The 64,789-nt window shown below is 40.8% G+C and overlaps 2 long non-coding RNA genes across 3 annotated transcripts; both read right to left on the reverse strand.

Annotated features, from left to right (window-relative positions):
* Positions 1 to 3,614: 3,614 nt before the first annotated feature.
* LOC134342339 (uncharacterized) lies at positions 3,615 to 11,405 on the reverse strand. Of its 2 annotated transcripts, none has more exons than XR_010017001.1 (4): positions 10,829 to 11,405; positions 6,733 to 6,938; positions 5,545 to 5,663; positions 3,615 to 3,970 (listed from the first exon to the last, which is right to left on the reverse strand). It is a non-coding gene; the product is annotated as an uncharacterized LOC134342339 (long non-coding RNA). The 2 variants fall into 2 exon arrangements; XR_010017002.1 differs by having other exon boundaries at positions 10,833 to 10,887.
* Positions 11,406 to 22,407: 11,002 nt separating this feature from the next.
* Positions 22,408 to 59,909, reverse strand: LOC134342340 (uncharacterized). The gene is made up of 3 exons (XR_010017003.1): positions 59,725 to 59,909; positions 44,032 to 44,145; positions 22,408 to 22,455 (listed from the first exon to the last, which is right to left on the reverse strand). It is a non-coding gene; the product is annotated as an uncharacterized LOC134342340 (long non-coding RNA).
* Between the last annotated feature and the right edge of the window lie 4,880 nt (positions 59,910 to 64,789).

Consider the following 64,789-nt stretch of genomic DNA (forward strand, 5'->3'; position numbering starts at 1 on the left):
TTAGGTCAGTGACTTTTCACTAGAACGATCAGTTTGGTATGTTTCTACTCATTCCTCACGGCTAGTTGCAGCTTAATCATTGCAGATGATTAAGATTCAAGATTATTTATAATCATTCTTCAGTATACAAGTGCGAAGGAGAGCTAAATGGTTGTTACTTTGGATCCAACAGAGCATTAAAGAAAATACAATAAACATAAAGAACACAATAAATATAAATATACAGAATTACCTTATGTACATAGACTGATTATATGTACAGCACATAAAGTGACGCTTGTTGCAGGAGTATCTTGTACGTATGGTGACTTTGACAAGTGGCGGTGGGTTAATGGGTATTGATCAGCCTGATGGCTTGGAGGAAATGACTGCTTTGGAGTTCGGTAGTTCTTGCGTTGAAAGTGTAACATTGAATGCTTCACGAGGACCTCTCAGTTGTTTTCTCTTCAGACACATCCTTCATTGGCTTTGATGCCAGCTATTCTGGAAATGGCAACAACCTTGTTGTTAAGAGACAATAGGCAGTTTTAAGTTAAAGTTCAGACCGTTAACAGGACAAACTTGGAGATGATAACAATAAACACAAGATACATCAGTGTGCTCAAATACAGTGCAGCGCATTGCAGTTCTCTGGGAGAACTGCTACTTGTATCATAGAAGGGGAATAGTGGCATCTTTTTGTTCTGCTGGGATTCCACACAAGCTGGTAGTTGACATGCTACCATGGTATGATTATGGTACTTTCCTGGCAAGCAGGATTTCATATTGAGCGTGTGAGCGCAAAAGAAACAAATGCAGCCTTGTATCTGCTGAATGGAAGAGAGGCAGGGGAAATGATGGGAAGGAATGGTAGGATAATTGGTAGGTAGCAAGAATGGCCATGTAGAGAGATGCTGATAGTCAAGGTAGGAATTTTCCTTGTTGCTTGAGAAGGATAATGACATGGCGGCGAGGAAGACCACCCCTCCTCCAAATGACCAGGTGCTGTGTCTTACCGTGGCTGATGTGAGGAGAACCCTGTGCAGGGTCAACCCATGGAAGGCTGCTGGGCCAGACAATATTCCTGGCAGAGTGCTTAGAGGATGTGCAGACCAGCTAGCAGATATTCTCAGTGACATCTTCAACATCTCCCTGAGCAGTGCCGTCGTTCCTACGTGCTTCAAGGCTGCCATCATTGTCCCCATGCCATAGAAGTCTTCAGAGTCCTGCCTCAATGATCACCATCCTGTTGCACTCACATCCATCATCATGAAGTGTTTCGAGAGGCTCGTCATGAGGCACATCAAGACCCTGCTGCCCCCCTCAATGGACCCCCTGCAGTTCACGTACCATCCCAACCATTCAACAGACGAAGCCATTGCCATCACCCTCCACCTGGCCTTAACCCACCTGGACAAAAAAGACACATTCGTTCGAATGCTGTTCATAGACCTCAGTACAGCATTCAACACAATCATTGCTCAGAAACTGATTGGAAAGCTGAGCCTACTGCAACTGGATCCTAGACTTCCTGACTGGGAGACCTCAGTCAGTCTGAATTGGAAGCAGCATCTCCAACACCATCACACTGAGCACGGGGGCCACCCAGGGCTGTGTGCTCAGTCCACTGCTGTTCACTCTGCTGACCCACGACTGTGCTGTAACACACCCTCGAACCACATCATCAAGTTCGCTGATGACACGACTGTGGTGGGTCTCATCAGCAAGAATGAAGAGTCAGCATACAGAGAGGAGGTGCAGCGGCTAATGGACTGGTGCAGAGACAACAGCCTGTCTCTGAATGTAAACAAAACAAAAGTTTGTTGACCAGGAGGACACGGAACGACCACTCTCCGCTGAACATCGACAACTCCTCCATAGAGATCGTTAAGAGCACCAAATTTCTTGGTGTTCACCTGGCGGAGAATCTCACCTGGTCCCTCAACACCAGCTCCACAGCAAAGAAAGCCCAGCAGCGTCTCTACTTTCTGCGAAGGCTGAGAAAAGTCCATCTCCCACCCCCCCCACCCTCACCACATTCTACAGAGGTTGTATTGAGAGCATCCTGAGCAGCTGCATCACGGCCTGGTTCGGAAATTGCACCATCTTGGATCGCAAGACCATGCAGCGGATAGTGAGGTCAGCTGAGAAGATCATCTGTGTCTCTCTTCCCGCCATCACAGACACTTACACCACACGCTGCATCCGTAAAGAAAACAGCATTATGAAGGACCCTATGCACCCCTCATGAAAACTCTTCTCCCTCCTACCATCTGGATAAAGGCACCAGAGCATTTAGGCTCTCACGACCAGACTATGTAACAGTTTCTTCCCTCAAGCCATCAGACTCCTCAATACCCAGAGCCTGGCTTGACACCAACCTACTATACACTCTACTGTGCCTACTGTTTTGTTTATTATTTATTATTATTTATTGTAGTGCCTGCACTGTTTTGTGCACTTTATGCAGTCCTGGATAGGTCTGTAGTCTAGCGTAGTTTTTGTGTTTTTTCTCACGTAGTTCAGTGCAGTTTTTGTATTGTTTCATGTAGCACCATGGTCCTGGAAAACGTTGTCTCATTTTTACTATGTTCTCTACCAGCAGTTATGGTTGAAATGACAATAAAAAGTGACGACATGACTTTCATTCGTGAGAATTCAATTTCAAAAGTTTCAAAAGTACATTTAATATCAAGGTATGTATGTAGTAAACAGCCTGAAATTCACCTTCTTCACATAAGTCCATGAAACAAGGAAACCCCATAGAATGATAGAACTATCGCAGCCCCAAAACCACCCCTCCCCCCTTTGCACAAACAGCAGCAAAAGCATTAACCACCACCCCTCCCCCAACTCCAACCCCACTGCGCCAGCAGAAGCACCAAAGAGTCCATCAAACTATAGTTCACAAACCAGCTCTTCGGTATCTCAGACAGGCTCCCTCTCTCCAGCAAGAGAGGGAGACGTTACTCCTGCAACAGAGAGAGCAGAGACCTGCAACTAGCTGTTCTAGTGTTACAATCTTCTGCATCACTTCTCCAAGCCCATCCCCCACTCCCATCTTGAGCACCAACAAGCATTGAGAGAGACAAAGGGATTGCCTGAGTACAGGGGCCTACCTCTGCCAGCAGCTGACAATTAGCAAACACATCGCCTGCTGTCTTGGTGTTCTAGTCTAGATGTGTTCCAGAATTATTTGGAAGTCTGAAATATTACTGAGACACTGATTCCTACACTACTATTGTCCACCATTGAAAAGTTTAATTTTATTTTCAATGTATGATTAATTGCTCTGAATAATGGCTGCAACTTTGCATTTCATGCCTTGTCAACAGATGATCTTCTCATGAGAAGCATAAATATATCAATTTCATTTACATGAAAGTCAAAGCCCCTTGGGTTTTATGGCCTACATCTAAATTCTCTAAAGAAATGTCTGTAGATTTGGTATATATCTGTATGTACTGGAGAGGTTCCAGTAGATCGAACCCCTAGTCAGGAAAGGACGAGGTGAAATGTAGGAACCTACAGGTTAGCTCACCTGGATATGTAATTAAGAAAATGTGGAATTCATTACAATATCAGTAGTGAGTCATTCAGAAAACCATAATGGCATTAATCAGGGTCAGCATGATTTTATTCAATATTCAAGATCGTTTAATATCATTTCCTGTACACATGTGTAAGGAGAACAAAATAATTGTTACTTCGGATCCAATGCGGCACAAAAAAAACACAAAATATAAAGAACACAATAATAATAAAACTAATTAGGAGTGGGGGTCAAACAGTCCATAATCAGAGTGTGAGGGATCCTTCATGATGTCACTGGCCCTTTTGTGGCACCTTTCTGTACGTATGTCCTTGATGGCGAGTACCAGTGACGCATTGCGTAGCTTTGACCACCCAGCGCAGAGCCGTCCTGTCCACTGCCGTAAAGTTTCCATACCAAACACTGATGCAGCTTGTTAAGATGTTCTCTACTGCACATCTGTAGAATGGCATGAGCATGATTATACAATGTCCAGCTCTTATCAGCCTCCTTAGGAAATAGAGTCTTTGGTGAGATTTCTTGACTGCGTGGGACGTGTTCTGAGACTATGAGGGGTTTAGGAAAGTGAAACTACGTTTGACTAATTTATTAGGGTTCGTGGAGGATATAACAGGCAGAACAGAATAATGAAAATCAATGGATGTACTGTAGTATCTTTGAATGTCCAAACAAGATGTAAAATAAAAAGCTTAATCCACAGAACAAGAACTAATGATATTTATAGTTATGTATTAGCACTGCTGGAGAAGTAACTACACAAATGAAAACAAAGAGGCGGGGATGATAGCTCATATATTTGTGTTGGATTTCAAGTAGCACAAACTCTACTTTTTGGGTGGTATCCCTCACCAATTCCTATTCAGACATTTTAGTTCAGAGAAAAATCAGGTCAAATACTTTAATTTACTTTCACACATTGCCAAGTAAGAATACACCCCCAAGGTTTTAAAGTGCTCATTGACTATAAGTAATAGCATTATAAAAATACAAAGAGCAGGTAATATGATTTAGATTACTGGGTAATGAATCCATCAATCTTGATAGTCGAGTATTGAATCATAGAGTTAAACAGCACAGAAACAGACCTTTCAGCCTAACTCATTCATGCTGGCCAAGGTGCATACCTGAGAGAGTCCCAATTGGTTGAATTTGGCTTATTTACCTCTAAACCTTTCCTATCTATAAAACTAAAAGTCTTTTCAAAATTGTAATTGTAGCAGCCTCCACCACTTCTTCTAGCAGCTTGCCCCATATACCCATCACCTCCTGTGTGAAAATCTTGCCACTCAATTTCCTTTTAAGTATTTCCCCTTTCTTTAAACATATGTCCTCTAATTTTAGGCTTCCTTACCCTGGCAAAAAATCTGTGATCATCGACCTTACCTAAGCCCCTCCTGATTTTATAAACTCAAGGCTTAGACTTCTTCATTTTAGGTAAAACAGCGTGTGGCATTGAGCATTATCCAGTGTCTCCTCACAACTCAGACCCTCCAGTCCCAGTAACATCTTTATGGATAACTTCTGTATCCTTTCTGGCTCCATTCACAGATAACCAAATGACCATTAAGGGGACTTATTCATTCCCTAATTACCCTTTTTGCTCTTAATATACTTATAGAATTTCTAAGGATTTTCCTTTACAATATCTGCAACAAGTATTTGTTTTATTATTAATGATTTTAATTCCCACCATACACTAAATTTCCAATTGACAGATTGAAATGAGTGAAGTCTGCAGGACCAACTTTTCATCGGAAGGTAAAAGCTACAATTTTGTAAAGTGGTTAATTCTGTGTAATAACCTAGCCTCATTATAGGCTGCTTTTAAAATCAAAGCTAAACTCAAAATCTTCTAAACAGCTGAATCTGTGCAAACAATGTATGATTTTCGTTGCACATATAGAAAATGCATCTCTACAAATTCCTCAATGGTTTGAAGTTCTACCAAGTTCTTCAAATTTCCTGCTGTGACTTTGCTGTTCATTAAAATCTTCTAAATAAATAACACGAACATTTACTCTCAGCCGTTTGTCTGTGCTTCTCTTTCCATAGAGCGATCCAAGATGCTGAATATTTTTGGCATTTTGTGTTTCGGTCTTTTTTATTTTCTCTCCATCAGCACTTTTCGTAGCTTTAAACAAAAACAGTCAGAGTGAAATATTATGAATCACTTCATTCAAGAAATTATAATTTGGATCTTGCTTTTTGGAAAACTAAACACAGCATTCATTCGGCACTAATTCGTGAACTGTCACAAGATGAATCTCCAATTAACCTGAATTCTGGTGATTCTGATTGTGGGAGGAATTATTCAAAACCTGTTTACATCAAACTCCAGGTCCCTCTAGTGATTTTTCCACCATCAGTGGATCAGCTATTTAAATTCCTAACGTGAAGCTTTGAAAAATAAATGTTCTACTTCTGTGCTGCTGGCACACATCAGAGCACAGACCAGAAAACTGTAGGCTTTCAGGCTGATTTTCCATCCTTTAAAATTAATGGACAACGCAACAGGGCAGAGCTATGCAAGCTGCCCCACATGCATTCCTAAATATGCGGATGAGGAACACTGAAGGGAATTTTACATGCTGTTGCTCTATTAGGGAATTTGCTGGTATGGGAATATGTGGTCTTCAGTAAACATTTCTTTCCATAAACAAACAAAAAGGAGTCTATACAGTAGAACATTTATAAATCAGTGTTTCCAGGTTCTGATATGCAATTTCTTCAAGTCTAAACTTGTATCTGAAGAAAAAAATATTAGGAAATTCAACATTAAAATGTTCCTCAATGCAAAAATATAAATAATACATCAATACCGCAGTAGAGCATCTAAAAATGCTTTAGGAACTGTAACAAAATAATAATTATTCTTCGCCTTATCCCTGTGATTTGAGAGGGAAACCATGTAGCCACAGGGAGAATGTGCAACCATTATGCGAAATGCACCAGAGGTCAGAATCTAACCTGGGCTGGCGGAGGTCAGAGATAGCTGCACTACTTGTAATGTATCCGTGTCATCTCCTAAACTGGACAGCAATCATATCATACATCTAACGAGGATAAAACTAAAATGCATCACTTAGCTATTACTTGTAGACAAAGTCAGGGGAATCAAAACAATGAAAGATGAAAACAGTTGCCGAAGTTGGAAGAGTTGACCTCAAACAATTCAAGATCACCATAATATAGAGCATTACCATTAGCTGTCTCCACCTTCTCCAGCACCTTTCTTCGGGCAAGCATATGACAAGGAAGGGAAGGCAAACAAATCATCAGAGTGACAATAGGAGTGCTAAATATTGACTCTGAGTTCATAGTATTTCTTGGCCTCGAATGAAACATGGATGATAGGTCTTCCTGATCATCATTGACCAGCACTTCCTTTAAGCCCGTGAAAATTTCCCTGTAAAATATAATTTTAGGAGAGTGGATTGCGGATGGCAAGAGTGGAAATTCAATATCCATCACAAGATGAGCTTAGTCATTATACGGTGAATTGAATTGGCCAAATTCTGAAGACAGGGCCCACAGCAGGTAGTGTGGACCACAAAGAAGAAATAATCTACTTGCAAGTGATGCACTGGTCAGAATAACCACCATGTAATCTTTGTGGAGATAAAGTTATACTCCTTTTCGAGTGCCACTGACAATGTGCAAAGCCTGATAGAACCAGAAGAAACATAGCAGTTCAAACTATGCATCCAAGAGCTACTATGGGTCACAAGTAGATACAGAACTTCATCACAAGACTATCTATAATCCTATGTACTGTCGTTGTCTTTTCCTTCAATTAAAGTGCAAAAAACTAACAATGGTTCAATGAGAAATATAGATGTATGTGTGTGTGTGTCATGAGCAGTACCAGGAATATCCGAGAATGGGAACCAAACTCATACAATGAAGGAGTGTGCTTCACTTTAGCATACTTTTAATAAAGCCAAATGATCCCATAAGTTCAGCATCCACATCAATGGTATGTCCAGTCAGAAATGGCAGGAGAAAGCAGCTCAGTAAACTTCCCCATTCCCAGCAAGGTGGCTCCCAGCAAAACAAGTCCAAAGGCTAAACCTAGTGAGATTAGAACCATGTTCAATTAGAAGTGTGGATTATATGATTCAGTCTCCTCTTAAGGCCTTCCCCCACCAGCACAGAAACAAGTCATTTGGTGACTGAACTTAATGTAGCATGAATAGATATGGGATGACTAAACAGATATGGTGTCTTACTATCAGCTATCTGCAGTATTGCAGACCCATGATCCAGAAGTAGCAATAGCTCTTGCCCAGGTACCCAGAACAGTACTGATAATCAGATACGAGGAAATCTGTAGATGTTGGAAATTCAAGCAACACACATAAAAAATGCTGGTGAACACAGCAGGCCAGGCAGCATCTATAGGAAGAGGTACAGTCGATGTTTCGGGCCGAGACCCTTCGTCAGGACTCATTTTTTTAAAAAAGAGGTCATCAGTGGGGGTGGGAGAGTCCTTGCCGAAGAAGTAGGCTCGAAGACGGAGCTGGTGGAAGAAGAGATCAGTGTCACGGTGAACACGGAACTTGCTGAGGTGTGGGCAAAGGGGGACAAAGGTAAGGCCCTTACTGAGGACAGAGCGCTCTGCCTCAGAGAATTGAAGGTCGGTGGGGATGGTAAAGACCTGGCACAGATGAGAGCAGGGATCAGAGGGGGAAGGGGGAGGGAGGCTGGTGGTGTCGGTGGAGAGGAGAGGGTGGGGGTGAGAGGAAGAAGGAGCCTCTGAGGGCCCAGGAGTAGTTGATGGGATGTGAGGGAGACGGGGTTGCAGAGTAGTGGTGGGGGACGTGGAGACAGGAGTCACAATAGCAGCACGTGAAGACCCAGCCTGGAGTTCAAGGCTGGAGTCGCAGTTGGTGGTTGCGCAATCGCTTTGAAGGTGTCCATTGTCGTTGGAGCCCGCATTGATGGTGCTGGAGTCCAGGTTTTGAATGTGCCCTGGGTCCTGATGAAGGGTCTCAGCCCGAAACTTCGACTGTACCTCTTCCTATAGATGCTGCCTGGCCTGCTGCGTTCACCAGCATTTTGTGTGTGTTGCCTGATAATCGGACACTCACTTTATACATGGAAGTATCCTGTCCCCGAAAGAAAAAGGATAGAGAGGTTTCTGAAGTCTCCAGAACAAAGAATAAGGAAAATACTCATCATAATCATCACCCTACAGAGGATAGTTAAAACTGGCGAGAGGCTCACTGGGGTCTCCATCCCCCTATTTGTGACATTTACCGGGAGCATTGCAGTCAGAGGATCTGCATTATTGAGTCCCTACCATCCATCCCATAACCTCTTTGGCCCATTACTGTCAGGAGGGATGTACAGAAGCATCGGGACTACGATGGCCAGACTGGGTAACAGATCCTTCCTTCAGGGTGTTATAGACTAATAAGTACCCTGGCCACCACCGAGATTTCATGACTAGGACAGCAAGCTGTTTACCCTAATATTTACTGTTTACCTGTGCTGTGCATTGCATGCATTTTGAATGATATTTTATTAACTAATTTATCATAATATTTTGGTTTATGTGCTGTGGGTGGTATATGTTTTGTGTGTGCACCATGGTCAGGAAGGATGTTGTTTTGTTTGGTTGTATATATGTACAGTCAGATGGTGACAAATCAGAGCTTGAACTTGAATTTCTAAAGGACTCAATTGACTCAGGTTTGTGTCCTTTCAAAATCACTTATGAGATTTAGAGTACTAGTTGACCCTTCTGTTACTGAAATCAAAACTGACAAGTAGGAAGGTGGACCCAAATAAATTAAGTCTTCAACCAGTTTTGAAGAGAATTAGATATGTGTGGAGGTTGCTTGACAGAAACTGTCATGGAATTCTAAGCCAGCAGAGTTTTTCTACATACTCAGCATCTCTCTCACGTTCAGCATGAGCAGCGTATCAGAACACACATCACCTAATACTTGAGGTGGTTAATTTAACATTTTGCTCGCTTTTGGGTTGCAAAGAATATCACCTAAGTGGGAATAATAAACAAGTCTCTTCGGAAATTACCAATGTCCCCAAGGTTCCTCTGACTCAGATCACTAGCTCTGTTCAGCAACTGCATAATTTATCTCACTTATAACTTTTAAATTATTCCATATGGAAATATATTGTATGCCTAGAGACCCACTTCACTAAATAATTAGAAACCTCACAAGAAGATTTTGGTAAATTAATTTTTATTGTCACCTAGTGAGGTAGAGTGAAAAACTTGTCTTGCATACCACTCATACAGATCGATTCATTACAATGGTGCACTGAAGTGGTACAAGGTAAAATAATAACAGAGCGCAGAAAAAAATGTGTTACTTTTACACAGAAGGTTCAGTGCAGGATTCGTAATTCTTAGAGATACAAAATTAGATTTAAATGATAGGGCAATTATAATCAAAATAATGAGGGATCTGCAGGCAGCCGCTAACAATGAGTTACCATACTCCGGCACTATCATGCTAAATGATTCCATTTACTACTCCTTTTATTAAAATGGATGATCTGTGATTTAATGGATCTTGATGTGGAGCTCACTTATCAGAAAGGTAGGTTGCAGATGCAAAGTTGGAGTTCTAACCCTGATTTGCATAAAACAGAAGGGATTGGAGTGACAGTGGAAAATTAAATTAAACTAATTGACAATAAATTTGAAAAAGGATATTTTCAACCAAGCAATAAAATGTACAAAATAAAAGGGAACTAAATAACAATATTTCTTGATGAAAACCATAAAACCATACTACCAGCTCAAAACTTAGTTTGTTACAATTCCATGTATTTGGGCTAAATAATATATTTATAATAGCTTTATAAGTAGTCCATAAGACCATAAGACATAGGAGCAGAATTAGGCCATTCAGCCCATTGAGTCTGCTCCGCCATTCCATCATGGTTGATCCCAGATCCCACTCAAACCCATACACCTGCCTTCTCACCATAACCTTTGAATCCCTGATTGATCAGGAAACTATCAACTTTTGCTTTAAATACAACAATACTAGTCATAGTCATAACAGTTCGAGCCTTCGATCTACAAGGAATATATTGTAGAAGGATAAAGCTATTTCTAGTGACAGTCTGTAAGGTACAGCTTTGCAGAATAGAAGGATATAACAATAGATATACACCACCCATGATGGGCTGCACAGAAAAGTCAGCAGCTGAAAGCGGAGACGAGACTTTAGTCCATGTCTACTATAGCTGTTCAAAAGTATCCCTCACAACTGTTTCACATTACAAAAACAGTTTCAAGATGCATGTTCTACTTACTTACAGGGCTTGTCATGCTCGCTGATGCTTTTTTTGATATGCAAAACCTAAGCTTAATCTGTACCAGCCAATCTTCTGGTGACCTCCAGAGTTATCTTCAAGAAACTAAATAAGCCAAGCAATCAATCTTAGCCTGTACAAAGGGTAACTGGAACACACTTGCAATTTGATAAGACTACATAGTACAATAACAAAACAGATCAGATGAGTGCCAAGGACAGAAAAAGTAATTTGCATGGCTCATTTCTAAAGCCTCTGGGTTATGGAACATAGTATAGCACAGGAACTGGGCCTTCAGTCCATGCTGTTGTTCTGAACTAAGAAACCAAAAGAAAACATTGCATGAGTAGACTTTACAATCTATGCACAAATATAATGGTCTAAAGCAAATAAAAAACTATTAGAGGAATTCAGCTCGTTAAACAGCATCTTTTGGGGGAAAGAATTGTTGATATTTTGAACTAAATTCCCGGATCAGGACTGAGAGTGGAGAAGGAAGACAGCCAACAGAAAGAGGAGAGAGGGAGGGGTAATGCAGGTGCCAGTGAGTGATGGGCCAACTGAGCAGGGTTGAGGGATAGAGCCATGATGGAGCCATGTAGAGAAGAGGAAGCGATGGGGTTGATAGAGGCAGGTAGGTAACAGATGGAAGCAGTCAAGTGAAAAAAAAGGTAGAAGGACCAGGTTGGGGAGAGGGGGAGGGATGGAAGAGGAAACAGCTGCTGGAGGGTGATAAGTGGAGACATCAAGATCTGGACTTATCAGTATGAGCAGCATGCAAGACAACCTTTTCACTGCACCTCAGTACATGTGACAATAATAAACTAACTTACCAAAATCTGTTTTGGGAGAATTCCAATTGTATAGAGAAGTGGATCTATAGTGTTGGAATGTAACAGGTGAGGAAGGGGATAATGGGAAACATTAAGGGAGAAATGACAGGCAACTGGACTAGATGAGGGAGGGAATCCAATGGGTGAAATGTGTAGGTAGTAGGTGGATGGAACCAGGAGGGTTTGGGGAACAAAAATGGGCAACAGGGTGGCTGGAGAGGATTATAAGAACATTACAACATAGTACGTGCCCTTCAGTCCATAACATTATGCCCATCTGTTAACATTCTCTAAGATCAATCTAGGGAAGGGAAAGAAAAAAGGAGGACAGGGTGCATATCAGAAGGAGGGGAAAAGGGCATCACAGGAAGTAAGGATTATCTGAACATACAATCTTTAGAGCATTGGTTTGTAAACTAGCCAGGTGAGATATGAGGTGTAGTTTATGTTGCACCTCACTCTAGCAGTAGAAGCCGGAGTGCAGATAGGTCAGTGTGGGAATGGGACGGGCAGGTAAAATGGCACCATGGGTTGGCAATCGCAGTCAAGACTGGTTGCTCTGCCAATTGGTTGCCTAGTTTGCACTTGGTCTCACTGAAGTAAAGATTCAAAGTACATTTATTATCAAAGAATATGGAGCAGAATCGATGGGCCAAATGGTCTAATTTTCCTCCTATATCTTATGGTCTTAATGTATAAATTACACACCTTGAGATTAGTTTGCTTACAGACAGCCACAAAGCAAAAAATCCAAAGAACCCAATTAAAAAAAAGTAAGTCCATAACCACTACACTGAGAAAGAGGAAAACAAAACACACACACACACACACACACCATGCAAACAACAGCATCAAACACTAGCATTCTGAACCAGACTGGGCCTTTAGATCCACTCACTGGAGCTGCCATAGTAGGCCTAAGCCTCAATCTCAGTTCATCATATTAGCAGGGCAAAAACTGCAAAACTCCTAGAGATGACTGTCCCTGAAGCCCACAGTGGAAGCACTAAATGCAGTGGAAGAGGCTGGAGAAGCTGCACGTAAATCTTTTCCTCACTTAGAAGTGCAGTTTAGATTCTGGGATGGTGGTAAAGTGGGGGGAGGGGTGTTTGTAGGAACAAATTTTGCACCTCCTGTATTTGCAGAGGAAAGGGCCAGGGATCAGGGAGATACATGGGGAAGGATGTGTAGACCAGGGAAAGCGGAAGTTCTAGGAGGAAAAGACGTACCTGGTGGGGAGATCTCATTGTCAAAGATGATATGCTGGATGTGACCTCTTATAGGGTGACTGCTGAGGACTAGAGGAACTCTATCAGTGTTCTGTCTGGAGGGAGGTGGGCTGAGAGCAGAAACACGGGAAATGGGGAAAGCATGAGACAGGGCTCAATCAACCAGAGAGTGGCACGGTAACGTAGCGGTTAGTGTAATGCTCTTACAGCACCAGCGGCCCAGGTTCAATATCTGTTAGAGGTTTCTACATTCTCTGCGTGACCATGTGGGCTTCCTCACGGTGCCGCCCGTTTCCTCCAGCATTCCAAAGACGTACGGGTTAGAAGATTAATTGTTCACATGACTATAATTGGGCAGTGTGGTTTCATTGGCCCAGAATGACCTGTTACCATGTTGTATCTCTAAATAAAAATTTTAAAAAACACAAAAGAAGGGAAGCCTTGTTTTCTAAAAAAGGAGAATAGTTCAAATATACTGGAAGAAAACAAATCTCATCTTGAGAGAAGGTGCATTGGAAATAGAAACACCAGGAAAAAGGAAAGGCATCCTTTCAATAGGCATAGTTGAGGGCGTGGTGGAATAATCTAGGTTGCTCTGGGTCTCAATGGGTTTATAGTAATTGCTTATAGACTTGTTTCTTGAGATACAGATAGGCAGCTCCAGAAAGGAATTGCTAAAGCTTTAAAAGGGACACAAGAAGCATTTTTTTTCACATAAAAGGTGGTGATTGTATGGAATAAACTGTCAGAGAAAGTTCCAGAGTTTGGTACAATACAATGTTTAAAAGAGATTTGGAAGATAAATGGATAGTAAATGTTTAGAGAGGGGTTCCTGACCCTCGGACCCCTTGTTTAATGGTATTGGTCTATGCCATAAAAAATGTTGGGAACCCCTGATTTAGAGGGAAATAGACCAAATACAAGCAAACAGGACTAGGTCAGATTAACATCCTGGGCAGCATGGACAAGTTCAGCTGAAGGGCCAGTCTCCATAGAGACACAGACTCCGTGAGTCCATGATTCTACAAGAGGTGTGTCAGAATGGTCTAAGTGAATTTGAGAGTGGCAGAAATTAGTAGAGTAGGTAATAAAATTGCCTATGGTACTTATATTTCAAGTAAATGAATTACAATTAGCTAGTCAACAGTCATATGATGGAAGAAGTTGTAGCATTTGAACCATAGCTGTACTGGTGACACTTGGTATGACATAATACCTGCTGCAGATACAAGATAAGGGATTGGTCATTTAAAATGGAAGGCAGTAAAGAATTCTTCTCGCAGAAGGTGAAGTATTATTGTTATTCTCAGCATTAGGAGGAGCTGAGATTTGATTATTAAAAACATTTAAGGTAAATGAATTTATGAAATTTGAAGAACTGAGATCTATGCGGAGCTGGCTCTTAGAGGAGTTGAGACCAGCACAGATTAGTCATGATCACGTTGAAAGCAAGGCTATCTTGAGAAACTGAGTAGCCTAATCCTATTGATATTTTCTCCTGAAAAGAGGGCCATTTGATCCCAGAGGTTTATTCCATTGTTTGTGGTCCACACAGATCTTTTCCCACAACACTTTATTGCACCTTCTCCATCATGATTGTAATTATTATAACTCACTGGATTTAAATAACGTTTATTACTGATCAAAATGAAAGCTGTCAGTACTCCCAGTTCAGGAAAGAAAATACAATCAGATTCAGAGTAACACTCACTGCTCTACCATAACAATGGCTTTAGCTAAGGCTCAGACTAACGCCTGCCCTATGTTCTGACCTGCACAAAGAAGAAACTTGGTTAAGACTATCCAACTGTGTCGATCAAGAACCAGATAGAATGCCATTATTTCAGCCCTTGGCCAAGTTCAAAGCTATTACCCAGACTTGAACAACTGTTTGAATCTTTTTTTTGTGTGAATTAAAAGGGTAAGAATAATTGAATAATTAAGAACCTGTGAGATAAGACCATTAGACATTGGAGCAGAAATAGGCGATTCAGCCCATTGAGTCTGCTCCACCATTCCATCATGGCTGATCCCAGATCCCACTCAACCCCATAAACCTGCTTTTTTCATCATATCCTTTGATGCCCTGACCAATCAGGAAATTATCAATTTCCAGCTTAAATACACCCACGGACTCGCCCTTCACTGCTGTCTGTGGCAGAGCATTCTACAGATTCACTTCTCTCTGGCTAACACAACTCCTCCTTACTTCTGTTTTAAAAGATTCCTGGAATCACCCTCGTGAACTTCCTCTGGACTCTATCCAATGGCAACACCTCCTTTCTGGGATAAGGGGCCCAAAACTATTGACAATACTCCAAGTGCAGCCTGATTAGTGTCTTACAAAGCCTCAGCATTATCTCCTTGCTTTTATATTCTATTCCCCTTGAAATAAATGCCGATGTTGCATTTGCCCTCTTTACCACAGTCTCAACCTGTAAATTAACCTTCTGGGAGTCTTGCACGAGGACCCCTAAGTCCCTCTGCACCTCTGATGTTTGAACCCTCTCCCCATTTAGATTATATTCCGCAGTGTTGTTCCTTTTAATAAAATACATTATCGTACATTTCCAAACGCTGCTTTCTTTCTGCCACTTTTTTGCCAATTCTTTCAAAAATTTGTCTAAGTCCTGCTGCAATCACATTGCTTCTTCAGCACTACCTACTTCTCCACCTTACTTCATATTATCCACAAACTTTGCCACAAAGCCATCAATTCTATCATCCAAATCATTGACAGCCAATGTGAAAATTAATGGTCCCAATACTGACCCCTGAGGAATACCACTAGTCACTGGCAGTCAACCATGAACTTGCATTCGTGTTAGACCCATCATCTACTTGTAAACCTGCTGGCTCATCCGCAGCTCTATCATACTGTTTGCTATCCCCATTAGAAGTGTGTACTGCTCTGGTCTCTTTGTGTGTTGATCCATCATTTTCCACGCAGTATCCTGCCTGTTTTCTGAAAACAGGCTATGGGTAGGAATCCTTGGCTGCAGAGTGAACAGTGGGAAATTATGGAAATGATTCATTTCAGGATTTATTGAGAAAATTGGCCCACTTAAGTAAATGTCAACAGACCAACTGAAGTCTGAGGCTAGGTTATATAAATATGATACAGAGCTTAGCATTGCCTGGGGGCAGAAGAGAACAGCAGTACTTCTTTTTTTGGGGGGGGGTGTGGTGTAGGAAGAATTGTAACCTTTAACATGGAAGGAAATGTTCACAAAGAAATGCATGTTATTTTTATGACTGATTGAGTCACCACATAACAATCATGTGAATGAACAGGGCTCAAATATCAGTTTCTTTGTTGTGGGTGTTAAACAGTTTACACAGTTAGCCATACGTGTGAACAAAACTGTCAGTACAAGTGAAGTGGCAGCCTTAAGCAGGTGTACAACATCCGCTTAATGTTAGCAGCCATCATTAGGATCAACAGGCAGTAAAAGAAGGAAGGGAAATAACATTTGTTGCTCACTTGACCTTTGCCCATACTATTACACATGGAAATCATGTGGTCATGTAAGACGTTGTGACAAAAACAACGAAGTTAACACATGCTTGAGGCCTGTAAAGAGCATCTGCTGAGATTAAAGAAAATCTCTGAACCTTTGAAGTTTAGCAGTACCGATTTCAAATCTAACAATGATCATTCCTCGTCACCTTGCTCAACCCATTTTTGAGTTCAAGCTTTTGCATTCTGAGAGTAAAAAATGTTGATTGATTTAACCATTTCATTGATTGACAGTACTTGTTTTTGGCAAATAGCAAATGCAAGGCATTTAATTATTATATTTCTATTCAATCAAGCAAAAGTAATTGGAGGAAAACTTGTCTGGCTTTCAGGAGGCAATATTACAATTAGCTCCAGTAGAGACTTTCTTTAAATGTTGGCCCATCTGCACCCATAAGGAACATAAATGTTATTAGCCAATGTGTTGCAAGGTTAAAACTAGAGAAATACAGATGTAACAAACTTTGATATCTGATATCTGACTGGATAGTCTCAACAGATCTCCCTGTACATTTCTGCTGCTTTATTCAAATATGCCCAAATTTCTGCAAGCCTTAGCTGCTGCAGTAACTTTACTCTTCTGCAGTGGTAAGCCACGTTTTGATCTGCCGTAAGCTTTTTGTTGGAACTATTCCCAAAGTACTATTGAACTGGGGTTTCCAAGCTTGCTGCAAAGGTCCATCAATGACAAAGAGTTATTTCCACGTCAGATTCAAAGGGGAACATGCAGGTGATTGTACTCTTTTTCTTGAAGGCAGAAGACACAGATTTGGAAGATGCAGTCTGAGGGGCTTGCATGAGCAAATGCAGTGAATTTTGAAGGTGGTATACACTGCAGTCACTGTGAGCCAGGAATGGAGGCTGGCTGATGGAGTATAAATGAAGTTCAAAGTACATTTATTTTTGAAGTATGTATAATAGATACAACCTTACATCTTCTTACAAGTAGCACTTATCCAGGTAAGTGAAATGTATTCCATTTTGCCCCTGACTTACACCTTGTAGGGAGTGGAAAGAGCTTGCTTTCTATATAGGACGCTTCAGGGTATAACAGGGTTCTACCCCTGGGAACTGTAGCTAACCAGAACTGTCTACAATTTTGAAATAAAAAGAAAACATTTTTTGGGTGTCCTTTGGCCAGGCTACCAAAGGATTTAGGCCAGACTCTGCAACTTGTACTCAGTTTGTTTCAGAGATGAGAATCAGAATTTTCATTAGCTATCCAGATTTTAAAATCTGCATTTTTGCTTTTCAAATTCTTCGTTCTGGCTTTAAATCTCTTCATGCCCTCACCTTTCTTCAAGCCTGTAACTTCAATCGATGATACAACTTCTTCACTGCCCCACCATCTACTTAGCGACCTTCACTTCTCAGAGTCGAGGGTTTAGAACATCTGCCTCATCCATTTCCAGTTTTCACAATCTCTCCTTCTTTAAGATACTCCTTCATACTTAACTTCAGCAAGCTTTAGTTCATCTAGTAAAATTCACCATTAGATATGTGTATTTTCTTTTGATAATGGTGCAAAGGGGCATCTTGGGTTGCAGAGCTGCAGTTAAAAGGTGTTTTATTAATGGAGATTGTTGTTGCTTTTTCCGCACCATCATTAAGTTCAGCAATATACTCAAGTGAACTTTCTCACCCTCCAGCTTAAATATGTGGCTAACTTTTTACTGATAAATAAGGCAGACTTTGTCCTCACTTCTGTGGAATTTATTGTCACAGAAATTGGCTTCCAGCAGCTCACGTAAACTTTAAAGAGCTAGGCTGGTTGGGTATATTTATTTTGCACAATTATTTTGAGGTAGTAAGCACATCCATCACGCAGGTTTATTATCATTCAAACTATTTATTACTTTGATGAGGACCTTTCCATGCAATCAAAACTATGGAAAAGGACACATTTTTATACCACCTTTCAGGAATCAACAAGATTCCAAAGTATGTTTGCTGTGGAATCGTCATGAAATACAATTAGTGGATGCAATTGTGTTCAGTCATCCATACACAGCAATGTGATAACTGCAATATTGACAATATGACTGAAGGGAAAATATTTTCCAAGATGTTGATGGTGATTATATTTAGTTAATTGCTGTAATGGAATTTTTGATATCCATCTATGGGACAGATGAGGCCTCAAATGGTTTCATTCTCTACTGGTATTATTCAAAAATTCCTTGATTTTAATCTGCACCTCTCTACTGAAATTCCATCTAAGTTTCTTCTGGGCAAATTTCTTAAGGTTGGATTTAAAGACTCAGCCTTCCTTCTCAGAGGCGAGAGAGACCAACAGAGCCACCAGTAACACCTGCATAAATCAAAAGGGAAAGATTTTGTTTGAAATTTTGGTACTTTTTTTTGAAAATAGTTCATTTCCCTCATTTTTTTCAATAAGTATTGTTTTTTTTGCTCTACTTTATGGATCAGATCATGGAAGAAATGTTAACATAATGAGAAAAACAGCTGAATCTGTATTACAAATCTTGCAAAATTCTTTCTGCACAGCAACTCTTTCCGAGATTTTCACAGAACAGGAAAGGGGCCCCAAAATTCCTTGGACCTCAATTCCACCAATTATGCCAGGATTTCCTATACTGTTGACCTCCATCTCTGACGTGAATTGCCAAAACCTGGGATTGCTCGCCACCTCAGTCTCAAAGATTTCTTCTGGCCTTTCCAATAGATGTCAATCTCACATACAAACTAGAAAACACAGCTTAAAAAAACATTTTTGTCTATGAATGTCACATATATTAAAACTTCACCCTTTCAGTAGTTCAAGCCTCGGCTCTATCAAGAACCTTGAGGTGAATTCTTTGCCCAAGGTTACTAGAATACTTCTTGTATCCTTGCTGGATTAGCAAATAAGGGAAGCAGCAATCTCCACTCCAACCGTTGTCACTCCAAGCGTTGTTTAGAGTGACTGATACTCCATGCTAATCCAGGTTATTGAAATAGTCTGGTCTTCAGAACCTGCAGAGAATGGTAAACATTGCTCGGTTGATCATAGGTTTATCACATCCTTCCATCTCTATCTACCCCCATCAGCAAGGTTTGCCACCCTGGCCTTTTTTTCTCCAGCTTCATGATATGGGGGCTTGAAAGCCTGGACCACTAGACTCGAGAACATTTTCATCCCCACTACTATCAGTGTTTCTGAACGAATTAATTCCTTTAAATCCCCTTCCCAATAGTGCTACCATATTCTCAATTACTTTAACTCTTCACTTCCATTGTTGTCACTTTAGGATTTCTATTTGCATTATCTCCATTTGCACTATGTGGCCATTTTTCTTGCTGTATATATGACAACCATATACACTGGTCACACAAGTAAGGAATCTCATTGCACCCTGGTTGTGTGATATTACAACTAATCTGAATCAGATAGTGCTACAGAGATGACCAATCACTTCTTAGCTCAAACAATGTACATGATACAGTTTCATTGTTGAAGTCAGTAGAACTGAATATCAGCTGGGAAACCATGCTATTAATTATATTAATTATGGTAAATTACCCCGGGTGCAGATGGATGGCAAAATTGGGGGTTGCTCACAGACAAGTGAGCAAATGGGCTGAAGGGAAATAAGTGGGACAATGGGATTAATTAGATTGCTCTGAAATTCAATGGGTTGAATGGCTCCTTTTATGTTATAAGAAAAAATATAACATATTTTGCATGATCATATCCAATTTCATACCATTTTTCTTACTCTATCATCATGTGCCTTGCTAATAGAGCAATTTTGTAGCCTTCCTGAGACCTCTATTTGTTGCACCTGCAATAGGAATATTGCCAGTTACTAGCTCTGTTAAGGCCCTGAACAGTGGCTAGAAAGGCTCATGTTTATCACAAAGCTTAATGTCTTTTTTTGCTGATAGAAACATTTTGGTGGCTCTGTTCCTTTAAGGTCCCAAGAACTAATCACAGGATTAAAAAGTAATTAATTCAAGAATTTCTGATGGAGCCAGACACAGTAGACTAGGTGAGGATGACGAATTTTCCTAAGTGCATAGCGTTAGAGAACTAGATGAGTCATGGTCATACTTACTGAGACAAGACTTTATTTTAGAAACATCCACAAATTATTTAGTTATCAGCTGCTAGGCTGGGGTTCAAACTCATCTTTACATTAGTTGTCTCTGTGTGCTCACCCAGTAACGTAGCCATTGAGCTTCCACAGCCATACGCTGGTAACCTCAATGCTGCTTGCACAAATTGTTTGATCTGCAAACTATCTCTGAGCCTCCTCATTGAATTGTGCGAAGCTATAGTACATGAGTGTTTGAATACTCCTTGGTTACCAAACAAATATTTGAGGCTTCCCTCTGCCGACCTTAGAACACTGGATGCCAGGCTCTAACAAGCACTCTTTGTGTCCAGTGTTCACACATCATAAGAAGTGCAAGAAGACATCATTTCTCCAAATTCAACTGTGAAATTGGGAAGTGGGAAAGGTTTCAAAATAATCAACACTACTAATTCAGCAGAAATGGAGAGAACAGAAGGAAAGGTTTAGGTCATTATTTTCTTATACTTTCAATAACTTCATATGAAAACAAATATTCAAGTAATTTTAGACCACAGAAGGAAACTGATATAATTTTAACTTTACTTAGTTAGGTTATGATTTATTACTCCCACTTTCAGAATAAATCAGTAAATGTAAAATATAATACAGTTTGGCTATTATTATCCCCATCTCATGGGTAAGCACAAACATAGAACTGGTAAGAAACTCTCTTTGAAATGTTACACAAGACTCCCTCAGAGGGGAATCTGTTGGACGGGCATTCCGCAATCTTAAAAGCCTGAAACAGAATAAGAAATTGGTTTACTGCCATTGCTTGTCACTGCTGTTAAGGTGAAAGAATTCAGTAGCATTCTGTTGACTGATGGTAACAGCTTGTTTTTTCATGTGTTTGGCTGCTTGGTTATGTGCAAACTGCAATAGGTGTGGGCAGTTTATCACAGGAATACCAGTGTCAGAAGTACTTTGCAGTAGGATAAGTCAGTCAAGTAAGATTCCATTATAGTTATTGAGCCTTGTGATCAGATAATATGGAACAAAGCCAAAAGGGCAATGTCAGATTAAAAGCATAAATCTTTCTTGATTGGATTAGCTATTCACTGGGATCTACACTCTGTTATTTGGTTGTTGTGAATTCTGAAAAGAAAACACTAACCAAAAATAAGCAGCCAAACCTTAGTTCAAATTTGCTTTTCATAAATTATGTTGTTAACATTTTTTTCCGGAAAGTTACCAAATTCCTGAGATATTTCTTTGATTAATCAATGAAAATTGGCAATGATATTAGCTTCCATAGTTACAAGGGTGCGGTAGTAAAGTGGTTAAATTACTGGTTTGTAAACCATAGGCTTATGGCTAATTGTCTCAAGAGTCTGAATCCCCACATGGCATCTGGCAAATATAAATAAAACTGAGGAACCAGCATCAGTGACAGAGACCAGAAATGTTACTAACACCCATTGGGGGATGAAGTCTGCTTTTTAGCTGGTTTACTTGTACTTAACCATATACTCCATTGATGACAATGTGTTAACAAACCCTTCAAGTGAGTGACCAAAATATGGCAGCCTTACTAACAACATGTATGTCCAGAGATCAAGTAGGAAGTGTTATTTAAGAAGGGATCTAGTCACCACAGAAACATTTTTTTAAATAACAAAATGTAACATTTTCATGTTACTGGGACAATTAATGGCAGTCTCTTCAATTTCTGCAAAATAGTTTCATCAATAAGGCTTTGGCAATAGCTGGGCAATTGAGTAGCATTTAAAAGGCATAAATAACAAATTAAAATTTGAATTAACAAGTTGGCTTGATATTAGCACCTTTTGGAGAGAAGGAGGTTTCCCACATAGAAACTACTGAACTTCACCACAGAGTGCTGAAAATCTACACAGAATAAATGTTACAGCTGCCTGTGATGGCATACTCTGCACAAGAAACTTGTTTCGAAAACTTGCCTATTAATTGCAAATAGAGCCCATACCATCAGCGTGAAGCATTGAACCTGAAGAACAAGCATAAAAGAAATGATTAAATAAGCTTGCAAAAGAAAGAATGCAGAACAACATCAAATGTTCAGCACCAGGTGGTTGCAAATCAGATAAGTCACAATGTATTTGATGGAACTTTCCATGAACTTCCATATAAATATAGAGCCACAAAATATGCAAAATGAGTTTTGATTTGAAGCTGTGTTTGATGCCAATATGTTGAAGTGTTTTGATGTTGAAAATCCTCAGTAAGGGTAGTGTCCAGGCCCTGCAAAAGAAGTAATTCAAGTGGGATGGGCAGCTTCATGAGAAACTAGTCATAGTCTACCAAGGGTTTGATAATCATCATGGTGGTGGCTCATACTGGGCCTCTGAATCATGGAGGAACATTCCTCATTTATGTGACCTTGAGAAAAAATAAAGTACTTCTTCATCACATAAACACCCAGCACTATGCAGGATTAGAAATCAGATTAGGAAATATTGACCCATGCTACAGTTGTAGCTAGAAGGCCATTGTCACCAACTCTGCCGATGTACTTCTAATGTCATGAATCAAAGGCCTCAAAGTTCTCTTTGCACTTCTAAACCTGCAAGTTACAATTTGTTTTCTTGTTTGCAGAGCAGACTGGAAGAACCAAAATGGAGCAAGCAAGATTCTATGGCCCTAGGAACAAAAAAAAATCTTAATTAAATTGAAGGTTTCCATCGTCAAAGGTGTTGTCTGCAGAAGTGGTAACGTCTCCTGCCCCAAGCTCAAAAGTCAAAGTCTACTTTTATGTGATATGCACAAGTACAATATACACAGCATCATAGGCACATAATATCATTTCAGTCACATTTACAAGAAAGACATTAATTATATATAATGTTTACAAGCAATAACAGAATTAGAACAAAAATAATTAAAATTCTGGACTAGGTTGAGATAGGCTTAAGCAAAGCATCATGCTGGATGCTCGTTAACGGTGCTATAGTTGTTGGTGGCTCTGATGCACACTCCTGATGGAGCCTGATCACAGCATACCCTCACTCCAGCTCCCAGATAACCCTGACCCACTGCAATTCATCTCCCACCGAAACAGGTCAACAGCAGATGCCATTTCCCTGTCTCAACGTTCAACCTTGCATCATCTGTACATAAAGAAACCTACCTTAGACCAATGTTTATTGACTGCAGCTCTGGCTTCAGTACTATAATTCTTATAAAATTCATCACCAAACTCTGAAGGGTAAGAATCAATACCTCCCTCTGCAACTGGATTCTTGACTACCTGACCGACAGACCACAATCAGTATTGACAGGCTGCAACACCTCTGCCATGAATATTCTCATCACTAATAATTCACAAGGTGTTTGCCTCAGCTCCCCACACTTCTCCCTGTACACTCGTGACAATGCAGTCAGATTCTGCTCTAACTCCATCTACAAGTTTGCAGATGATACATCGTAGTGGGCCACATCTCAAATAACAATAAGTTGGAGTACAGTAAGGAGATAGAGAGTTTAGTAACATGGTGTCATATTTTCTACCTTTTCCTCAATGCCAGCAAAATGAAAGAGCTGGTCAGTGCCTGTGGGAAGGAGGGTCGTGCATGTATAAATGTCTACATCAATGGTGCTGATTCTACAACTTACATTCTCCGTCCTTTAAATTTTTTTTTATTTGTACAGCTTGTCTTCTTTTGCACATTGGTTGGTTTTCAGACTTTGTGTGTAGTTTTTCATTGATTCTATTGTATGTCTTTGTTCTACTGTGAATGCCACAACAAAAGAGAATCTCAAGGTAGTATATGGTGCTTGAGGCTTTTACTGCTAGTGACCTCTAGTCTTCAGGTAAAAGTACATAACCCAGAAGAAAGTACTCTTAACCGTTTTTGTTCGCTAGTTCCTTGGAACATTTTACAAGTGCCATATCCATAAATTCCTTTTCTTGGTACTGCAGAATCAATGTATAAGAGGTGGATATGAATCAATACTTGGAATTAAAAGTTCACTCAAGTTTCTTACAAAAGAATGAACAAACTGTCATGAATCTCAAGAATCTTGATTTAATGCTTGTTTTGCCATGGCCAATTATAGGAATACGTAATTATTGGGTCTACAGTGCAATGACTGGTGTATATGCAAGTGCCCGGTTTTATAGTTACACAAGCCAGTTTTGTGTGGTAACTATTTACATTGGCTACACTTTTAACAGTTAGTAAATAATTGCTTCTGTTGATATACATTCAATAAGGTAGACTTTCAAACAGATGAATGGAAGGAATCTTGGCACTACCCCCGATATTTAAAAGCCACTCCCATTGAGAGAAGTTCCAATGGTTCCTGGTTCGGCTGCCAGATTCTAGGACTGTCCTGCTAGAACAGGAACTGAAAGAAATACTGGCACGACACCTTTCCTTTTCAGCCAGCACGACTACCTTTGAATAAACTAGGAAAATCTGACTTGGAGAAAATGACAGCGTGCTCCATTCTTTTTCCTCTTGGATGCTGAAAGGATCAGCCCAGCAGAGAGAGCGTTACAGAATGAACCACAGCAGGAAAATGTATTTAAAAGGAAAAGAATGAAGTGCGCTGAAAAATGTTAATAAGACAATCGACATAAGTTTATTCTCTGTTATCCATTCATAGATTATGTACCAGTATTGACAATTATAAATAACACAAGCGTAGTTGATCTTAACTCTAATAATAGCCTGCTATCGAGAGAGGAGGTAGCCTCTCTTGTAGCATGGTGTGCCCATAACATCTTGGAGCTTAATGCTATCAAGACTGTGAAAATGGTGATTGACATCAGCTGACAACCCTTTCTTGCCCCCTCCCCTTGGAAATTGATGATCCATCTGTGTCTGTGGTTGGGTCATTCAAATTCCTAGCGACTGCCATTACCAGTACACCAAAGTGGGACAAGCACTTGACATTCATTGCTGGGAGAGCCCAGCAGAGATTGTTCTTCCTACACCAGCTTAGGAAACTTAACATCTCAGGGCATATCCTGATAAATTTTCACTCAGCCATCATTGAGAGTGTTGTGACCATCTCTATCACCGTTTGGTTTTCTGCCACCTCTTCCTTCTCCAAGACTAGGTTGTAGTGGGTGGTCCGCTCAGCGGAAAAGATCATTGGCAGCCAGCTATCGTAACTAAAAGACCTGTTCATCACAAGAGTGAAGAAAAGCATCGGAAAAATAACTGCTGACTCCGCCAACCCTAGCAATCACCTATTCATTAAATTGCCATTAGAAAGATGCTACAATCCATTGCCACCAGGAATACATGTCATTTCTAAAGCTTCTTTCCTGTAGCTATGAGTTTCTCAACTAAACTCCCTCAGGTGTCATACCTCAACTGCCCCGGCGCACCATCCGTTAAATGCTCTTTTCTGCTTTCCTTGTTCTTTTGACAACTATTAAGTCTTTTCATATTTATTTAAGTTTGATTATTGACTTTTGCACATTGGACTGTTCTGCATATTGTTGGTTGCTCATGGATGTTTGCATTATTGTCTTGTAAATTGTTGGTTGCTATTGTGTGTTGTCTGTTATGGTACTGTCCTGTGTTTTTTACATCACTGAACCACAAACAAGTCTGGTATTTTTAGCATACTGGCAATAAAGTCTTACTCTAAATTCTGATTCAGATAAAGCTTTGAAGCAAACGCTCAACACATCAGGTAGCATCCGTGATAAGAGAAACAGAAGTAATCTTTCAGGTCAAAAACTCTTTTACTGTTCCTGTCCATGGAGAAGTTCTGAGGAAGGGTCATTAAGAAGCAAGCAACCAGAGAAGGGCACAAATTGTCAGTGTTCCCTATCCAGCCGGATGGTAACTGCCCTGTTGAAAATATTGCAACTACTTGTATGTCAATTAAAAATGCTATCGGAGTTGTAATAATATAATTTGAACCGATTATGGAACCTCAAAAAAGAAACAGACTGTTGCAGAAATTTAAGAAACCTTCCTTCTATTTTATCTCCTCAGTGTCCATCTTGCTAATTGACTGCTTCCTTGGTCCAAAGTCAAAATGGTTGTCAGTGGTCAGTGTACTGTCCCCAGTCACAGGGTGGAGTACTAATCCAGTACTAGAAGGTGGAAGTAATTCCAGTGACATCGTTTTTTATAATCAGTGTAAAGAATCCATTGGTGGGAAGACGCTGCTGGTGGGAAGTTTGTGGCAGGAGGTTGAGGAGCAGTAAAATCGAGGGAAACATTCCTGCTCAGCAGGCAGCACTACACAAAGCTTTTACCTTATACTCAAATCCCCTGATCAGCAGCCTGATTCATAAGGCTGGGAAGTTGGAAATCAAACTCAATTCAGCAACTCCCAGTCTTATGAAAATAAAATAATTAACTCTTAACCTTGTAAAATCCAGGGAAGTGATTAGTTGGAATAGTGGTACAGAATCTTAACTTCACAGCGTATCCTGGGAAAGAAAGGTCAGTTTTTGATTATAAAGCTTCCCCAGTGATTCAGGGCTTATTGTTTTCCTCAATGTAATATTATCTGCTTTGACCTACCACAAGCATTGTCATGGAGAATCCACAGTAATACAAGCCTTCTGTCTATTTCTGGATGCTTCATTACATGCATTACACTTCTCATCTGTCTGAATCCACCCAGTATTTACTTCACAGAAATTAGAGTCAGGAGCCGTAGTGATATGTGGTTACATTTTAGCCTGAGAATAACAACATAGTTTCAAAATATTATTTTTCCATATCATGCTATTGTTTACATCATTTTTGAATCATTTTTCTTGCAGATGCTTATTTGCCAAAGTAGGACAGATAAAAGAAATAAATTGTCATAGCTAATGGTGGCTCAAGAAATTGGGATTGATTCTCTTAAAAAAAACTATATTGTTTTTGAAGTCATAGCATCATAGAGTCATAGGACACATCAGCACAGACACAGGCCCTTTGGCCTATCTAATCCACATCAAACCATTAATCTACCTAATCCCATTGATGTGCACGTAGACCACAGTTCTCCAAACCCTTTCCATCTATATACCTATCTGAATTTCTCTTAAATATTGAAGTCGACCCCATACCCACCACTTGCGCTGGCAGCTCGATCCACACTCTCACCACCCTCTGAGTGAAGAAGTTTCCCCTTATGTTTGCCGTAAACATTTCACCATACACCCTTAACCCACTGGCCGGCTGGTGGCGTAATGGCATCAGCGCTGGACCTCGGAGCGAAGGCTCCCAAGTTCAAACCCAGCTGGCTCCCCAGGCACGCTTTCCATCCATGCTGGGTTGAGTGTCGAGCTAGCAGCTGGACCCCATAAAAAAGAAATTGCCTGCTGCAGGAACATCAACAGCAAAAAGTTGATGGCTTATGCTCTCTCTTGAGTTTAAAAGGCAATTTCCTTTTTTTTCCCTTAACTCATGATCTGTAGTTGTAATCTTACCCAGCCTCAGTGAAAAAAGCCTACTTCCATTTACTTTATCTATACCCCCCAAAATCTCCCTCAATCTTTTACATTCTAGGGAATGAGGTCCTAATCTATTTAATCTTTCCCTATAACTCTGGTCTTCAAGACCCAGCCACATCTTTGTAAATTTTCGGTGCACTCTTTTAGTCTTCTTTACATCCTTCGGTAGGTAACTAAAACTGGACACAAGGTTCCAAATTAGGCCTCAACAACATCTTATACAATTTCAACATAACATCCCAACTCCTGTACTCAATACATTGATTTATGAAAGCCACCGTGCCAAAAGCTTTCGTTATGACCCTATCTACCTGTGACGTCACTTTCAAAGAATGATGGATTTGTGTTCCTAGATAACGTTCAGATCACTCCTCAGTGCCTGACCACTCACTGTGTAAGACTTACCTTGACTGCTCCTCCTAAAGTGCAACACCATACACTTGTCTGCATTAACCATCTGCCATTTTTCAGACCATTTTTCCGGCTGGTCCAGATCCCGCTGCAAGCTTTAATAGTCTTCCTCACTGTCCACTAAATCGCCAATCTTGGTGTCATCAGCAAATTTGCAGATCTGGTTAATCACGTTATTATCCGGATCATTGATATAGATTAAAAGCAACAACAGACCCAGCATCAGTCCCTGCGGCACACCACTACTCACATCCAGTCAGAGAAGCAATCGTCTACAACCATTCTCTGGCTTTTTCCATGAAGCCAAAGCTTAATCCAATTTACTTCCTCATCTTGATTGCCAAGTGATTGAATCTTCTTGAGCTCCCATTGGGCAACCTTGACAAAGACATTGCTAAATCCATGTAGACAACATCTACCTTCAATAAATTTCCATAAAATCATATGACTATAAGGCATAGGAACAGAATTAGGCCATTTGGCCCATCACATCTGCTCAGCCATTCAATCATGGCCGATCCTTTCTCCCCCCCACCCTCCCAAGTCCCACACCCAGCCCTCTCCCAGTAATGTTTGATGCTGTGTCCAATCAGAACCTATGAATCTCTGCCTTAAATACATCCAGTGACCTGGCCTCCACAGCTACCTGTGGTAACAAATTCCAGAAATTCACCACCCCCGACTTAAGAAATTTCTCCACACCTCTGCTTTAAATGGACACACTTCTATCCTGAGGCTGTGCCTTCTTATCCTAAACTCCCCCACCATAGGAAACATCCTTTCCACATCTACTGTGTCGAGTCCTTTCACGATTCAAAAAGTTTCAATGAGATACCCCCCACCATCCTTGTAAATTTCAGTGAGTACAGGCCCAGAGCCATTATCAATTCCTCATATGATTACCCTTTCATTCCCAGAATCATCCTTGTGAACCTCCTCTAAACCCTCTCGAATGCCAGCACATTTCTTCTTAGATAGAGGCTAAAACTGTTCACAACACTCAAGGTGAGGCCTCACCAGTGCCTTATAAAGCCTCAGCATCACATCCCTGATCTTATAGTGCAGACCTCTTGAAATAAATGCTAACATTGCATTTGCCTTCTTCACCACCAACTCAACTTACAAATTAATTTTTAGGGTGTTCTGTACAAGGACTCCCAAGTCTCTTTGAAACACAAATTTTTGGATTTTCTCCCCATTTAGAAAATAGTCTATATATCTATTTCTTCTACCAAAGTGCATGACCAACATTGTATTTCATCTGCCACTTTCTTGATCATTCTTCTAATCTGTATAAATCCCTCTGCAGCCTTCCTGTTTCCTCAACACTATCTGCCCCTCCACTAATCTTCATATCATCTGCAAACTTAGCAGCAAAGTCACCTATTTCTTCATCTAAATAATTGAGATTCGGCATAAAAAGTAGCAGTCCCAACACCGACTCTTATGGAACACCACTAGTCACTGGCAGCCAACCTGGTAACTTATTTGGAAAACTCTGTAAGATTGGTTATGCATGAACTGCCACACACAAAGCAATGTTGACTATCCCTAATCAGTTCCTGTCAATCCAAACACTTATATATCCAGTCCCTTAGAACACCTTCCAATAACTTCCCACTATTGACTTCAGAATCACTGGCCCATAATTTCCTGGCTTAAACTTAGAGCCTTTCTTCAACAACAAATCATCATTGGCTATCCTCCAATTTTCTGGCATCTTACCTGGGGCTAAAGGTGTTTTAAATATCTCTGCTAGGGTCCCTGCAATTTCTGAACTAGACTCCCACAGGGTCCAAAGGAACACATTATCAGACTTTTGGGGATTTATCTAACCTAATAGTGCACATGCGCCAGTCGTGCATGCAGCCTGGTACAGCCGTTCCGATCTATTCTTTTACTTTCTTCTTCTTACTTTTTAATTTACATTATTTTTTGTATTTTTCTTTCTCATGGTAACACGTCGAAGCTGCACCCTCTCTAATATGCTGGCAGAGAGAGTTTTATTTGGGTTTTCTTTAGCGCTGGAAATGGTTACATCCCGACACGCGGGACAGAAGCAAGGTCGCATTGCGTATTCCACGGACCAGCAAATTCCGGCCGGCTTAGCGAACAGAGCGATGGACACCCCTGCTGAAATCCGGAGGAAAACACACAGAGGGGGATCACAAAGCCGAGGAAAGAAGACCGGGTTGAGACAACAGAGTCTTTTGGAGAAGAGGAGTTTGGTGGGTAATACCGTTCCGGCTGACCAGAAGTGCACTGAGAGCGGTAAGCGTGAAGGAATTGGGTGCTTACTGTTCTGGCTAACAACGGATGGTGCAATCTGGGGTATATTACGATCGAGGAACGTGTTCGCAGACTGGATACTGAAATTTTTACTGTTGGACTTCCACCACATTCCACCGTGATACAACACTTGGCGTCACAGGAGGTCGTTCCTGCCTGTGGCCATCGAACGTGCAGCTCCTCCCGTGGAGGGTCAGACACCCTGAGCCAATAGACTGGTCCTGGACTTATCTGGCATAGTTTTGCATTTTGTTGTTTGATTGTTGGGGTTTTTTGTATTGCTATATTTACGCTCTATTCTTGGTTGGTGCGGCTGTAACGAAACCAAATTTCCCTCAGGATTAATAAAGTATATCTATCTATCTACCTATCTATCTATCTAATTAGCCCCAATAGTACAAATACCTCCTCCTCTGTAATCTGTATACACTCCAGAGGACCAATTTTGTCCCTTGATATTATTTTGCTCTCAATATATCTGTCAAAGCAGTTAGGATGGTCCTCAATGTTGTTTGACAGAACAAACTCATGCCTTGTTTTAGCCCTCCTGATTTTCTTCATAAATGTTCTTTTGCATTTTTGATACTCCATGTAACTCATTTATCCTGAGCTGCAATGCTCCTCCTTCTTTTTGTTAACTAGGCCCTTAATATCCTTTGAAAACCGAGGTTCCCTGAACCTGTTATTCTTGCTTTTTATTCTGATAGGAACATGCAAACTCTGTGCTCTCAAAAATTCACTTATGAAGGCCTCCCACTTACCAAGTCCATCCTTGCCAGAAAACAATCTGTTCCAATCTACAATGACCAGATCATTTCTGATACCATCAAAACTGTTCTTTCTCCAATTTAGAATCTCAATTTGAGGACCAGACCAATCTTTTTCCATAATTGCATTGAAACTAATGGCAATATGATCATTAGATGCAAAGTGTTCTCCTGCAAACACTATGTAACCTGGCCTGTCTCATTCCCTAACAGGAGATCTAATATCACACCCTCTCTAGCTGAGACTTCTATGTACTAATTAAAGAAACTGCCTAAACACATTTGACAGACTCTTTCCCAACCAGCCCTTTTTCAGTAAGGGAGTCCTAGCAAAATAAATGGAAAGAAAATCACCTACTACAACTGCCTTATGTTTCTTGTCTGCAATCTCTCTACAAATTTGCTCCTCTAAATCTCACAGACTGTTGGATGGTTTATAATATAATCCACTAACATTATCATCCCTTTCTTATTCCTCAGTTCTACCCATAAAGCCTCACTATATGTGCTCTCCAGTCTGTCCTGACCGAGCATTACTGTGGCATTTTCCCTGACTAGTAATACCACCCCTCCCCATTTAATCCCTCCCACTCTGTCACATCTAAGACAACAGAACCCTAGAACTTTGAGCTGCCTTTCCTGTCCCTCCTGCAAACAAGCCTCACTAATGGCTAGATGTTGAGTCAGGAGAGCCCAGAAACTACATACAGTGACATCTTCACCTCTTCCTAAAGGAAAGATAAGCTAGGGACCAGCTTCACGCACATAACCCCCCATTCATTGGGTCTCAGATGAGAGGTGGAACAGACTTTGAGTGTCAACTCACTGCAAGGTCTAGATGATGAAATTCTGAAACTGTAGCAAATCTGTGTAAGTGATTTTATGAAATAAATTGTAAGAAGCCCCATTAAAATGAGGTTGGCAATCTATCCAAAGTGACAACCATTTATCCATCTCATCCTTTCATATCTGCCTACCCCACTTCACCACACTTTTTAAATAAGAGTGACCCCCGCTTAAGGTTAACTCTATCAGCCAGTTCCACCCTTCACTGTACTCTAGCATTTCCCTACTACACTTCTCAAACATATACACCACTCTTCTGTCCACTTCTTACACACCATAGCCAAAATGATAATGACAAACAGTGAACAACCTAAACCTATGTTCCTTTCTCTTTGCAAGGCAGTTTGATGTGTGCCAGAAAGTGGCTCTCCTGCCAAATGATCAGAAACAGGCACTTCACAGCCGAACAAAGATGACAGCTCTTGACTCATGATGTTGTGTGCTGGAAGTTAAGGTTGGCATTCTTACCATCACATTGCCAGTCATAAGCTCCTAATATACTTCAATGGGAGCTTTTTGTTCTTACAGAAAACCCAGTCTACCAACCTCTTCTAAAATCAAAGCTTCTTCATTGGCGGAACATGTAGACCCTTTCTAATCTTTTGACTTGCTTTTTAGATGTCCCGCAAGATCAGAAATGACTTGCCTTCACCGCAGTTCAGGAGGATCGGAAGGTGTCTGTGAGTGAACTAATGTAATATGGAATGACATGACAGACTGAAGACTTGACCCGTAATGAGAAGGTCTAAGATGACTAGAGATCAGGCTTTGCAAGACAAGCCTATGCTCACACTGAGCTAAGGAGTACTTGCAAAAATATGAGGGACAGTGAGACTGGAAAAAAGGTTCAAAAGTTCATTTTTTTGTCCAAGTATGCAGGTACAACACAAATCTTGATATTTGTCTTCTCCAGATAGCCATGAAATACAGAAAAATACACGACATGAAAATAAAGAAACAAAACTTGCAAATCCCAAAACCCCCACCCTCCCACCCAAAAAACTAACAGATCATCCACAGCCCCAAAAACCGTAAAGTCCCCAATATTGGAAGACATGTAGTATCACCAATCAGTGTCAGATTGCCTAGAGTTTCTGATACAATGTAATTCAAAGAACACTTAATTTGTTCTATCTCCATTCTCAGAGACATTTGAAATATTTTCTGACTGCGTGACATCCAGCTGTTCCAAATTGCTGATGGAGATCTGTTTATCCTTAGCCATTAAGACCATATGTACTCTTGCATGGAACATGGAATTTTATTAACATTAGAAAGAAAATATGCAGTTTGTAGATAAATTCTGTTCCAACTCACCCAAATAGCACTACAGCAGATGCATTGCCTGTATGTTCTGATTGAAAGTAAAGTCAGTGATATTTTTGTTGTATCCTGGTTGAATTATCACTCCTACAATGTTTGTTAATAACTCACACCTGAAATAAATTCACAAATGGACTGGTTCTGTTTACTCAACTGATGAAGGCTAATAAAGTCGCACGTATTGTAAAAGTTGCATTGTCACTCGCTCAGCTAGACAAGGCCCTCAGTCAATTATTATCACTCAAAGTTCACAATTGGACATCAATTGTAGCATGGAGGTTCAATGACGTACATAGTGGATCACTGTTAAAAAAAAAATCCATCTGGTGTGGTAATGTGTTTCAGAGATGGACATCCACCGGCTTTATCTGATCTGGACTATTGCGATTGACCAAATCTGAGTTACACAGAAGCTGTAACTTGGAAATACAGAAGTATTTATACATACAGTGAACCTCCAGGAGAGCCCAGCAGAACCTCACTCTCGTGGTACAACACTTCATACTTCTTCACCATGAACATAACGATAACTGTTTAACCAAAGTTATGACAAAACAGACCTGTGATTAAGTGGCAGAGAGGCACGTTTAACAATATGCTAATAGCAGGAACATTCATCATGGTGTTTCCCTCCATAGTTTCAATGGACCAGCAAATGTGCCACACCCAGTGATGGGTTTCACTAGCCACAAAGTATCAGTTGTACAGCTTTTATTTCAGGATGGCTGGTTTTCATTTTAGTTTATCCATAATTATGCTATCCATCATTGTTCACCCTCCAAATAACAATCCCTACCATGGAACACATGCATGACTCCAGACCCACCAGTATGCTTAGTGCCTTACATCTTAACTAAAATGGGCAACCAATACCAGAACTGCAGCATTCTCTAACTTCCCCCTCCTACTTCCCTCTTCTTCCATCTCCTCACTCTGGCTCCCCTCTTCTCCTCTCATCACCTCACTATCACCCCCCCTCCGATGCCCCTCCTCTTTCCCTTTCTCCCATAGTCCACTCTCTTCCCCTTTCAGATTCCCTCTCCTTTACCTTTTGCAGCTATCACTCCCCAGCTTCCTACTTCATCCACCCTCCCCCACCCACCTTCTAGTTTGTACTCTTTCCCCTCCCCTTACTTTCCAATCCTGATGAAGGTCTCAGCCCGAAACGTTGCCTGTTTATTCCTTTCCATAGACACCGCAGCATTTTGTGTGTGTGATTGCCAGTGACATCCACAAAAATGGGAAGAAAGAAATGAAAAGAATTCCACCAGTAATCTTCAACAAAAATCCTTCCTGCAAGGTGAATCGGTGCAGAACACTTCTGATTACTATCGTTCTTACCGCTCCTTTTGGCATTCGCTCCAGATCACACTCTGACCTGCCCGGGCTCTTGGATGCGCTTCTTCCATACAATTCTGGTCCTTCACCAGATGGCTGGTCTTTATGTGGACTAGAACGGCTCTGCTTCTTCAGTCCTATGACATTTTGATGTTACTAGTCATGGGATTAGGAGGTAGCCCTTGCCCCTCAGAATACATCTGTGGATCTATTCTTTGTGTAAACTTGATGATGGAATTCCGAAGGATAAAATAATGTCATTGTAGCATCCCACCTGCTGCGTCTTGGCAGCTGTAAGAAGACTTCAAATAATGAAAACTGTCTGACCTTTTGTGAGCATGACAACAGGGACATTGTCTTAGAGTGGAATTTGCTTATTAGCTACAGATGCGATGGTAGTGACAATACTTTATCCAAAAGCACTCATTCTCTGTACTAATATAATGCAGATACCACTACTTAGTAATAAAAATATAAAGGATTTTGATGATTAAAAACTTAGCAGTTCATGGAAGGAAGGCCTGAATTCAAATAATGTCTCATGCAACTTCAAGGTATCACAGAACTCTTTATTTCAGGATGAATAAAAAAAATCTGGCACAGCAATTTATTGCAAACAAATCCGTTTTGCAAGTTGGTTGAAAGTTAAATATTGGCCAAGAGACTGGAAAGTAGTTTCCCTTTCTGAAAATCATAATAGAGGATCATTAAGATTCACCTGAAAGTGCAGGTGGAGTTCTGGCTTAGAGTTCATCTTTAAAGGTTGCAGCTCAAATGGTGTAACACTCCCTCAATCTAGAATGTCAGTCTGGATCGCATGCTCAGAACCTAGGAAGTATAGAATGAATTGAGAGTGCCACCCTGCCAAGCCACCGTAAAGGCAAAGAGGCCAACCAATACATGCACACAGAGCACTAAGCAATGAGATTCCTAAGCCCAGTGTCTTTTTATTTTATGTTTAAATCTGAAATGCAATTGACCACATGTAAATCCTCCAATGGCCATATCACCAGTAGCTCACGTTTTGAAATAACACATGCACTAACACATTTATATTTAAAAACTTTGCTTACTGGCAGGAAAATATCCATCAGTTGTACACGCAAAACAATCAGACATACTTACAAGATGACACACCAATTAAACACAAGAAAATAACAACTGGCTGAAATATATTCTATTGCCTCAGCAATTTTTTAAGAGTACAATATGCCTAGACCAGTCACTGGCCAACAACAGAGATCAGAAACATAGAAATATACAAACATAGAAAAACTACAGCAGAATACAGACCCTTTGGCCCACAATGCTGTGCCAAACATGTACTTACTTTAGAAATTACCTAGGGTTACCGATAGACCTCTATTTTTCCAAGCTCCATGTACCTATTCAGCAGTTTCTTAAAGGAGCCTATCGTATCCGCCTCCACCACCATTGCGGGCAGCCCATTCCCCGCACTCACCACTCTCTGCGTAAAAAACTTACCCCTGACATCTCCTCTGTACCTGCTTCCAAGCACCTTAAAACTAAGCCCTCTCATGACAGCCATGTCAGCCCTGGGAAAAAGCCTCTGACTATCTATATGTTCAATGCTTCTCAATAAGATTGCTTTTTACAAACTAGGAAATATCCCATTAAAAAAAATTGGAGACGTGGCCTAGGTTTCATTTGTGGGTGGTTCATGTTGTTGTGAGAACACCAAAGGATTTGAGCAGAAACTCCTCCAAATGGTAGTGGATTCGGCCCAGTGCATCACGGGTAAAGCCCTCCCAACCACTGAGCACATCTACAGTGCCTATAAGAGGTATTTGCCCCCTTGGAAGTTTTCATGTTTTATTTTTTTACAACATTGAATCACAGTGGATTTAATTTGGCTTTTTTGATACTGATCAACAGAAGAAAAAACTACCATGTCAAAGAGAAAACCGATCTCTACAAAGTGATCTAAATTAATTACAAATATAAACACAAAATAAATGATTGCATAATTATTCACCACCTTCAAGTCCGTATTTAGTAATTGCACCTTTGACATTATTTACAACCTTGAGTCTGTGTGGATAGGTCAATATCAGCTTTGCACACATAGACACTGCAATTTTTCCCCATTCTTCTCTACAAAACTGCTCAAACTCTGTCAGATTGCATGGGGTCTGTGAGTGAACGCCTTTTTCAAGTCCAGTCACAAATTCTCAAATAGACTGAGGTCTGGACTTGGCCACTCCAAGACCTTAACTTTGTTGTTTTTAAGCCATTCCAGTGTAGCTTTGGCTTTATACTTGGGGTCATTGTCTTGCTGGAAAACAAATCTCCTGGGTTGCACTTCTCTTGCAGACTGCATTAAGTTTTCCTCCACGGTTTTTCTGTATTTTCAAGTCAAATCAAGTCAAGTCACTTTTTATTGTCATTTCGACCATAACTGCTGGTACAGTACATAGTAAAAACAAGACAACATTTCTCAGGACCATGGTGCTACATGAACAATACAAAAACTACACTGAACTACGTAAAAAACAACACAAAACTACACTAGACTACAGACCTACCCAGGACTGCATAAAGTGCACAAAACAGTGCAGGCATTACAATAAATAATAAACAAGACAATATGCACAGTAGAGGGCAGTAGGTTGGTGTCAGTCCATGCTCTGGGTATTGAGGAGTCTGATGACTTGGGGGAAGAAACTGTTACATAGTCTGGTCGTGAGAGCCCAAATACTTTGATGCCTTTTGCCAGATGGCAGGAAGGAGAAGAGTTTTTATGAGGGGTGCGTAGGGTCCTTCATAATGCTGTTTGATTTACTGCATTTTGTTGCATTAATTTTACCCTCTATCTTCACAAGCCTTTCGGGGCCTGCTGCAGTGAAGTATTCCCACATCATGCTTCACAATAGGAACCATAGAGCCATAGATCCATAGAACACTACAGTACAGAAAACAGGCCATTCGGCCCTTCTAGTCTGTGCCGAAACTTTATTCCGCTAGTCCCATTGACCTGCATCCAGTCCATAACCCTCCAGACCTCTCCCATCCATGTAGCTACCCAATTTATTCTTAAAACTTAAGAGTGAGCCCGCATTTACAAAGTCAGCTCGCTCCACACTCCCACCACTCTCTCAGTGACGAATGGTGTGTTTTTGATGATGTGCGGTGCTTGGCTTATGCCAAACATAGCATTTTGTCTGATGGCCAAAAAGCTCAATTTTGGTTTCATCAGACCATAGAACTTTCTTCCAGCTGACTTCAGAGTCTCCCTCATGTCTTCTGGCAAACTCTAGCTGAGAGATCATGTGAGTTTTTTTTTCAACAGGGGCTTTCTCTTTGCCACTCCCCCATAAAGCTGCAACTGGTGAAGCACCTGGCCAAGAGTTATATGCACAGTCTCTCCCATCTCAGGCACTGAAGCTTGTAACTCCTCCAGTGTTGTCATAGGTCTCTTGGTGGCCTCCCTCAGTAGTCCCCTTCTCACACAGTCACTCAGTTTTTGAGGACAGCCTGCTCTAGGCAGCTTTACAGCTGTACCATATTCTTTCCATTTCTTGATAATTGACTTAACTGTACTCCTAGGGATATTCAGTAACATGGAAATGTTCATGTATCCATTTCCTGACTTGTGCTTTTTGCAGAGTTGTTTGGAGTGTTCTTTTGTCTTCATGGTGTAGATTTTGCCAGGACACTGCCTCATCAGCAATTGGACCTTTCAAATACAGGTGTATTTTTACTACAATCAATTGAAGCACCTCGACTGCACACGGGTCTCCAAAAATAGATCTCTATTTTACTAATTATGTGACTTCTAAAACCAATTGCTGCACCAATGATTACTTGGTGTGTCATATTAAAGGGGGGGGGGATGAATATTTACACAATCAATTGTTTCGTGTTTTATATTCGTAATTAATATAGATTACTTTGTACAGATCTGTTTTTCACTTTGACATGAAAGGTTTTTTTTTCTGTTGATCAGTGTCAAAAATCCCAAATTAAATCCATTGTGATTCAATGTTGTAAAGGAATAAAACATGAAAACTTCCGGGGGGGGGGTGAATACATTTTATAGCCACTGTAAATGAAACGTTGCTGTAGAAAAGCAACACCCATTATCAAATACCCACACCACCCAGGCCATGGTCTTTTGTCACTGCTGCCATCAGGTAGAAGGTACAAGTGGCTCAGGACTGGCACTGCCAGGCTTAGGAACGGTTACTACCCATCAACCATCAGGCTCTTGAACAAACTGGGATAACTACACTCATAAACAACAGGAATTCTGCAGATGCTGGAAATTCAAGCAACATACATCAAAGTTGTTGGTGAACGCAGCAGGCCAAGCAGCATCTGTAGGAAGAGGTGCAGTTGACGTTTCAGGCCGAGACCCTTCGTCAGGACTAACTGAAGGAAGAGTGAGTAAGGGATTTGAAAGCTGGAGGGGGAGGGGGAGATGCAAAATGATAGGAGAAGACAGGAGGGGGAGGGATAGAGCCGAGAGCTGGACAGGTGATAGGCAAAAGGGGATACGAGAGGATCATGGGACAGGAGGTCCGGGAAGAAAGACAAGGGGGGGGGTGACCCAGAGGATGGGCAAGAGGTATATTCAGAGGGACAGAGGGAGAAAAAGGAGAGTGAGAGAAAGAATGTGTGCATAAAAATGAGTAACAGATGGGGTACGAGGGGGAGGTGGGGCCTTAGCGGAAGTTAGAGAAGTCGATGTTCATGCCATCACTTCACCTGTGAGTCGACTGAGGTGATATACTGCGTCCGGTGCTCCCGATGTGGCCTTTTATATATTGGTGAGACCCGACGCAGACTGGGAGACCGCTTTGCTGAACATCTACGCTCTGTCCGCCAGAGAAAGCAGGATCTCCCAGTGGGCACACATTTTAATTCCACATCCCATTCCCATTCTGACATGTCTATCCACGGCCTCCTCTACTGTAAAGATGAAGCCACACTCAGGTTGGAGGAACAACACCTTATATTCCGTCTGGGTAGCCTCCAACCTGATGGCATGAACATCGACTTCTCTAACTTCCGCTAAGGCCCCACCTCCCCCTCGTACCCCATCTGTTACTCCTTTTTATGCACACATTCTTTCTCTCACTCTCCTTTTTCTCCCTCTGTCCCTCTGAATATACCTCTTGCCCATCCTCTGGGTCACCCCCCCCCTTGTCTTTCTTCCCGGACCTCCTGTCCCATGATCCTCTCATATCCCCTTTTGCCTATCACCTGTCCAGCTCTCGGCTCTATCCCTCCCCCTCCTGTCTTCTCCTATCATTTTGCATCTCCCCCTCCCCCTCCAGCTTTCAAATCCCTTACTCACTCTTCCTTCAGTTAGTCCTGACGAAGGGTCTCGGCCTGAAACGTCGACTGCACCTCTTCCTATAGATGCTGCTTGGCCTGCTGCATTCACCAGCAACTTTGATGTATGTTGCTGTAACTACACTCATTCTATTTCTGGTGTTCCCATAACCAATGGTCTCATATTAAGGACTCTTTAACTTGTTGTTTCATGTTCTCTTTATTTATTACTATTTATTTACATTTGCATTTGCAGTTTGTTGTTCATTGACCCTGTTTACTGTCACTGTTTGAAAAGTTTGCTAAGTACGACCTCAGGAAAAAGAATCTCAGGGTTATATGTGTCACATGCATGTACTCTGATAATAAACTTTACTTTGAACTTTTACTTTATTGTAGCAGAGAAAGCCCTCTTAACACACAGGTGATCACCACAAGGCAGCTGTTGGTCTCCAGAACAACAGATTCCTGTCCAAGCAAGTACTAATTTATTTTTGCAAATCTTACATAAAGCTGCCAGACTGTGATTTGTTGGCAGTGTGAGATTGATGCAAACTAGTCTGAAGGCTTTTCCCTGTCCTATGAAGCCTACCAGGCACTGCCCGGCTTTAAAAGCACTGCTGACAATCCAGCCAGGTGCTGCTACTTTTACACACCGATTTAGATCTCAGTGATCTACGTTGTATTGAGGTAGCTGTTTATTTGCAGAAAAATCCCAAAGAAACTAGCAGCATTGCACTACAAAGTATAACTTCCACATTTCTGAACACGCCTGATTAGATCCAGAATTCCCAAGGTTGTGGTCAGGCTTTTTACGGAGTCTGTCGAGCGATCCCAAAGATGATGAATGAGGACGGGACAATAGACATAGACCCCAGAAATGGCCTGCTAATCCAGAATATTAATGCATAAGGAATCCATGCAGTCTTAAAAGACCGGACTCGAAATTGACTTGGCCATAGAAAACAGACGGGGTGATATTCCGACTGGAGGTCTTTGACCACCTAGTGACGGAGAAATGTTGGAACCTCTGCTGCTTACATAAATGATTTGGATGAAAATGTAGTGGGCTGATTAAGTTTGAAAACAACAGAAAATTTGGTGTTGAATGCTTTTGAGCCTCAAGGACATTTCCTATTAAGCTGGGGATGAGGCTTAACCAAGCTGCTTCAGCAGTTGTGGGAACAGCTTGTACTGATTCTGCTGCCTCAGCACTGATATGGCTCTGTGGCTGAGGACTCATGCACAGGGACTCTGTGCTTCGTGTTCTGTGTACTTTTTAATTTTACATTTTGTTTTACTTTTTTTTTGCTTTTTGCACTATTTGTTTTCTTTTCACATATTGGATTTTTGTTGATCTTTGTTGTGTGGGGTTGATTCTAGAGCATTTCTTTGTTTTGTGACTGCCTGCAAGACGTTCAATCTAGGAATATGGCATGCATACTTTGATAATAAATTTACTTTGAACATTGAGCTTCGCTTACAACACTCGATTAATTTCCGAAATGCTCAGCCACTGATCTGACACAACCCATGGGAGGACCACCCGTATGAACTGTCTTTATAAGTTGATGTGAAAGACGGGCAACACACCACTGAGTAGAAATTATGAACCTGTAAGATTTCCATGACAACTGAGGCCTTCAGCACAGGACTAGCACCAAATCTTAGAGGGTCTAGACTATCCTGAACAAACCCATGTGTCCCATACCTCTGCAATATTCAGCTTCTTTCATAATCTATTTCACGTGAACTTTTCCCTTATGTATAGAACATAGAAAATTCCAGTACAGGAGTAGGCCCTTCAGCCCATAATGTCTGTGCTGATCATGATGTCATTCCAAATTAATCCTATCTGTCTGCACACTATCTATATTTCCCTATTCCCTGCCTATTCATGTGCCTGTCTTAATACCTCTTAAATGCAATTACTCTATCTGCTTCTACCACATGTTTTGGCAGCATGTTCCAGGTACTTCCTCTGTGTGGAAAGAAAAAACTTGCCTCATAACTCTCCTCTAAATTTTCCCCCTCTCAGCTTAAAACTATGCCTTCTAGTAGTTGACATTTTCACCCAGAGGGAAAATGATTCTACTTACTCTATCTATGTCTCTCATATACTTCTATTAGGGTGCCCCTCAGTCTCCAGCCCTCCAGAGAAAACTATCCACCACACAGGTAACCTGAGCTAGCTGGAAAGAATTCCTATCACAATTATATTTAAAAAGGGGTGTTGTTAAAGGAGCTATATCTTTCCTAACATTGGAGCCTTTATCAGTTGGAGGCTGACAAACGAGTCCTCTGTAACCTTGCAAAATGGTTTTGCTGACCAATACAGAACAGCCAAATAAATAAAATTTATAGCAATAACAAACAATGAATTTGCAGGTTCTCCCTGATATACAATATAACAAATGCATCCCTATTTCACTTTTTCCAGTCACATTTTAACCTATTCTGAACCCTTTTTCTATATTTTGAAAAACCATATTGTTGACATAATGCCGACATTCTAATGTATCTCTTGATCAACACTGCAATTTCTGTGAAAAAAACTGCAACACTGGAGATGTCTTTTCCACTAAGTATTTGTACTGGAGTCAAAGGTTATCATGTACTTCGTATCCGACAATTTATTGCTGTTGATCATGCAAGGCAACCCGTGGCAAGCTAGGTGACATTATCTCTTGAAAAACCACTTCGAAACCATTTACTCTGTAACCAAGTCTAATTTATCACAAACTGGGGTTAAAGTGTAGGAATTAGCATCAAGGTCCAAAGTTACATTAAAATTATGTATCAGCTGAAAGAGAAAGAGACAACCTTGAATATAACTTGAGCGATTAGTTACTAATCCTAAAAGCATGAATAATTTCTGGCTGTCAAAACATCTAGAAGGGTATTGTTGCTTCAAAACATTTGTGCAGTAAAATAAGATGAACTTATAAGATGAATGACATCATCTTATTTATCAGTAAATAAGATGAACTAGACCATTAGGTTATGCAGATGTCCTTGTAACAGCCTTCTGATAGCTTTTGAAGCAAATACAATTCATATCTAAAGGTTAATTCTACCTACTCGAGTAATATTGTTACAGGTACTTAACACTGTTCCATTGGTACATTGTTTCATATAGAATTCACCACACAACTCTTATAGACCTTATTCTCCTTTGAGTCTCATGGATGAATCAGAATCGGATTTAATATCACCGGCATATGTCGTGAAATTCATCAACTTCAGAGCAGCAGTACAATGCCAAACGTGATGAATTTTGTAAGAAAAACAAGTGAATTGCAGAGGGGAAGAAGCTGTTCCTGAATCACTGACTGTGTGCCTTCAGGCTTCTGTACCTCCTTCCTGACGGTAACAATGAGAAGAGGGCATGTTCTGGGTGGTGGGGGTCCTTAATGATGGACGCTACCTTCTTGAACGACCAATTCTTGAAGATGTCTTGGATACTATGGACGTTAGTACCCATGATGGATGAAATACATCTCTGAATCTTTGCACAAAGTGCACCTCAGGGCATGGAAACAGGCCATTTGACCTACTTTCACCATGCTGACCAGTGCACACTCATCCATATTAATCCCTTTCTCCACCGCTGGGCGTGTTGCCTCAGTGATTTGAATGTTTGTCTTGTCATTCAAATGCTATCAGAGACTCTGTTTCCACCAGTCTCTCAAGCAGGCACTCACCACTTTCTAGGAGAAAGAGATCCTCCTCTGAATCTCTCTGAGTCCTTTACCCCTTACACTAAGTCTTTTCATTTAATCTATATCAGATATGAGGAAACAATTCCTGCAATCTACCAAGTGTACAGTATACCCCTCGTTATTTTGTATACCTCAGTCATGGTTCCTCTTACCCTCCTCTGTTGCAAGGAAAGCAGACCCACCCTTTCCAGTTTCACTTTGTGATTGAAACACTCCATACCAGGCAATGTTCTGGTGAACCTTCTCTGTAGAGCAATCACATCCATCTGTAAGGAAGAGAAATCAAAGGCTGGGAGGAATAGGAGAAATTACATTTCTTTTGCTCCCTCCTCCCAAAAGTCAAAGTTCAGACACGAGGAAAAACATTGAGAATGGCGCATTGAGTTAGAGCCCAGGAAAAGTCAGGTGTCATGTGACATGACAGGTTCAGCCCTCACCAATCCTGAAAGAGCAGGTACAAGAGGAAACCATGGACTGCATGTTAGAACAGGAATGGGAAGCAGAATGTAAAATGTTTGGTCGCCGGGAAGTCCCACTTGTGGTGGATGGAGCAGAAGTGCTCAACCAAGTGGTCTGCCAATTTACAATGAGTTTCATTAAAATAGAGGAGGCCACATCAGGAGCACTGGACAATATAGATGACTGAAGCAGATTCACAGGTGAAGTGCTGCCTCACCTGAAAGGACTGCCTGGGGCCCTGAATGGAAGTGTTTGGGCAAGTAGAGCACTTAGGCCACTTGCAGGGATAAGTGTCAGGAGGAAAATTTGTGGAGAGGGATGGATGGACAAGGAAATTCCAGAGGGAGTGATACTTGTGGAAAGCAGAGGTGTGGGTGGGAGGTAAAGATATGTTTCGTGGCAGGATCCCTTTGAATACCGCAGAATTTGTGGAGGATAATCTATTAGATGTGGAGGTTCATTTGGTGGTAGGTAAAGACAAAAGGAACTCTATCACTGTTAAGGCAGCGGGAAGGTGGGGTGAGGGCAGCATCAATAGTGGAAGGAAACTCTGTTCTTTAAAGGAGGAGGACATCTCTGATGTCCTGGGAACTGATACAGTGGAGCTGAACGAACTGAGAAAAGGGAATAGTATTTTTGTAGAAGACAGGGTGGGAAGGGGTAGAGCTAAGGTAACTGTGGGAATTGTTAAGTTTATAAAAGACATCAGTTGACAGTTTATCTCTAGAGATGGAGTTAGAGAGAATGAGAAAGGGGAGAGGTGTTAGAGATGGACCAAGAGAAATTAAGGGCAGGGTGGAATTTAGAAGCAAAGTTGATAAAATTGACAAGCTCAGCATGGGTGCATGAAGCAGCGCCATGTAGTTGTCAGCGTAGAGTTGGGGAATATTACCAGGGGAGATTTCCGACATTGACTGTTCTATGTAGCCAACAAAGAGGCAGACATAGCTGGGGCTCATGTTTAGAGAAAGTGGGAGGATCTGAAGGAAGAATTGTTCAGGGTGAGGACCAGTTCTGCCGGATGAAGGGAAGATGGTTGTGGAGGGGAACTGGTTAGTTCTTCTGTCAAGATAGAAGTTAAGACTTTCTTGATGGGGGATAGAAGTGCATAGGGACTGAACATCCATGGTGAAAATAAGGGGATCAGGGCCAGGGCATGGAAAGCATCACGGATGTGGGTGGGAAGGGTCTCAACCAAGGGAGACAGAATGGAAATGAGGTATGAGGATGCGGGTTCAGTGGGGCAGGAGCAAACAGAGACAGTAGGCCTACCAAAAGTGTCTGGCTTTTGGATCTTGGGTAGGAGGTTGAAGAATTGGGATGATCATATCCATTAGAGTTTAGAAAAATTAGAGAATATTTCTTGTTATTGTAATTTATTTTTTATTGAAGTTCATCAGCAAACATTTCCGTGATGTATTTCAGATATTGTACATATATATCATAAAATCATATTTGCCACAAATCTCCACATAATATTTATCTGAGGTATACACCTATAGAAAAGAGAGGAAAGAAAGAACAAGCAAAAGGAGAAAACTATGTACAAGTAGGGAGTGATCTTTTTTTTACAACATATTCATTGACTTGTGAGAATAAAATCAGGCCTATGAGGTGTTAGGTAGTTAAACCATTTTACCCAGTATGAATCAAATTGTTCCAACTTATGATTAACAGATGCTGTTATCTTCTCCATTTTGTAAATGTCCATTGTAATTTCCATCCATGCATTTAAAGTTGGGCTCTCCTGTGATAACCATTTCCTGGTAAGAGTCTTTTTACCAGCCACCAGCAGTATATTCATTAAATATTTATCTCTTTTCAACCATTCTTGAGGTACATACCCAAAAAAAATTGTCTTACTTTCCAAGGGTATTTCAAATTTTAAAAATGTCTTGTAGGGCATTGTGTATCCCACTCCAATAGTCTTTGATAACGGGGCAATCCCAGAAAATATGATAATGGTTTGTGTTTTGATTTTCACAATTTCTCCAGCAAACAGGGAGGTTACTATCATAATGGAATTTTTGAGAGGGTGTAATAAAATATCTTATCAGGTTTTTCCATCGAAACTCTCTCCATTTCTGTGAACTGGTACACTTCCATTGATACCTCCATATTATTGTCCATTCTTCCTCAGATATAATTATCCTTCCTTCCTTCTCCCATTTTGTTTTACTGTATGAAGTTGAATGTGTTTTAAGATTTGACAAATGCTTATACATGCTTGAAATGATTCTACTACTGTTATCTGAATTATATGCTTTTCTAAATAGCTCTATCAAACATGTACTTGCCTTGGTTACATTTTTAACCCTCCTATTAACATACTGTTGCATCCGTAGATATCAATAAAAGTCCTGTTTTTCTAATAAGTGTTGCTCTTTAAGCATTTCAAAACTGAACAGTGTTCCTTCTTTCATTATATTGCAAATACCTGTTATTCCTTTAGCTGTCCAGTCCTTAAATCTAGCATCCAGTTTATTCGGCATAAAATCTGAGTCATATGCACACCATTTAAGAATTGCAATATCTCACTCTAGTTTATATTCTTTTATAATAGTTTTCCATATTTAAAGAGTCCATTTCACCCATGGATTATCAATAGTATTCATGTACCTTTGTAGGTTGTTATCAGCCAAAATTGCCTGTATGGGGATGGGAAATATCCCTTCCTCAATGTTTTTCCATTGAGTGTCATATGATGGGTTGCACCAGCATATCACGGCTCTCAACTGTGCTGCAAAATAATAATTTCTAAGAGAAAGTAGGCCCCATCCCCCGCCACCCCCCCCCCCCACTTCCTTGGCTAATTGCGAAGTTTTGAGATGATCTGTAGGCCTTTTATCTTGCCATATATATCTTGATAACATTTTGTTCTATTCATTGAATTGATTCTGATTAATCTCTATTGGTAGGATCTGAAAGAGATATAATAATCCAGGCAATATATTCATTTTAATAGATTCAATCCTTGAACTGAGACTAAAAAAAGGAATTAGGATCCATCTTGTTAAATCTTCCTTAATTTTTTATATATAGGCAGATAATTGCATTCTGATCATTTTCACAAATCTTTTGGCATAATGATGCCCAAATATTTGAAAGACTCTGTTTGCCATGCCCAGGGATATCTACTTTCAATTTCTCTTGGTGAGCTAAAGTTATATGAAAGTAGTTGGGTTTTATCTATGTTGATCTTGTATCCTGATAATTGACCATATTGTTCAAAGGATTGCATCAATTTAGGTAAAGAGTATGTTGGTTGCCCTAGATAGATCAAAATGTCATACGCATAACAGGCCAATTTATGCTCTTTCCCTTTAATAGTAATTCCCCTGATATCTTCATTTTGTCTGATGTATTGAGCTAATGGTTCCAGATATAATGTGAAGAGTAGCGGTGACCATGCACAACCCTGTCTCGTGCCCCTTTCTAGGGTAAAACTATTTGATAAATATCCATTGATTTTAATCCTAGCAGTAGGCTTGTCATATAGTGCCTGTATAGTTTTAATAATTGTGTCATGGAAACCAAATCTATGTAAAACTCTGTAAAGAAAATTCCAATTAACAGAATCAAATGCCTTTTCAGCGTTCACTATTGCTTCGATTTTATTTTTTTGTATGTGATGCATAACGTGGTGTCCTTCGTATACTGTCTTGTGTTTGGCGTTGTTGTATAAAACCTGTCTGATCCTTATGTATTGGTATGGGTAGAAACTCTTCTAATCCTTTGGCCATGATGGAGGTAAATAATCTATAATCTATATTACAATGAATATTAGTCTAAATGACCCACATTCCATTTTATCCTTGCCTTCTTTCGGTATAGTTGGGATTATTGCCTCCTTCCAGCTGGGTGGCATTTGTGCCTTTTTTAGAGCCCAGTTCAGTGTGGGGAGTAAGACAGGAATGAAATCATTTTTAAATTCTTTGTACCACCCTGCTGTATACCCATCTGAACCTGGTGACTTGCTTAATTTAAGCCTACTAAATACAGCTTTTAGTTCAACTTCAGTTATGTCAGCAGTCATTGTTCTATTTTGTTCTTCGCTTAAAGTGGGTAACTCTAGAGAATTCAGGAAAGTGTCAATTTGGGTTATGCTTCCCCCAGGAACTTTGGAATATAGAGTTTTGTAAAACACTTCAAAAGCTTCTTGAATTTCACTTTATTTATAAGATCCACACAAGACTGGAGAGGTTAATTGCAGAAAGGATGTTCCCAATGGTGAAAAAGTCCAGGGCCTGGATCAGAGTACAAGTATATGGGGTAAGCCATTTCCAACAGAGATGAGAAAAAAATTCTTCACTCAAACAGTGGTGAACCTGTGGAATTCTCTGCCATAGAAGACAGTTAAGGCCAAATTGTTAAATGTATTTAAGAAGTGATGAGATATGCTGTAGTTCTTGTAGCTAAAGAAATCAAGGATTTGGAAGCGGAGACAGATTCTGATTGCATTGAAGACACGGAAGGCTGCAGATGTTAGAATCTGGAGTAACAAACAATCTGCTCAAAGAGCTCAACAGATTGAGCAGCATCTGCAGAGAGAAAGGAATTCTGGAATTTCGGTGCAAAGCTCTGCGTCAAGGACTTTCCTTATCCCACACGATGCTGCTCGACTGTCTAAGTTCCTCCAGAGGATGATTGTATTGGATGTCGGAGAAGCTTGAAGGGACAGATAGACTGCTGCTGCTCCTTCCACGCTAGTGGGCACTTGGACTTGGCAGAGCAAGGTCCTGATCCAAAGGTGAGAAATTCCAGGAAATGTTGTTGCACGCACTTAGTACACACAGCATTTACAGCACCCATATACTCAGGCTGGCACAAACATATGCACTCAAAAATAAACGACCAGCAGCAGCCTTGGGGAGGAGCCAGCATGGTGGAACCACACCTGTCCCGGGCTTAGTAGCCAGGAAGATCACAGCTCTGCGCTGCAGGTGTACCAATTCAACGCTTGCCAAAGATTCTCACTCAAGTAAGTATGACCTATATCTGAAAATATAATTAGTTAGCTTCAACCAAGGCAAGCAATATCTTACAGCATGAGTTAACAAAATCACCCACCACACTTCATATCCAGTGAACGAACAAGGAGTGCAGAATCTACTGTCACAATATCTGAGTAGTAAAGACCCAAGTTCAATTCACAGTCTATACTGAATGGGACAATTGTGTATCACAATGACTTAAGTGACAGGGGAGAATATCATTTTATTCCTATTCATTGATCACATTTCACTATGGATGCATCAGACAGGATTTAGTTTAATGATTCATTGTGAAATAGCCCATCCCCATTCACACCCTACATAACTGCAAATACTACAGAGAAATGCTTTGTTAGTTGTTTTGGCAATGATGGAATAACTTCAAAAGCAAAGGCATGCATACCATGAGCGGTCGAGGGGAGAGTGTTGGAATGACTAGCAAGAGGAAGAAATTAGGTTAAAAAAAAGTGTTTATACCTTTAGGATATCCCAGAAATGCATGTCAACCAAAGAAGAGTAATTTAGAATATAGAAACATAGAAAACCTACAGCACAATACAGGCCCTTCGGCCCACAAAGCTGTGCCAAACATGTCCTTACCTTAGAACTAGTGAGGCTTACTAATAGCCCTCTATTTTTCTATGCTCCATGTATTCATCCAGGAGTCTCTTAAAAGACCCATTCGTTTCCGCCTCGACCACCTCCGCCAGCAGACCATTCCACACACTCACCGCTCTCTGTGTAAAAAACTTACCCCATGACATCTCCTCTGTACCTACTTCCAAGCACCTTAAAACTATGCCTTCTTGTGCTAGCCATTTCAGCCCTGGGAAAAGCCTCTGACTATCAATGCCTCTCATCATCTTATACACCTCTATCAGGTCACCTCTCATCCTCTATCGCTTCAAGGAGAAAAGGCTGAGTTCACTCAACCTATTCTCATAAGGCATGCTCTCCAATCCAGGCAACATCCTTGTAAATCTCCTCTGCACCCTTTCTATGGTTTCCACATCCTTCCTGCAGTGAGGCAACTAGAAATGAGCACAGTACTCCAAGTGGAGTCTGACCAGGGTCCTATATAGCTGCAACATTACCTCTTGGCTCTCAAACTCAATCCCATGATTGATGAAGGTCAATGCACCATTTGTCTTCTTAACCAGAGCCAACCTGCGCAGCAGCTTTAGGTGTCTGTGGACTCCAACCCCAAGATCCCTCTGATCCTCCACACTGCTAAGAGTCTTACTATTAATACTATATTCTGTCATCATATTTGACCTACCAAAATGAACCAACTCACACTTACCTGGGTTGAACTCCATCTGCCACTTCTCAGCCCAGTTTTGCATCCTATCAATGTCCTGCTGTAACCTCTGACAGCCCTCCACACTATCCACAACACCTCCAACATTTATGTCATCAGCAAACTTACTAACCCATCCTTCCACTTCCTCATCCAAGTCATTTATAAAAATCACAAAGAGTAGGGGTCCCAGAACAGATCCCTGAGGCACACCGTTGGTCACCGACCTCCATGCAGAATATGACCAGTCTACAACCACTTTTTGTCTTCTGTGAGCAAGCCAGTTCTGGATCCACAAAGCAATGTCCCCTTGGATCCCATGTCTCCTTATATTCTCAATAAGCCTTGCATGGGGTACCTTATCAATTGCCTTGCTGAAATCCATATACTCTACATCGACTGCTCTCCCTTCATCAATGTGTTTAGTCACATCCTCAAAAAATTCCGTCAGGCCCATAAAGCTCAACAAAGCCATGCTGACTAGTTCTAATCATATTTGTCGCATTTAGGCCACATCTGGAATTTCCAGTTGGTGGATAATTTCCCTCCACGCCGCTCTGACATTTTGGGAAATCATGTTTGTGGCAGGTTACAGCAGTGGTTTGCCTTTGCCTTCTGCTAGGTGAGTTTAAAGAGATCACCACCTCTTGCAGTGGATGACCAGGACGTCTAAGTGCCATGTTGTGCTCTCAGCACTCCACCACACCTGCTGACCTGCCTTCTTGACCTTCGGACCATTAATTGGTCTCTTCCGCTCAATCCACCATGGCCAGACTTCATACGCTGGGAAAGGCAGATCCCCTACCTCACAGAGAGTCAAAGACCCGTCGGCTACCCTCACTTGGTTTGGCCCGTCTGCTGAGACGGTTTACTGGGGTGTGGCTGCTGCCTGTTTGACAGCTACTTGGAGACACAAGTGAGAGCTGAGCACCAGGTGGGGACCAAAGTGGATGAGCTGCCCTGAAAAAGGGCATGGCAGGCCTCCCCACCAGAGGTGTTACCCCTCCCTAGACATCCCATATACCCTCTCTCCATATGCCTCTCCAAATGTTCATAAATCCTGCCTCTCAGGATCTTCACCATCAACTTACCAACCATTGAAGATCAAAATCAGAATCAGAATCAGGTTTAATATCACCAGCCTATGTCATGATATTTGTTGTTGCGCAGTACAATTTGTTATTTTGTCATTTTAGTTGAGTCTGACTCTTCATGACCTCATGGACCATCGGGTCCACAGGGCTTTCATGGCAAGATAAAGAAAAAGTTGTGGGGTAGTGTTCATGAGTTCAATGTCCATACAGAAATCAGATAGAAACATAGAAAATAGGTGCAGGAGTAGGCCATTCGGCCCTTCGAGCCTGCACCGCCATTCAGTATGATCATGGCTGATCATCCAAATCAGAACCCTGTACCAGCCTTCCCTCCATACCCCCTGATCCCTTTAGCCACAAGGGCCATATCTACCTTCCTCTTAAATATAGCCAATGAACTGGCCTCAACTGTTTCCTGTGGCAGAGAATTCCACAGATAGTAGAAAGGTGGAAGCTGTTTCTGAATCAGTGATCCTTCTTCAGGCTCCTGTACCTCCTTCCTGGTGGTAAAAATGAGAAGGAGGCATGCCCTGGGTAATGGGGGTCCTTAATGATGGATGTCACCTTTTTGAGGCATCACACCTTGAAGATGTCCTGGATGCTGGGGAGGTTAGTGCCCGTGCTGGAGCTGACTGAGTTCACAACTTTCCGCAGCTTCTTTCAATCCTGTACAGTGCCCCCCCCCCGCCAATACCAGACAGAGATGCAGCCGATTAGAACTCTCCCCACAGTACATCAGTAGAGATTTGTGAGTGTCTTTGGTGACATATCAAATCTCCTCAGACTCTTAAGGAAATATAGCTGCTATTGGGTCTTCTTTGTAACTGCATCAATATGCTGGTGTTATAAGAGTCCTTGATGAGGATGGTTTGGATGCAAATACTTGAGTATTTGAGGTTAGGATTGAGACATGATATCAGACTGGATCAAGAACTGAGCACAAACCAAACACTAGACACGAGTTGGATTTACAATTGAGCATTGAGGCTCGTTCAGGTGATCTCTAAATACTCAATTCTTGGTGCCCAAAACACGATTATCACTAGGTGGGTTGGTTCTGAATCTTTAAAGGGGCTGTGCCAGCTATCCATATTCCAGACAGTCAGGGCATCTAAACCCCGAAGCTAGCACGGTTGGGTGAGTGTCATAATAGTTGGGCCCAGGATAGATCCTCAGAGATGTTGAGATACAGGAACTTCAAATTGCTCTCTCTTCCCACTTCTAATCCATCTATGAGGACTGATATGTGTTCCCTTATCTTACCCCTTTTGAAGTCTACAGTCAGTTCCTTGGTCTTACTAACATTGAGTGTAAGGTTGTTGCTGTGACACCACTCAACTAGCTGATATATCTCGCTCCTATACACCCTCTCATCACCATCTGAAATCCTGCCAACAATAGTCAGCAAGTGTGCCTAGCCATGCAGTCAGGGGTGTAGAGGTCTTGCAGCTTTTTGATCAGAACTGTAAGAACGATTGTGTTAAACGCTGAGCTGTAGTCAATAAACAGCATCCTGGCACAGGTATTAGTATTGTCCAGGTGATCCAAGGCTGTGCAAAGAACCAGTGAGATCACATCCGTTGTAGACCTATTGTGGCTATAAGCAAATAGCAGTGAATTCAAGTCCTTGCTGAGACAGGAGTTGAGTCTAGCCATAACCAACCTCTCAAAGTACTTCATCACCATAGATATGCGTGCTACTGGACGATAGTTATTAAGACCATAAGATATAAGAGCAGAATTATTTTGTTCATTGGGTGTGCTCTGCCATTTCATTATGGCTGAACCAAATTTCTTCTCAGCCCCAATCTCCTGTCTTCACCCCATATCCCTTCATGCCCTGACCAATCAAGCGTCTATCAACCTCTGCCTTAAATATACACAAAGATTTGGCCTCCACAGTTGCCTGTGGCAAAGAATTCCGCAGATTCACCACTCTGGCTAAAGAAATTCCTCCTCATCTCCATTCTATTCTCAGGCTGTGTCCTCTGGTCTTAAACTCTCCCACCATTGGAAACATCCTCTCCACATCCATGCTATCAAAGCCTTTCACCATTCAATAGGTTCCAATGAGGTCACCCCTCATTCCTCTAAATTCTAGTGAATACAAGACCAGAGCCATCAAATGCTCTTCATATGACAAACCATCCAATCCTGGAATCAAGTTTAGGCAGCTCACTCTGATTGTTGCCCTTTTGAAGCAGGTGGGAACTTCTGACTGCAGCAGATACTGTCACTGCAGTAATTCAGGAATTCAAGCTACCAATTTGCACCCAGCAAGAATATAAGAATGGGAGCACATGTAGGGTATAGACAGTTGCCAAAACAGTCCTCCTTCAGGCTGAATTTTGCCTTCAATCCTCTGGATAATTAAAGAAAACAGGGTATTTCCTCGTGATTTGGGCCACTGCCAATTTCCGTTTCAATTCCACTCTTTGATGGTTATCAAGTATCCACACAAAGAAAAAAAAATACTTACGTTTCTTGCTTAGATGTGTGAGCCAAATTGGGCAAAGTTACAAAGAATAATGGTTTGACATTGCACGGCAGATCCATATCAAGGCTAAAAGTCATGTGTTGCCACAGTAACAGTGATAAACCCTACATTCTTTTTTCCTTAGGGATCAAATTAATATCATTTCCTTTACTAGATTAGGTCTGACCCCTAATAATTGGGTTAATTAGTGTTTTGCTCATTAATTAATGCTAGTATCATGTTGAGAAATGATACGGAGCATTTAAACACACTACAGTTGGTTGCAAGTGTACAATACAATTACTTATCTGGAAATGACAGTTAGATTTTATCAGCTGAACAGTTCACTTAATAAATAAGATACTCAACACTATTCTGACAGATAAAAAGGGATGGCTTTCTGACCTCACAGATATTGATTAACAAGCTATTACCGTCAAGCATTCTTTCAATCCCTCATCTCCACCTCTGGAAATCCAAGTGCCTACTTCCATCACCAGAGCTCTCATGCGGGGTGTAGGACAAGGCCCAAGGAATAGTTCACCTCAGAAATCAACTACAAACACAAAAAATAATTGTTCCATATTAATGTGATTTAACTGATCCAGAATCTGGCTGCAGTTTGGGATCAGCGGAAAAAGTTTGAATCAGCCACCCAACATCAATCTACTGTCTTTGATGCTATTATTAAAGGTGAATGGCATTGTGTCGGGACAACTTTGAGAAGTGAACAAAAGCTTTATTCTCCAATACCGTTGATGCCCCCTTAAATTAGCAGTAAATCATTACTAAAACTGCTTAAATAATGTTAGACAATAATCTTAACCAACAATTAATTAAATACACTTAATGAGAATATTTGGCTCTGAAGCTTAGTCAAGAGTTGGATAGAAAATAGATCCCTCCATTTGTAGTCCCAGATGTTTTGCTGCTGGGAGCTACCAGTTATCAACTAATTCCCCATTTGCCAATAAAATATTTAAAAGATTAAACCATATGTTTTCTTCATACAATACTGCTGTTGTGTTCTGAAACATCCATCGAAAACTTTCTATTTGGATAACAAAGTTATCCTGTATTGGAAACTTGTAACATTCTTCTAACCTACTTGTGATGTTTTTCCCACATATTAACTTGCACTTGACTCCTTTTTGACAAAAGCCCCATTTACAGGTGTAATGTGCAAGTTGCTACTCAAACTATGAGCAACATTGCTTTGCAGCAGAAATTATGTACAAAATATCCTGCAGCTATTATTAATCTGTAATACCTCAAAACACTTGAAATGCACCAAAAATATTTGTTTACTAGCTGGTTGGTACTTTTTCTACAGCTGTTTGTTGAACTGCATTCCCTCTTCCACCTGATTTCTTCTGAACCTTTAAGACATCTGGTTGTTGACCCATTAAGTTCATCTACCTCACCAGCATCATTTTCCAGTGATCCAATATTAACTCTCACCTCCCTTTTACACTTTATATAAATGAAAAAACTATTGGTATCCTGCTTTATATTATTGCCTAGTCTGCCCTCATATGTCATCTTTTCCCTTCTTATAGCTTTTTTAGTTGCTTTTTGTTGGATTATAAAAGCTTCCCAATCATCCAACTTCCCACTCACCTTTGCTACCTTATATGTCCTTTCCTTGGCTTTTATGCAGTCCTTAACTTCCTTTGTCAGCCACGGTTGCCTACCCTTGCCAACTGAGAACTTATTCCTCTGTGGGACATATCTATCCTGTGCCTTGTGAACTATTCCCAGAAATTTCAGACATCCCTGCTCTGAAGTCATCCCTGCCAGTATCCTCCTCCAATCCATCGGGGCAAGCTCCTCTCTCATGCCTCTGTCATTCCCTTTATTCCACTATGATACAGTTACATGTGACTTATGCTTCTTCCTCTCAAATTGCTGTATGAATTCAATCGTATTATGATCATTGCTTCTTAAGGGTTCCTTTATGTTAGCTCCCTAATAAGATCTGTTTATTACACAATGCCAATCTAAGATAGCCTTTCCCTGAGTAGGCTCGAGCACAAGCCGCTCTAAAAAGTCATCTCCTCGGTGTTTAACAAATTCCCTCTTTTATGATCCAACACCAACCTGATTTCCCCAATCCCCTTGCATATTGAAGTCCCCCATTACAATTGTGTCATTAGACTTACCAGCTCCCTTAGCAATCTCAACCCCACATCTTGGCTACTATTTGGAGGCCTATATATGATTCCCATAATATTTTTTTCACCCTTGCAATCTTTTAACTCCACCCACAAAGATTCAACATGCTCTGATCCTGTGTCACCTCTTTCCAAAGATGTAATTCCATCTCTTACCAACAGAGCCAACCACGCCTGTGCCTTTCTGCCTGCCCTTTTGATATAAAGTATATCCTTTGATGTTAAGCTCCCAAATATGGCCTTCTTTCAGCCACGACTCAATCATGCACACAATGTCATACTGATCAATCTCTAGTTGCGCCATGCGTTCGTCCGCCTTATTCCAAATGCTACATGCATTTAAATACAGCACCTTGTCCTGCATTCTTCACCCTTTTAAATTTTGCCTCTGTGATACAATTTAACTCTTTGCTCTGTCTGCATTTGTGTCCAATCATTGGCTTGTCCTTCCTTACATTCCTGTTACACCCATCATCTACTTGTAAACCTGCTGGCTCATCCTCAGCTCTATCATCCTAATTCCCATCCCCCTGCCATATTAGTTTAAACCACTCCCAACAGCTCGAGTAAATTTGCCCACAAGAATATTGGTCCCCCCTGAGATTCAAGTGCAACCTGTCCCTTTTGTACAGGTCCCATCTGACCCAGAAGAGGTCCCATTTATTCAGAAATCTAAATCCCTGCCCCCAGCTCCAATTCTTCAGCCACACATTTATCTGCCACCTCATTCTATTTATATCCTCACTGTCGCATGGCAAGGCAGTAATCCCGAGATTACTACCATTAAGGTCCTGCTTCTCAGCTTCCTTCCTAACTCCCTGTATTCTTTTTTCAGGACCTCCTCCTTTTTTCTTCCTCTGTGGTTGCTTCCACTTCTAGCTGCTCACCCTCCCTTTTCAGGATATCCAGGATATCTCAATTAAGTAAAAATGCCTTCTTACTCATATTATCTTCTTGCCAAGAGAATTCTGGGATTTGAAAATATACACTCCAAAATTGTATTATGCATAATTTTCTGGCCTTGGTTTATTTCTCTAGATGGATTACCTCACTGTTCTCTGGATTGAATTCCATTTACCAATTTTCCATGGACCTGAGTGAATCCTTGCTACAGCTGACAGTTTCCTTTCTCACTAATGATAAACTGTGCACTATGACAATGCAGAGGAGTTATACACTAGCAAGTATCAAGTCTCAGCATCGCTGAAATAATTATGATTATTTCAACATATGAACAGGCTGAAGCAGACACAAGGGAAAAGCATTGTTTCTAAATTATACAACGTGCAAGCATAATTTCTGTTCCCTTATTATGTTGGGCCTAAATCCCAGAAAAGCATGTGATGATATCTCCACCTTGCAGGAATGTATTGCAAACAGCATTTCAGCTTGGAAATATATCACCTTTCTTCCTCATGGTGGAGAAGGATCACCATACTATAGGAAGGACGTGATTAAACTAGAGAGGGTGCAGAAAAGATTAAACAAGGATGTGCTGGGACTGAATGGCTTGAGTTATAAGAAATAACTGAATAGGCTGGCCTAGCAGTACTCCCTGCAGAGAAAGAGGCTGTGGGGTGACCTTGTCAAGATTTATAAAATCATGAGGGGCATAGAAAGATATGGTGAATAGTCACAGACTTTTTCCCAGAGTGGGAAAGTCTGGAACTAGAGGGTGTAGGTTTAAGGTGAGAGGGGGAAAATTTTGAAGGGGACCAGGGAATGAACTACCAGAGAAAGAGGCAAAGTGGGTACAATAACAAAAGAGGCAGGAGCACTGATAGGTAGATAGGAAAGGTTTAGAGTTGGAGTTCACAACCTTTTTTATACCATAGATCAATACCATAAAGCAAGGGGTCCATGGACCCCAGATTTAAAGGGATTTGAACCAAAGACAGGCAAATGGGACTGACTCAGGGTGCACCTTAGTTTTTATGGATGAATTGGTGCAAGGGACCTGATTCAGTGGTGTTTGACTATTTAGACAGAAACAATTTTGTGGGAATAATTTGTGAGAGACTGAAGCTGTTGAAGGAATCAGTCACTGCTATTTGAGAGCAATTAGTCATGAGAAATCGGCTTGATTTGTGACAGGTAGGTAAACTCAAAAATCTTTATTACATTATTCAGTTTGCAACTTGATTTTATTATGAAGGAGCATTGGTAGTTTCATGTAACTTTTTTCTGTGATAAAAGATTTAAAATTTAAACTTGCTTGGTGCTGTCATTTTTTTCTTAATGCAATAGGCATCATAGTTTTGAGCAATAGGTTACCCCCGGTCAAACTGCATGACGTCTGCTTGCAACAAAGGTTTTATCATTTTCTAAAACTATCATCCATATTAAAACTCGCTTTAAAGGGGGTAAAGAGCGCGTGGCTTTCTAACATTCGCGTTAGAAAGAAATATCATTCAACTCATCAAAGGTAAAGTCATAAATATTCTATTTCAAGAAGACATTTAAGATGGCACGCTGCTGTCTGTGACAAGTCTATTTAAAACTGTTTTTGAAAATAGCGTGCTGCAGCTCGCAGAGCTGGACAGTGCTTACAGCTGCTCACTGTCATCATTCAATGACCCCGATGTCACGAGAGGAGGAACCTGACCTTATTTTCCATAAGGGGTGAATATTGGATATAATCTTTGACAACACTGATGGAACCTGCCGCCGCACCGCGAGTCGTGTGTACTTTAAGCATACAGCTGGATTACTTTGGGGATTTAAATGCCGGGCCAAGGACAGAGAGAATATTAAACACCCTCCCAGTTTATGAGAACTGATCACCTATTATCAGGCAATGATACTCGGCCGCGGAGAATCCATTGCAAAAGGCGTCACTCTTAGGCTAGCTGGCTTTTCAGGTTGTTCACCACGTCTCACAACCGCTTCAAACCTAGTATTTTGCGAGTGTAAATTTCTCCGCTGATTTCAAGCGAAAATAAACCAGAAAGCTTCAATCGGCGTGTTAAACGTGACTGGGGGGATTTTTGACATTTGATGGATTGAAGCCTGGTTTTAACAATTCAGTTAACAACTTTGTGGGGAAACTCAGCATAATAAATGTCTTCATTGGCCAGATAAGGTTATGTTGGCATCCTATGTCGTTGTTACTCTTTGCTTGTAGAGCACTGCGCTAGCTGTACGTGGTGGAGTCTCATACTTACTTTCGGCTTGTGTTTCCGGGGACAGGTTCCTCCGTATCGGTGCGTTAAACTACCGACTGGCGGAACCGACAAAGAGGCAGAATTAAAACCTTCCTTTGTGTTGCTTCTGGTCTCTTTCGAAACTCATCCCGGTTTTGCGGGCGAACAGGAAAAGACTAGGCAATTACAAAATTAACATTGTTACCTGCAAACTGGATCAAGGTGTTCCACAAAGCAGTTACCCGACCCGTGTTTGCTTTCTCCAGTGCAGAAGAGACCACGCTGTGAATATCAAATGCTAGATGGGCGAGGTTGGAAGAACTGGAGGTGAATTACTGCTTAACCTGGAAAGACTGTTTGGTGGGAAAGGGATGGTTAAAGGCCAGCTCCTATGGTTGTATGGGGAAGATGCAGAAGGGGAGTGGTTGCTGGTGACAGAAAAGCAAAGGAGCAATAGTTTCATCATGCTTGGGAGAGGGGGGTGCGTGGAGAAAACGTATCAGATGGTTGAATCTCACTGAATAACTTGGATCCTTCTGTTGCCTGTAATTTTAATTCTCTATCCCATTCTCTCTCGGTGGCCTCCTGCACTTAATTAAGGATCAATTGTTGAGGAACAGCATCTTATCTAAAGGGTTCAATACAGAATTATAAAGCTTTAGATAATATTTTGCTGTCTGTTTCGGAATCTGTCTATTTCTGTCTGTAATATTGTTTTTTCTCCCCACCCCCACCCGCCCAGTATTGCACAGTTTTAGTATTCAAAGGCATTAACTGTCCCCCTTTACTGGCTGTTGTTCATTTTCTCTCTCTCTCCAATTGCTCATTATGACCTATCTACCAGTTGATCGCTACTGCTCATCTCCATGGCAACCCAGGCTCCTCACTATTATTGACATTCTAGTTGTCCTGTGTATCCCTCCCCACCTGCTCTGCTGCTTAACACTAACTTTTCTCTCTTCCCAGGTTCTGACAAAGCATCTTTGACATGAAGCATTAATGCTGTTTCTCTTTCCATAGGAGCTGTCTAGGCTGATGCATGTTTTCTGTTTTTATTTGTGCTGTTTCTGTAAGTATATATAAATTATTGTGTGATGCTGCTGCTTTATGCAAATATTCTTCTTCACAGTTATATCCCAGTGGTTTGTGTGTGTGTTTGTTTTGAGAAAGGAACAGGAAGATTGCACAAAACCACTTCCCATTCCACTCCACACCACTTTTATTTCAACTATCAAATCGGATGAAAATGTGCTATTGTCTTATTGCTTCTGTTTCTGTATATGTTGCTGAACTTGATTTTGCCAGGCATTTGTTTACTTATACGGTCCCCTCTCCCGAAAGGCTGACAAGCTATTAAACATGGTAGTCCTTCTAAGGATCCAAACGTTTCTCTCCAATTAGCTTATCTGATAAAATGTGTCCTTGGACAATTATCAGATTAAAATCATTGTGAAAGGGAAATTATTGTTTGCAATGGTTGCAGTATTTATTAAGCAGAATTCCAGTGACATATGGGGGAATGGGAGGGCAGATTTAAAGCAATGGGGGGGGGTGGAATTAAAACGTATTTAACTTTTCCTCAGTGATTCATAGTTGATGCTGGCCTGTAACCCACTTGGAAATATCTGACAAAGATTCTTATCACATGAAACAAGTGGCCCTTCAGATCCACCGCAAACATTGGCATTTCTGCCTTCAATCATTAGATTTCTTTGAGTGTGGTGCATTCCACAATAGCCTCTACTGGTGAATGAGACGATAACTGGAGAGGCAGTGTAGCAGACTTCTTAATTTTGGCACCTTTGCTGTGTTCCTTAGCATCAGAATATGAAAATACTTCCTCCTGGAAAGTGTACTAATTTTAAATCAAGCGTATTATTCTCTCCCTATTCTAATCAGCCCAAGGAAAAAATGGCATTTTCTGACAAGTAGAGCAAACTGAGGTTTGCAGAGCCTCACTCTTACTCTGATGATCAAGTGATTTGGGACAATAGTTTCCTTTTGCTCTGGGCTATTTTAATTTGAGCTACACATTTAATGAGATGACATGTTTTCAAATAATTTTAACCAGAGTTGTACTTTTCCCCAAGGTAGAAAGGTTAATATGAAGGGACATAATTTTAAGGTGATTGGAGGAGAGTACAGGGGGGACACCAGAGGTAGGTTCCAAAGGTGGTGGTCGAGATGAATACATTAGGGATTTATAGACAGGCACATTGATGAAGAAAAATAGAGAGCTATGTGGGAGGGAGGGGTAAGACTAATCCTGAAGTAGGTTTCAAAAAGTTGGCACAACATTGTGTGGGCCAAAGGACCTGGTCTATGTTCCATAAACCACTCAAACAAGATAGTTGACCTTCACCTTATTATTGAGATCAGTTGTTGAATACACTCAATCTTTACTGTTAAGTGTTCCATTCCTTCACTTGAACTGTCTGAAACATATACAGTTCTACACTTTCAATGTTTCTGTTATGTGCAAACTTTAAATTTCAAGTGTTTTTAGGGGGAACTTACTACACATATGTTATGCACACCCAAGCCCATGCTTGCTCAATATGGTTAATGATGATTCAGGCTCCTATTGTAGACAGTCACCGCACAATAAGCAGTGAAGACAGTGCATGGACTAGCTTTCTGATCCAATGTTCATATTAAAGTTCTAAACGTCGCCACTTGTGAGGGTGACTGTAACTTACTTTTGAGCTCGTGATGCTTTGATATATATCAGCTATTTCTAAATTTTAATAAAACATGCTATGGATTGCACAGGCCCTTTCAACTTCAGATTAAGTGAAATTTGATCTCACATTAACCAATGTCTGATCTTGATAGCATTCACCATTTATAGCACACATGCCCGCACAGAGAATTCAGAGATATAACGGCAGTTTGCTGAAAATATCAGATATTCATTCATCTGAAAAAACATCAATATAACGATGTAGAAAAAAATACAAGTAAACTGCAGAACTGGCCAGGCTCCAATCTGAATTGTTGCTCAAAGGCAGTTTGGGAACTGCAAAAAGGCGCTCTCTTCCTGAGCCATGAAATTTGCACATTTGCGTGTTTACACTAGCGTGCGATTACCTTGGCAGCATATTGTGTGGAGCACCTCGCAGACCAAAGGCAAATCTGCCAGTCTTAATGACACTAAGCTTCAGGATTCATGGATAAACATCAGACTCAATTATACATATATCTTTGCAATCTACCGATTTTTTTTCTCAAACTGGTAACAACACAAAATAGAATAAACAGGAAAATACTACCTTGTGTTCAAGTATGATGCCAAAAGAAACGTATGGCTGTTTTGAGAATTTTTAAAGTATTGACTCCATCTGCACCTCGCATTTCTGCTCATCAAGTTGTGCCAGTTCACACTGAGCGGCAGGCTTCTGTGCTAACAAAATGATTAGAATAAATTACCAAGGGGTCAAGGGATCCCCTTGGGAAATAACCATCTTTCCATGGCAATAAAAGTGAGCAATTAAACATTCCTACTGAGAACTCAAACATCCTTTTTTTGCTTATGTTCCAGTATTGCAATGATATGCATAAATTGCAGAGCATTGTTTTTATTTATATATATATATATATACACACACACACACACACACATATATATATACATACATGCATACACACACACACACACACACGCGGCCAAAGAAATCACTTAAGTTAATAGTTTGTAAAAATTTTTTTTAGCTTGGTTTAACCCTTGATGACCTATCAGTCATGTTATGGTGGACAATACATCTCCACGACTGTTTATCATCCTTTTCATGAAGCAAAGCTCTTTTTCACATGAATGTGTTGTGCGCCTGCTTCTTGGAGGCCAAGATACAGCCTCCAGCTCAATCCCCTTATGTAAGTATATGCACAGCTAGAGATATGTTTCTTGTTCAATTCACCATGGCTCGAGAATTTAGAGTCAAACAGCTAATCAAAAATAACCTACATTAACCTACACACTTTTCAAGTGACTTTTTTCATAAAAATAAAATTAATATTTTGGAATAAGCAGTATAATAGAATCTTCACAGATTTGCATGTACTGCAGCAACTATGTATATATTTCCCAAACTCTTAGGTTTTTACTGAAAATAGAATGACTTTAGTTATAAAAATCAAAAAAAAACCCAAAGACGATGGAAATCCAGAATAAAAACACAAAATGCTGGAAACATGCCACAGATTAGGCAGCATCGGTGGAAAGTGAAAGAATTAATATTTTGGGTTGAAGACCCTGTATTGGAATTAGGAACTGAAATTAGCATGAAGTAGCTAAAATTTTTTGGGATGTATATTAGGACATAAGGAAATATCCACAATAGGATAACGCTAGGGTTGCCAGGGGGATAAATTGCATAGTTTATTTGGTCTGTGTGTCAGTGGAGAGAGTTGGAGAATGACAGCAACAAACATGAGAGCAGTCAGTGAAAATACAAAACAAGGGAATGTAAACAGTCCAAAATGTAAGACTATAGGACATTCTCAGAAGTCCAGAGAAAGAAGAATGAGGCCCCTATCATATCTGGTGACTTGCATAAGAAATGGCCAGTTCTGATAAAAAGCAAGTTACCTGTGACCGTAAAATTCATTATCATGCCTAGAAGGCTGCAATACACCAAGAGAAAAAAATGCTCCTTGGGTTTATATTCTGCAATTTCATAATAGTCGCAGTGACAATATCTCATCTATTTCTCATCCCTCTAACATCACTCATTCTGCTCACGGATGGGAAAAGGATATCATTGCCTGGGTCCTCAGCTTCTACCCCACCAGTTTCCACATTCAGTGAATCATCCTTCTGCAGTTTGAATAGGGTTCCATCACCAGACTCATCTTTCTATTCCCTTTCGGAATTGATAAGGCACTTGGCTTCGCAATTCCCTGATTTACACTCTCATCTCTACCAACTGTTTTTGTAATATGCTTCCAATGAGATGTAACAATTCCATTCCCACTATCCAGGGATCCAGCAGTCCTCCCAGCTGAAGCGATGTTTGACTTACACTTCTCATCAAGTTATAGAGCATGTACAGCATGGATACTGGCCTTTTGGACCAACCAGTCCACGGTGATCACATTGTCCACTCAGCTAGTCCTAACTTTTTGCATTCAGCCCTCCAATCTTTACCCCTTCATGTACTAATCCAAGTGCTCCTAAAATAAAAAATATTGTCCTTCCCCCAAACACTTCCACTGGAAGCTCATCCTACTTACTTACCATCCTCTGTGTGGGGAAAAATACCCCTCAGGTT

This window comes from Mobula hypostoma, chromosome 2, assembly GCF_963921235.1.
Source record: "Mobula hypostoma chromosome 2, sMobHyp1.1, whole genome shotgun sequence".
NCBI classification, from domain to species: Eukaryota; Metazoa; Chordata; class Chondrichthyes; order Myliobatiformes; family Myliobatidae; genus Mobula; species Mobula hypostoma.